At 41.5% G+C, this 71,076-nt stretch overlaps 5 protein-coding genes across 9 annotated transcripts; 3 read left to right on the forward strand and 2 right to left on the reverse strand.

Annotated features, from left to right (window-relative positions):
* Positions 1-410: 410 nt before the first annotated feature.
* On the reverse strand, positions 411-17,136 carry nexmifa (neurite extension and migration factor a). Its single transcript, XM_048230493.1, has 4 exons — positions 16,843-17,136; positions 7,747-7,835; positions 3,009-6,900; positions 411-2,558 (listed from the first exon to the last, which is right to left on the reverse strand). The coding sequence occupies exons 2-4, from the start codon at positions 7,787-7,789 to the stop codon at positions 2,366-2,368; spliced, it is 4,128 nt and encodes a 1,375-aa protein (XP_048086450.1). The 5' UTR covers positions 7,790-7,835; positions 16,843-17,136; the 3' UTR covers positions 411-2,365.
* Positions 17,137-23,080: 5,944 nt separating this feature from the next.
* On the forward strand, positions 23,081-30,700 carry LOC125291177 (protein NipSnap homolog 2-like). The gene is made up of 10 exons (XM_048237782.1): positions 23,081-23,241; positions 24,227-24,366; positions 24,545-24,590; positions 25,016-25,110; positions 25,338-25,408; positions 25,779-25,919; positions 26,453-26,484; positions 27,756-27,850; positions 28,304-28,387; positions 29,179-30,700. Exons 1-10 carry the CDS (start codon positions 23,150-23,152, stop codon positions 29,241-29,243), a joined length of 861 nt encoding a protein of 286 aa, XP_048093739.1. The 5' UTR covers positions 23,081-23,149; the 3' UTR covers positions 29,244-30,700.
* Positions 30,701-35,722: 5,022 nt separating this feature from the next.
* bicdl2l (bicaudal-D-related protein 2-like) lies at positions 35,723-42,682 on the forward strand. Its single transcript, XM_048268681.1, has 7 exons — positions 35,723-35,794; positions 35,865-36,359; positions 37,376-37,492; positions 39,629-39,784; positions 40,368-40,438; positions 41,010-41,130; positions 41,837-42,682. The coding sequence occupies exons 1-7, from the start codon at positions 35,723-35,725 to the stop codon at positions 42,206-42,208; spliced, it is 1,404 nt and encodes a 467-aa protein (XP_048124638.1). The 3' UTR covers positions 42,209-42,682.
* A 26-nt stretch (positions 42,683-42,708) lies between these two features.
* abhd11 (abhydrolase domain containing 11) lies at positions 42,709-50,490 on the reverse strand. Of its 4 annotated transcripts, none has more exons than XR_007192948.1 (7): positions 50,258-50,490; positions 49,544-49,679; positions 48,887-49,060; positions 46,863-47,033; positions 46,237-46,418; positions 44,849-45,044; positions 42,709-43,152 (listed from the first exon to the last, which is right to left on the reverse strand). XR_007192948.1 is itself a non-coding variant. In XM_048237824.1 (6 exons), the coding sequence occupies exons 1-6, from the start codon at positions 50,413-50,415 to the stop codon at positions 44,912-44,914; spliced, it is 954 nt and encodes a 317-aa protein (XP_048093781.1). In that variant the 5' UTR covers positions 50,416-50,490; the 3' UTR covers positions 42,709-44,911. The 4 variants fall into 4 exon arrangements, 2 of the variants coding, with proteins under 2 accessions (XP_048093781.1, XP_048093782.1); XR_007192947.1 differs by having other exon boundaries at positions 42,709-44,705; XM_048237824.1 differs by having other exon boundaries at positions 42,709-45,044.
* Positions 50,491-52,361: 1,871 nt separating this feature from the next.
* Positions 52,362-58,483, forward strand: LOC125290937 (C3a anaphylatoxin chemotactic receptor-like). 2 transcript variants are annotated; one of them, XM_048237390.1, is made up of 4 exons: positions 52,362-52,414; positions 55,491-55,609; positions 56,774-57,317; positions 57,726-58,483. In XM_048237390.1, the coding sequence occupies exons 3-4, from the start codon at positions 56,775-56,777 to the stop codon at positions 58,140-58,142; spliced, it is 960 nt and encodes a 319-aa protein (XP_048093347.1). In that variant the 5' UTR covers positions 52,362-52,414; positions 55,491-55,609; position 56,774; the 3' UTR covers positions 58,143-58,483. The 2 variants fall into 2 exon arrangements, with proteins under 2 accessions (XP_048093347.1, XP_048093346.1); XM_048237389.1 differs by lacking the exon at positions 52,362-52,414 and adding an exon at positions 52,845-53,022.
* The last annotated feature ends 12,593 nt before the right edge of the window (positions 58,484-71,076 follow it).

Consider the following 71,076-nt stretch of genomic DNA (forward strand, 5'->3'; position numbering starts at 1 on the left):
CCCTCAAAGTATTTTGTTAAAAACTACATCTAAGTTTTTCCAATCCTGCAAATACAAATGACAAAATGCGCTAAAGTAATTAAATGCGTATTTTAAATACATATAATTAAAATACTGCCCATGTCTGGCACCACTCATACTAGCTTCACATCACTCAGATAGCTAAAGTAGGCTATAGGATACAATTTTACTGCAATCTCAGCATCGCCACTGCTTAGCAAGTACAGCTAACTTCTATTAAATGTCCATACATATACTCATACATGCACAGATATTCTTTCCATTTAAATCACATAGGTCTAAATTAATGCTGAACAACACCCACATGATGCAATTTCACACAAACACATCCAACGGTAGAACATCAGAATGCAATTATGTGTGTAGAAAGTCTGCTGAAAGACAGGATATCTCTGTAAACAGTGATCAAAAGCTCTTTTTATTGTATATTTATACCATAAACATGATTACAAAACTTATCAAGTTACCAATATTACAGTTTTCACCATACAGGCTTGATCACAAATATGGAAACTTTTGTACCAGTTACAACAAAAAAGTAATACTAGAATAATTTACATGAAAATCTATAAAACAGCAATGAAATCACAAATTGTCAATATTTTTTTCTGACTGTTTCCAACAATATTTTTACACTATAGCACAACACTCTAACAACAAAATTGGTCCAGTTACAAAATTCTCAACAAAGTTTCACAGCTTCAGCTCATAGGTCATATTTCCCCTCGCCTTCATCTCTGTCTTTTTGTAATGCTTTTGGTTTTTGAAACCATAATCTTGGCATTTGATATCCTTTTCACAGCATGAAAAGGCAGGACGCTTAGCCACAGCAAGAGAGACTTCACAGCACTTTCTAAGAAAAATATACACTTAGAAAATATGTTACAAATTGGCACACGGAAAAATATACAAGTCTTTTAATGTCAAGAGTTCATTGAGAATCATTGTGGCAACAACTCAAGACTATGTAGATAAAGCTCCATATTCTTTAACTTGAAACAAAAGGCAAGGAGTCTTTTCTAATCAATGTTTTAAAATTATGGCAGTACATCAAACATAACAGTATATCATACATTCATAATTATGGGCACAATAAGAATTCAGAGTTTTTTTTCACAGAGTTTTTTTCTTTTTCGAATCATATACCATTTTTTAAAATGTTCCAGTTTGTGTCTATGCTACCAGCACCATTCAAAGGCGGTTTGACACTGGCACCTTTTGACGAAGCTCATAGTCGAAGTGAAAAACTGAATTCATACTCTGACACATGGGAGAAAGAAAAATAGTACATTCAAAAATGCAGTTACAGTTAGAAAATTAAGATGTGAACGGAAAACCGAGCCCCACTTGGACCTGCTAGGATAGCAGAAACATGCATCAGAGACCCCAGTAAACAAAGAATATAGAAGAGAAAAAACATATGTGAGTATGCAAGTTATGCCTGAAAAATTGGCACGTAAATCACCCTACATTAAGATTAATGCATCACCAAACATGTGAAAATGCTGTTCTCGCCACAACAGATTCTCCTGCAACAAACCCTGATATGTATACTTGCTCCTAAAAAAAAAGTTTTTATTAAAAAAAAAAAAAAATGAGAGGAATTAGTAATTTTTTTACACCATTCCGCATACTTGGAATTATGACAGCAGTTAGCTTTCCCATCCGGCACTTAACACCTATTCCATTTCAAAACATCACAGTCCTATATATATATGCAATATATCGGTTTCTGGTTCATTTCTTCCTACACAACATATTCATGATAATGTCTCCAATCTATTTATTTTTCCTCATAGGTTGACTGCGGTAGGCTGGTGACGCCATAGAGACAAAAGGTATATCAAAACATGCACCCTTGAACTTCCCCTGCCCAATCAAAACAAACAATCAAATAAACAAACAAAAAACAAAGACCTAAGCAAATGTATGTAGATAAAAAATGTCTGAAGTGAGTTGTTCACTGTTTGGCACAATATTTTAAACAATATTTTCATAGTCAGTAACTGGTAAATAGTGCATACTTTCCTATACAACAACGATAAATCATTCTTTATATAAATAAATAATAAACAAATAAACAAGTTAACACATGCACACATCCATCCATACACACACACACACACACACACACACAAACACAGGACACATTCTCTATGCTAGAACTTGCCAGATCTGCTCATCAAACATCACCAGTGGACCCTGTTAACTGGACTGGGGAAAGAGATACATAATGCCATGTTAAAAAACTGTACAAACACCAGCATCAACAGGCTGATGTAAGTCAACAGACCAGCAAATCTCTTGGAGAGACAGCTTACTCCCTGCAGAAACCCAAACAGGTTTACTGTTGGCACGATAAAGACGGAAATATCTCGTAGTACAGGAAACCTCTCAAGTGTCCCTGACTTTTGAACAACTGAAGGCAACCACTTGCTGATTTGGCAAAGAGATGGGATGTTTTTTTGTTTGTTTGTTTGTTTGTTTTTAAAGCATTGATGTAGATGTCCACTGAAAAAACAGACACACACTGAGAGCTGTAACAGAAAAACAAAACAACGAAAACATTAACCAACACACAAAGATACAGTATACCAAGGCATTTTCTGTTCATATCAACATATTAAAAAAAAATGCAATGAAATCAAAACATATCTTTAAATTAAAATCATGTAATCGAAAGACATAAGCAGTAATGTCCTAAGAAAATGCAGCCATGTGGTGGTTCAGTTCCAGGAAAGGTGAGCAGGAGTCTGTGGCCTTTGTGACAAACGTGTTTGTGTCATGCAGGATAGCCCAGCTTGTCTGTAGGCTAGGTCTGGGATGTGGTAAGGTTGGGTTGTTAGGGTTAGATTAACATCATGCAGATTCCCGTGGGATGCTGGAGTGCTCAAAAAAGGTTCGGAGGGGTAATGTGTACATTAGAGGGGTGGGGGGGAGAGTTGGGGCACGGGGGCATTTAACGGAATCCGGTGACTGAACGTTACCTCTGTTTCTCAAGTGTCGCTGTCAATGCTGAAACTTTAGCATTCCCTTTGCTGAGCGCCAGCTCCTCACGTGAAAACTTGGCGCTGCTCTTGTGGCGGTACATCTTCTTGTGGGCTGGCCGGTGCGGGACGGGGAAGCAGTCCAGACCTAGCGCCGGGAAGAAGTCCGCGGGGATGAGTTTGGGTGGGTTTTTCGCACCGCGCCCCGCCCCTTTCTTCCCGCGCCCCGCCCCGCTGGTGCCACCACCACCACCCCGCTTCTTCCCAGACTCGAACGGCCCTCCCAGAATCCTCAGCGTCTGGCTTTGCAGCGACTGCTCCCCTGGCGGCGGGCATGGCCCCCACAGTGGCTCAACAGACGCCCTCATGAAGCGCTGAACCTCCGCCATACCGGACACAATGTTGGATAGGATGTTGGACGGCTCCTTGAACTCCTGTTGGTCGTCGTCGGACAGACCGCCGCCGGGCCACTCCCCTGCTACGCCTAACATGGCAGCCGAGGGCGAGTCACTGCCACTGTGGGAACCCCCCATTCCTTTGTTGGACTTCCCCTCCAGTATGGCTTTGATCTTCCGCGCGGATTTGGACTCCTGCCTGGGGGACTTGCTCTGCTCGCCTTTGGCAGCTTTGGGGCTTTTCGTCTTTTTGGGTCCCGACTTGGCGCCTTTCCGTTTAAGACCCTTCTTCCCTTTCAAACCGCCTTCCTCATCCTTGCCGAGACTGTTGCTCTCCTCCTCATTTTCCTCGTTGGGACCGAAGGAATGTATCTGGAGCAGGTGGGTGTGCCTCGACCCGTTCACGTCCTCGAGCTCAGACGAGCTCACCACTCCGCAGTCCCAATGCAGCTCGGAGGCTATGGCCTCGGTGGGGAAACCCGCACCTTGCCGGATTAGGTGCGGGGACGGGCTGGGGGTCACGGGTGGGGACATCTCCGACAGGGAGGCGTGGCGGAACTTGTCCGGCGTGAAGTTGGAGATGTCGAGCAGGTCGGTGGACTCTCGCAGCGGCGTCATCTCCTCCAGGCTTTGCTGCAGCACCAGCTGCGGGCTGCAGTGGGACAGGAAGTTGTCGCTCATCTCGCCCTCATCTCCGTCCCCTCCCTCCCCCTCGTGCAGGCTCAGCGAGCTGTAGTTGCTGGACGCCACAGAGAGCGAGCCGAGGGAGTCGAAGCTGACCAGCCGCCCGACACCGCCGCCGTCCCCCTGAGCTCCGTTCGGGCTTAGCCTATACTCCAGGTCCAGAAGCTGCTGCTGCTGCTCGGGTTGCAGCATCTCCTCGCTTGACACAACTCTGCTGTCTCCGACGGATGACGCAGGAAGGTAGCCTACTGCGGTGGCTTTCCCGTCCGGAGTCAGCAAGGCCTGTTTGGGAAAGCCAGAGTGCATCATGGGAGACTGGGCGGGGATGGCGGACGGAAAAGGAAGCTGGTGTGTCTCCCCAGGCTGAGACGGCCATGCTGCAGGATAGCTAGTGTCTGCGTGGTGTGCGCCCTCGCTGGCGTATCCTTGGCCTTGCTGTTTCTCTCCAGGGTAGCTGCCGTGGCCATGGGGGGACTGAGGGAGCTCCGACTCAGACGGGGGCGAGAGAACGCAGCTTTGTGGAGGCTGAAACGGCACCCCGAGAAGGAAGGGCTGGGACTGCTGCTGCTGCTCCTGTGACAACGGAAAATAGGACGTGCAAGCATTGTTTGATGATTCAGATGCCTCCAGCAAGGTCTGAAGGTAGCCTCCGGGGAGAGGGGGCATGTTGGCAGGAGCTGCGCCCCCCGAGGAGTTCAAGGTCAAAGTGCATTTGTCTGGTGCATTACTGCTGGTGCTCACTTTCGTGTCTTGGGGGTTTCTTGTGCTAGACTCATACGCCTGGGCTGGTTCACTCTCTGCGCTCATGCTGGCCTGTGCGTCTGCCAGTTTCTTAGCCCTTAGTCGAGCCTCACTTCTGAACTTCCTCACTCGGATGGGTTTGTTGTCCTTGCCCCTCTCTTCGCTCTCTTGTCTCATCGCCCTTCTTCTGGGTCCCGGACCACCCAGGCAGGCAGACGTAACACTCCCTGACACCCCGTCCTCGCGCACTGACATTTTATCCCTCAACTTCTCCGCTTCAGCTGCGTTCATCTGGGATGACATCACTTCCTGCCTGCTGTCCACGGGCGTTTTTTCCGTGGTGTGAATCCGTTGGATCCTCAGCCGGTTGGCCATCCTGTGTCTGCGTTTCTTTAGACCAGCGCCGGGTGATAGTTTGCAGCCATTGAGGTGCTTGACCTTGTTGCCAAGTGCCAGCTGCTCCTTCTCCGATTGGCTCTGCCAGAAGGCCTTCAGAGGGGCCAGCTTCTCGTACTGGTTAAGGGAGTCTGCGCTCAAGCTAACAGGCGTGGTCGACGCATCCACTCTTCCTAGTTTCACTGTCATGTGCTTGACTCCTTTGAACCGGTTGATAATGATGTACTTGATGATGACCGGCGGGTCTTTCCGGTGAGACTTCCGTCTCTTCTTGGGGCACCAGTCGTCATCCTTTTCCTTCTTCAGCCCGACTTTCGGCTTGGGCTTCTTCTCGGTGCGGCTCTCGGCGTTCCGCTCGCTCTCGATGGAGTCGACGTCGTAGAGGTAGTCCTCGCGGAAGGCCACCTTCCTCTTGGCACGGAGCCGGTAGCTCAGCTGGCTGGACGAGGAGCTGGAGTTCTCCCGCGACAGGTTGCCGTGCTCTCGCTGTGCTAGCCACGTGTCTGGAGACGAGCCTGTGCAGGAGCTGGAGTCGTCGCTGAACTCGGCCGACTCGCCGGGCGAGCTGCTGAAGTCAAACAGTGACTGGCTGGTGGGGCTGATGATGGGGGTCGGCGTGAGGGCGTCAGCTTTGTCTGTATCCCACGATTCTGGCTTCTCAGCAGACGTCTCCCGTCTGGGGCATGCTGGGAAGAAGCCAAGGTGCTGCTGTGCCTCCTGTAAGGCGTCGGCGTCTGCATCACTGCTGCGCTCGTGGACGCTTTCTGAGAAGGACTCGTAGCGGATTTTGAGTGAGCAGACGTCGCCGGCCAGTGCGGTGTCCTCCTCCTGGAACATGTAGTTGTCCACGTCTTCCTCGCAGAAGAGATTGACGGCCAGCTCGCTGCGGGAGCACAAGTCCAGCAACTCCATGCGGCTCTCGCTGATCAGCGACTCCAGGCAGCTCCAGTCCTGCGTCTCCTCCTCCCCTAGGCCCTCGTAGATGCTCTGGGTCGCCTCCACCGCCGTCGGGTCCCCGTCCGACTCGCTCCCCGCCCCCCGCAACGCCCGCTCTGCTGCATCTTCCTCCTCCTCCACGGACGGCACGACCGCTGCTGCCGCGCCATGGGCCGCCGAGTCGCTGAGGAGCTGATCGGACAGGACCTGCTCGTCGGAGTCGGAGCCGAGGCACGGAATGGTTGAGGCTGAACAAGGTTGGAACTCCTGAGGGAGGCCGAGGACGGACTCACAAGATTCAGACTCTGCCGGGCTTTTGGTGTGAGAACTCAAACAGTCACCTCTCCCCTCACTGCTGCCACCGCCACCATCCACACTACCACCTCCACCAGCGCTACCCAACTCCATGGTAGAGAGAGGGGTCTTATCTGCAGAGCTCTGAGCAGGCCAAGGTGCTACTGATGTGGCACAGGAGATGGAGGAGAGGGAAGATAAGGAGGAAGAGGAGGAGGAGAGAGGAGAGAGCAAAGCAAACGAGGAGAGGGAAGAGAGGGAGGAGAGAGAAGCTGGCGGGGCTGCGGTCTCATCTGGGAAGTCTGGCAGGCCTGGGGAGGGGGAGGGAGACAGGACCACCGAGCTGGGGACTTGGGCACGGACTGGGTGAAGCGTCGTCGAGGGCGGGCAAACAGCAGAGGTGCACACTTTCAGATTGTGGAGCTGCTCTGTTGTTGACTCTGGGGCTAAAGATAGAGGGCGAGGTAGGGAGAGAGAGAGAGAAAGAGAAGGAAGGAGGAGAGAAAGAGACAGAAAGCGCAACAATTGAACAAAAACAAGAAAAGACATTCAAAAGGTAAAACTTGTCTGAGACAGAAATTACTCATTTTAGCTAGCTGGTGACTGCAAATTGGTTGTTGACAGCAACAGCAACACAGCCATTACTGCATTTCATTTTGGCAGTAATTTAAGGCTCTAAATACACACTGACAATGATCACTGTCCTGGCAGAGTTTTCATGTCTGCAATAATATTCTCGCCAGAGCTCCCAGAGTCTCATCACTACATCAGCACCTTGAATTCTCCATTTGCTTCCATGTCTGTCTCCAATTTTATTCCTTCTCTTTTACAGTTTACAGACTACTTTCTCTCTGCGTGAGTAACAGCAGGTAGGCTAAGAATTAGTATGTGCCATTCTTTATACTGGATGTGTGCAGATAACTGACTGACTGTCTCGTTTTGCAAGCAGAACTGTTGTTGAGCTGTTATTCAGCAGACACATGCTGTGTTTAATATCTAGATATCAAAGGTAATGTTTCCCTTACAGCACATCATTTTCATGAGAAAAAAAACATCAGGTATAAACATCTTTAAATCAGCTGATAAATAAAAAAAAGGAAACTTTGTAAAGATTGTTCAGTACTTTTACAGCCTTCAATTCATTTTCTACCCACAAGTTGTTTTCACCGCAAGGCAGCCTGTTGCATCTTAAGGTCTATACGTTGAACTACTCACAAGTGTATATGTTGAACTATACACAAGGTCTATATGTTCAACAATGTATGTAATACATATGTACTTAATCAACTTACCTCTTTGTTGAAGGCTGCTCTTGGATTTCTGAAGAAGATCCATTAATCACTGATAGTTTCTATCAGGCATGCTCTGCCTTGTGTCCAACCTAGAGTAACACATTAAAAAGGTATAATGTAAATACACATACAGTATAATATAACACACATCATCAGGTGCAATGCTAGTGACCATATTTTAAACAGTGGGACTTTGTGTTAGATATACTGTGCATATACAACATTCTGGTATAAACATGTGCCACTAAACTGTGAGGAATTGCCAAATGGTAAGCTCCCAAATTGGTAAAACCCACCTTACAGGTCCGAGAAAGCACAAGCTTTAATTGAACCAATTGTCTGATGACAGTGGTATAAATAACCAGCATTCATCTTTCATACACATAGTGTATGCAGTAACCAATAGCCTCTAGGTCAAAATATGAATGTCTCAGAGAAACAGAATAAAATGAAGGCCATATTCATGTCATGCCATGCAGCAGGGAACGCAAAACAGGAGAGGAAATCAGAGCAGATTACTAATGAGAACCCACATGGGAAGTGAACACTTCGGTCAATAATGCATTCCTTCAATAAAACATGGCTTAGAACTTTGTTTATTTTATTAGATCGTTCCATTTTCCTCTCTCTTGAGTCTTAAAGGACCCTCTTATGTCAGACGTTTCATTCAGAGATGGTGTCAAGCACTGTTTTGTCTTTCTGAGTGTTCAGATCTAGTACTGATTAGCCTAAACGTCAACATTTCTGATTCTGTACAAGTGCAAGCCACTGTAAACACAAACAACATTATAAAATATTAGTCCACTGCAGTGAACCTATGCTCAGATTTCTAATACCCCATTTTCTCTACCGTTTTCATCCTTTTGCCCCATTCTGTTCCAGTCTTACATATATTAACTCTTCATTACATCATGCTTTCCTGCTCTCGTCATTCTCTAGTTCTCTTAATAGGGTCCCAAACCTAGCAGTTACTCCAGACCAAATCTGGCCCTTATGCGGGCCATGCTCGTTCTAAATCCGTTACCTCAGTTCTCCTTTTAAACTGAGGCAACATGTCTACGTAAGATAAATGAGACAGAGATTTTGAAAAGAAACAAAGTAAAGTAAACCTTGCGTTCTGAATTCTGCCTACACTTTAATGACAGCGTTCAGGTGAAGAGAAAAAAAAAAAACACTGATGAGTGAGGAGGCACAGCTGTGTGGGAAGCTATAAGAGTACGAATTAAAATATCTATTCTAAATGTCATTACTCCCTGTAAACATGTCAATTACATGTCAAAATGCATGTAGAATTCTGCATGTTACGAACAGGTAAAACTTCTCATAGCTGTGTGCTATTTAAAGGTGAACAGCAACACTGTTAGACAGCATTACTTCTTGGTGTTAAATGTTCAGAGCCAGCAATCATGTGATTACATGTATTGTAGAGTATTGTATAATGTACAGTTTTGAACATATGGCATATTTTGTGTTTATACCCATGTACTGTCTGATGTTTTCCTATTATAGGCTCTTATGTGTTTTATATAGAGGTTACTTGCATGCCACTATAAAAGTATAATAATCTATGACCACGAGCATTATTATTAGTAGCCTCAAAATGAAATCCTATTATCACTTAATACATATTACTGGTTCATACTAGATCAGTCAACTGATGCCACCATTACTTTTACAGGGTTTCCAGGCATGGACCAAGACCCTTGTTTTTTTGTTTTGTTTTTGATTTTTTGCTGTGGGTACACTTACACTTACAACTTCAACCCTAAGCTGTCAGTGCTGCAAGCATTAATGGCAGTAAGCAGATGCATCACTGTTACGCATCAGCTGGGTTAAACAACTCTGATTATGACCTGAAGGCAGTGCACACATTAGCAAGCCTTCCAGTTTCAAAATAGCGCTGTCTAGGTAACCTCATATGCTGTGTCTTATTAGGTTTTATTAGCATGTGATAAACTAAAGATATGTTTTGAAGTGGTTATTCCAGTCTGTATGCCAAGTAGAAATGATAAATGCCTATAACAACAAATGTGAGTGTGTGTAGTCTACTTTATAAAAATCTTTAATTACAAATGTGTTTAACTGACAAGAATCCCACTGAATAGTCTGTGGTCTTGTGTCCTTTGTACAAAATAAGGCTAATGATTTTTTTCAGGCACAAAAGTTGATCTATGCAGTAATGCATAAAATAAGAGAGAACTGAACACTGACTGAATATAATCTATCTTGTTTAAGTCAGACAGCTGTCACAACCGGTCAAAGTGGTTCATCCTTCCCTGTCTTGAGTTGTCTTCCATGTAACTCTGCAACTGTTTACAGAAACGGACACAGTGGGCGACATGTTGCAGACATCCATCATAAATCGTCATCACCCAATCTGCACCCAATCCTGGAAATCTGGAAACAGATCTGGCTCTGCTCTGGCACTGGGTGATGGCTAGATCTGTCCTGAAACAATCTGCTATTCGCAATCTGCTATCTACACAATCTAATGTGCTGTCTGCACTCGCCCCTGCTCTGCACTTGTCCATGATCCCATTTCATGCTGAAAACAGTTCCTGATCGGTCTCTTCATTGTCTTAAATGTGCTGCCTTCTTCTGTTTCACCCCCCCCCCAGCTGAAAAAGGAGTTAAGGCTTTAATGCACACATACAGGCTTCAATGCTCTGCCTCCTCAAAAACTAACAACAGCAACGATATTGATTGGATCAGAGACATTCAAAAATAAGATGCCCCAGTAAGCTTACCAATTTATTTGCTCACAGGCTCTTGTTCATATGTCAGTGTGTGATTAGGATAAGTCAGGGTAAATAGCAATTCTCCTGACTGCTGATTGGGTGAGAGTGGAGTGACTAGTCAGGCGCATCACAGTTTATGCCACCATGCAGATGTCTGGGACTGGGTCAGATGTCTTTTGTCCCCTGGTGTGTACACACACTATGACAGTATACATACTTACTATGATGATGAGAAATAACTATAATATTCAGGATACCTTTTCATAGTTCAGCCATTCAAGCACTCTCTACAATTATACAATTGTGAGAACAGCTCGTACACATGTGCTGCCAACACGTTAACTGACTACTAACATTAATACAACATTACAGTAGATCATTATGGCCAATTTATAGCCCGTAGAAAACTAGTGCTTTTACTTTGGAAATGTGAAGGATTCTTGAACCTATACAGATTCTTAAAAGACTGCAGTAAAGCAAGAAAATGTTCAGAAGAATCAACAAATTTACACATATCCACAATTAAAACAACAATGTGTAGTATTGGTCAGACTACCCAGGAGGCATGCCCAAAATCATACAAACACCATCAACAACACAGAAGGCCCTGATGAAACAACTGCAAGCCTGCTAGCACATGTCTGTTTGCAGTATACTATAGCAGTTGGTAATAGAATAGAATAGAATATGTATTGTCATTGTACAGGATACAATGAAATTGGATGTCATAATGTAAAAGCTTTTGCTCAAATTCTTTTTGGTTCAGCTGCATAATCTGTTATCTTGTCAGGTAGCCTACCTAACTAGTCAGGTGCCTTTGAGATAGTTTGACATTTTGAAGTCTTGACATTTTCATATTTTTCTCCCAAAAACATGTGATCCCAAAGTGCTGCATATTTTATCAATCAGTGCAAACTCAAAGCCACAAATCTAACCTGAGAGCAGTACTGCAGTAGTCCTCAAGACAATTTATAATCTGTTAACTTCTCATTCTGCCTCAAGTCTTCAGTTTAGAGATGATAGCATACACAGCACACACAGCACTAAGACACACATGGCAGGCACCCATAACGCATGCATGAGGCTCTCCAGTGTCAGATGATGAAACTAGAACTGACATGGGATGAACTTCAGGAAGATGAGGAGCATGTGAGCATGGCCCATCTCCTTCAGGCTGAATACATACCATGGGGCCCTTATTTAAAAGCTGGGTAAAAGTATAAAGTCAATCTATGAGCAAAGTTATTGTGCATAAATGTACAGCATCATGTGGCAGACAGCTTTTAGTTGTTTGACTGCTGTTTGTGCTAGGATCTTTCTCATGGTATCAAATTTGCAAATAGATTTTGCATAGGTATTGAGCAATCTTTAGTTAGACTTAAGAATTTGCACTTTGGCCAGCATTTCAATTAGGGCACCTAGGGTGAGACAAGAACCTATACCAAAAGTTATCCTGTGATAATGCACTGGTAAGGGAAGCATTAAGCAGGAGCCGGCTCCTTACTAACCTTAAAAGGTGCAACACATAGTTTGGTTGTCAAATAGAAAGATGCTTCTATTAGTCAGGTAGAACCCCAGGATAGGTGTGACATAAGGTACTAATGCAATTTTTTTGCATAAATTGATAGTTTAGGGGGTGTAGACTCAGTATCTGACGGGTGCCGCTCCGGCACCCTTGAGCATTTTTTTTATGACCACGCCCCCTTTTTTGACCATAAAAAATAACTAGATGCACATTACTGTATAAACCCATCATGTATGGTATCAAATGAAAGCTCTTCTCAAACAGAAATCAATAATGTCAAAAAAACAAGCTAAAAATTATTTCAAGTCCCTCCAGAGAACATAATAACTCTAAAGCCTGGTAAGGTCACACCGCTAAAGGAACAAAGTAGAGCTTTCTCACAGATTCTGAAAGCAACTATATACAGAACATGTTGCCAGGCTGGCCTTGTACACATCACAAACATCAAATGTCTCCAAAAAACATTCATTCAATCAGACATTTCTCCCTCGCTGTCATCAGTATCCTCCACTGAAAGTGTAGCCATCTTCAAATTTTTATTTGCACACTGTTCACCACCTTTGCCATGGCAGTAGGTGGTGCATGGTAGTCCATCTGACTGACAGCAGCAAGAGGCCCTGGAGCATGCTGGCACTGCCTTGCATCCACAAGCAACAAGCTGTAGAACTGTTTTGGGTGCAATGTCAGTGTTACCATGAACAGGCACAGGAGGTGTTTTTTTTGTCAACTGCTCTCCACAGAAAGACTTTTGATGTGTTCCACTGCATATTCTCTTGTTAGAAGAAGACTCTTTATTTTAGGATGGTCTCTTTTCTTGGTGAATAACATTTATCTCAAGTTACTGAGGCTTTCAAAAGTCTTTCCATAGTAGAGGCAAGAAAGGAAATCCATTCCTGCCTTCATGCTCCTCAGCTTCAGTACATCTGTAAAATTCTTCCAATCAAGATTCCTCTTGCGCATCAAATTGATTGCTGAGTTTTTTCCTTTGCCATATGGATATGACACACTGTCACAACCAAACAATACATGAACAGCCAACAAATCATAACATTTGTCTCCTAATTTGTCAGCCATAGCATTAATGTCAATTACTCTGGGCATCCATGGCCTACTGGTTAGGGAATCAGACTTGTGACTGAAGGGTGGCCAGTTCGATCCCCGACTGGTAGGAAAAATGAAGGTAGGGGGAGTGACTTAACAGCGCTCTCCCACATCCATATCCATGGATGAGGTGCCCTTGAGCGCCAGATCAAGGGCTGCCCACTGCTCCGGGTGTGTATGTGTACTCCTAGTATGCTCACTGCTCTAGGGTGTGTGTGTTTGAATGGGTGTTCACTGTTCGTGTGGGTATGTTGTACACTCCCCCAATCCCCCCTTGTACACTACCCCCGAATGGGTAAAATGCACAGCACAAATTCCTTGTATCCGTGTCCCACATTTATTGGATTAGGGTTAAGGTTAGGCCTGAGGCCTGAGGTGTGGGTTAGGGTAAGGGGACATAGGGCTGTGGGAACATAGGCATGCTCCCGTACTGGTATATGTAAGTATACTTTGGTAGCCTTGGCCTACTGGTTAGGGCTTCCGGCTTGAAACCAAAGGGTTGTCAGTTCGATCCCTGACCAGTAGGATGTGGTTGAAGAGCACTGCTCTCTCATGCCCACAACCATGGTTGAAGTGCCCTTGAGCAAGGCACCTGACCCCTCACTGCTCCCCGAGCGCCACTGTAGCAAGTGAACACTAGTTTGTGCTTCACCTCATGTGTGCTCATTGTGTGCTTCACCTCACTGTGTGTTCACTAATTCATGGATGAGATAAATGCAGAGACATTCAATCCACATACAATCCACATTGTATATGCAAGTATACTTGGGCTATAAAACTGATTTACATAAATTATATTTGTTGTTGTAATTCCAAATGATACGTCTCATTCCTTGCTGGAATATATGGAATACTGGAAGAAATAATTTTCTTGATTCTGTCCTCTCCTCCTGTAATCAACTTTGCAGTTTACTCTGTAATTAAGGGGGCAAATTCAAGGACTGTTATAGTTATGTAATGTGCTGATTAACTGGCAAGTACCTCATAACTCAGACTAGTTTGTATCAATCCTGGACTGTGGTGTCTGTTTTTAAAGCATTAAAAAAATATTAGGATGAAAAATATTGTTGTCTTTAATTCTGGGGGGAAATCCAAGGACAGTTATAATTATTGTGCTTACTACCTGGGAAGTACCTCACAACATTGCTGTCTGAAATTTAGCAACTGATTCAAGGGAAATTAAAGCTAAGGTGCTAACTAACCCGCAAGTTGGTGAACTAGGGTACATCAGACTTGCTATAATATTCATATTAAAATGAATTACTATTGAATGATTGTATTCCTGTATGTATTAAGCTACATGGCAGTTCAATAATTTATTTAATTTAATACCAAACATGACACGATTTAGAGGTATAAGCTATTATGCCGCAAAAAGGAACCTAATTTGACCTTAAAGGTCACTTTGCAAAAGGTATTTTGTTCTCTGGAGGGACCTAAACTATTTTTTCTACTTTTTTATGGTCTAAGCTGATTTCTGTATGAAAAGAGCTTTAATTTGATACCATACATGATGGGTTTATTAGTTAATGTCTATTTAGATGATTTTATATGATTAAAAAAGGGGTGTGGCAGCTGATGCCATTTTAAAGAAAATGCTCAAGGGTGCCCGTCAGATTCTGAAAGGACACCCCCTTACCTATCAATTTATGCAAAAAAATTGCATTAGTCCCTTATGTCACACTTAAGCCCAAATTCCACAAAGTTCTACCTGACTATATTCTAGATTCTAATTCTAAGAACAGAGTGAACATCATGTTTCCCAGAGGTCCTACACATTCAGGGTATTTTGATACTCTGCTCAGATTTGTTTTATGCATGCAATTGCGCAGAGCAAGAGAAACATCACAAACTGCACACTTATTCTTACTACTCTTATAATGTTGTTTCTGCACTGCAATGGTACTGTTACCTCACTGCACATAGCTGTACATATCTGTCTATATGGTTCATACTGAATATCCATATTTATTCCGTATTTCTTATAATATATTCTGTTAATACACTGCATATATTATTCTTACTACTCTTATAATGTTATACTGCTATACATTGCACATATCTGTACATGTTGTTCATTGTTCATACTACATAGCCATATTTATTCTGCTCTTATAAGGTTCCTGCTAATACACTTCACATATTTATATTTAAATTATATTACTGTAAACCAACTGTATACTACTGTCTACACTGCACTATATATCTTGTATTGTCTAGGCACCACCTGTCTATACTATACTGTATATCACAATGCACTTTTTTGCACTTCTGGTTAGACGCAAACGGCATTTCATTGACTTTACTTGTAGGCTACTCTGCACAATGATATAATAAAGTTTAATCTAATCACAGACTGCAATAAAAGGCCAAAACGGGCATGTGATTATTGACACATACTGATGTAGTTTTAAGTATTGCATTATTTTTGTGAAAAAACTAAATCATAGACACAAATCTCCTAAAGCTGAACTGGAGGAGCAGTTTTGCTATCACAATCTGTCAAGTGCACCTACTTGTTGGTCACACATACAAAAGCTGATAGCACAGACACACATTGATGTTATACCTGTCCCGTCCAAACACATTTTATATCACAACTATACACAGGCCTTCAAGCATTTTGATTCTGTGACTTTCATGGTCTACTACTTTTGAACACAGATATAGCCTACCACATGGAAGGAAGTTGTGTTCTAGCTCGATAAAAATGCCATTTTTTATCTTTATCAGTCAACGTTATTGGGATACTGAATATAAAATATCTGAGCTTTCCCACTTGAACTTACAACACACGTAGACATGCCGGTCATGCAAATGATCCTTCAGTGCCTGATCGAATGATAAATTAACGTGAAGGTCATCCCCAAGACAGACAAATACAAAACTAACGGCGCAGCTATTATTCATGCATCTGTTTTAGAAGCACATGGGAATCAGGAGAGGCCTGTCATGCCTTTCCCAGTTTTGCTTACTTAAATACTAAATACTCAATAATAATAATAATGCTAATAATAATGATGATAATAAACATTTACAGGGGAAATCTGTATCAGTTCCGTCACTATAGGACAGCCTATAGCAGGCATGTTCCAACCAGCAAGTGCCGCATGTCATGATAACAGACCTGCATATTATAGCCAACATCACTTCTTCAAACTGCCAACATAATAAACCACAAAAACAATATACAGATTACTGCAGCATGCGCAACATCGCACAGGGCTGGTTTGAGGAGCATGTTGAATTCTAACCTTTTATTTTTACGGGAAGGGAATGGTGTATACGTGTGTGTGTGTGTGTGTGTGTGTGTGTGAAAGAGAGAGGACGGGTACTGGGGGGCAGGGCATTATTATTGCCTGCACAGAGCAGAACTAGCCAAAATCGATGGCCGGGCTTTCGTATTTGCATTCATTCAAAGGGCTGTTCAGCAAGTGTAAGGGCTAATGTTATGACATACAATTGACATATAGGCCTACACGGCTTACAAGGTTACGCATTCAACTCTAGCAATCTCACAGGAGTAGTAACACGGATTCGTCTACCCCCTCGCTGTTGCATGCTCACACCGAGCATCTTGGGGTTGATCCGCACCGTAGCCTATCAGTCTAACCACCCTAGACACCAGGGCCGCCGTACCCCCGTCAACATTACCCGCGTTTCATGCGATTAAATAAAAATATTAGTAGGCTATGCGTGTGATTCCCACGCTGCATTTTGCTGCAAGCTCACCTTGTTTTTAACCCACGAGCCAGGACTCTTCTGTAGCAGCAGGTGGACGCGCCTCTCGCGCCGTGGCTTGCCTACCACTCCATTTTTATTTCCCGGTGCTGTTCGGTTCCTAGGAAACAATCAAAGCTCTGCCCTGTCCCGATTGCTTTCTCATCCTTGTGGTTGACATGAGCGCGGTGGCCGCTGTCATACAGTCAACAACTGCGTGGGCTACTCAAGCTGTTTTTTTTCTGTGGATGTTTTTCTCCCCACAGCTACACCCCGTCCCTGGTAACGACGACGCACTCATGCGCTGCTACCCCCCCCCTTTTGAGACCTGCCATAAAGAGCGCGCCCACACATCGCGGGATCGCGCTTAGCGTGCCCGGCTAAACAGGTGCAGCGCTCTCGGGAGTAGCTAGACTGGAGAGAGAGTCTGCTAAGACTACTAAACAATTCTTCCAAACTCATAAACTTTGAAGAAGAATTAGCCTTAGTAGACTCTAACCAGCTACTCGTATAAGCCTGGCGCAAAATAGGCTGGAATGGTTAGCTACATACATTCTCAGTCACAGCGATAGGCCTACATTCTTTTGTACATTTATGTAGGCTACATGGCTCTGTAAAAAGTGAAGTTTAAATTTTTAAAAAAAGAAAGAAAGAAAATACAAACATTAAACTCTCGTATCCCATTGATTCCCCAAGAAGGGTATGGTATAGCCTACTACTGCTATTATTTTAATTATTAATTTCAGTATGTTTTAGACTGTTATTTCATCGTTGTCCTATGCCCATTACCGTGACGGCACGCCCTGGTTTCTGGTACCTCTCTCTTGCTGAAGGCTGATCAGAGAAGTTGTCACTGTTTGACCATGATGTGGATGAGGAAGGCTATAGCCTCTGGCCATCAGTCCCTCCTCTTGCATCTGTCGCTGGGGGGTAAGAGCAGAGGAGTAGAGGTGATGCAGTTTATAGATAAGGGACCAGATAGGATAGGCTACCTCCTTGCTTTTGTCCTGTTGCTGTGTTGGAGCGCTGGGAGAAATTTTGGTCCCAGATAAGAATACTAACCCTCCCCCATACCAATCTTTGCCAATAATCTTATTCTATAAGGGCCCCCTGTCGGTGCAGGGCCCTTTGAGTCATCCTAAAACCAATCCCCCTCCTCGTTGTGTATAGGTAGGCCTATGTGTGCAGTTTCCATGTGATTGCTTGTTAACCAGACTAAGTCATGTGACAAAGCCCTGCAGTGACTACTGATGACTACATCTGACAGTACTCATGTGTAGGCTACTCTGGCCAATGCATGTGCGTATAGTGCACAACTCTAACAACATGATAGATAGATAGATAGATAGATAGATAGATAGATAGATACTTTATTGATCCCTAGGGGAAATACACACACATTCACTAACAGCAGAAAAAGTAATTAAAAGTATATAAAAAAAACACAACTAAGCAATAAGGACTGTAGAAGATAAAGAATATACTAAATATACTAAAATATAAATTATACTAAATAAAATTTAATCTAAATCAATTCTAAAAAAACAGTATCCACATAGTGGGTGATTAATCAATCAGATGCGCTTGCAGGGACTGAGCATGTGGTCCTCTGTGCATAAGGTAAGGTAAGGTGCTATTTGTGATGGTGCAAATGAGTAAGTCAAACAGTGCAACAGTGCAAGAATAAAGTCTATATATCTATGTATAAAGAACTATATTAAGAAAGGTATAAGTGTGGTCACAGTTCGGCTGTGGCATGGAGGGAGGGGTTGTGCATATGTGCTAATAAAGCACGCAAACAGTGAGGCAGAAGACAATGGTAAAGTGGCTAGTGGACAGACAGTTCAAGACATGGAGTGCATCCACTTTCTCTCACTGCTACAGGTTGAATGAGACATCAGCTATTCACAGCATTCAGAAGTCAGACTGGCCTTGGACATAGTCGAGTCATGATGACACATCTGATCAGATAGAGGCTGACGGTCTGATTTGATTTCTGTCATTGCCAGTGTAGTAGCTGTTAACTATAGTTCACTCACAGTTGTGGCCCTGTCCATGTTAAGTTACAATCAGACTTACACTTACATTCCAAGACATTATATTATTCACTCCAGTCATATATCATTATATCAGTTTCATTTTTATTTATAGTTTATTTAGCCATGAAGGTCATAGAGATACAATAATTTCGGCCAGGGAGGCCTTGTCAAGACAGTTTCATGTAATAAAAAAAGGACAGTTTAAAAGGAAAATATACTAAAATACAATAGACACAGAAACATAAAGGCAAAATAAATTACTGGTTTGTTTTATTCAGTAAAATTGTCTGATTTCTGCTTGTTAAGATTTCATCTGTGTCCAAGTTTATGTTCAGCATGAATTTGTTATCCATCCATTAATGATCACTCAAGTAAGAAATTATCACTTCTTCTTTATTTAACAGGTATTTATTAATAGGTTGATAAGTGTGTTACTTGTCTAACTGGGTTGTTTATAATAAATCACGGAGACTATGTCAGGCATGACCATCACTTTATCCAACTGATACTGAACTCCGTATCTCTTGTTATGCAGGTAATATTCCAGGCCCACACTATGGAGGACGCCACCTACAGGTAAGGAGTGTTACACACAATTACCATACATCACAGGTTTTCCATCCCACGGCACTGGGGCAGCATCAGTACCTGAGGCATGATAACGTATAGGCTCCTACAGAAGTTCCTCTTTATTTATTCAAATTAAGAGTCCTTTTGTTATGTCATCTTAGTTCACAACATATGTGTACAATGAACTTCTGCCCATTCAGCATGTATAATTCAAACAAATAAGTATAGTCAGCAAAATAAAATACCAAAAATATGATAGATGAGAAGAACATAACTCAACTACTGTACATGCTGTCTGAGTACATTGAACTGCCTTAGTATGAAATGTGCTACAAATAAAACGGCCTTGCCTTGCCTTGGTATGGAAAATAAAAGGCATGCCATTGTTGACATTGTCAAGATTGTGAAGGCTTTGTGAAGAGAGGGTGCAGATTCCAGTTTATTCCAAGTGCAGCCAGTGATTCTTGAGATTAGGGACAAAACATGTCCTTAATCAGGGCAAGGGTTGCACAACAAGGCATGATTTCATGTTGCCTCATAAATAGTTTTTGTTCTAAATGATATAGAAGTCAGTGCCTGGAAAACCCCATGTCTGGAAGCAGATTTCCTCATTTCAACATACCATAAAAAATATCTAAAAGTATTGCAAAATGCATCATAATGATTATAATTTATATATTGAAGAAAATAATTTAATCAGTATCAAAAGTTAGAAATTGTACTAAATGTTTTAAATGTACTTTTTATAATGAAAAAAATCAGGAATAAATGTGCGCAGCTAAAACACAGAGGACCCCTTTAGCAATTCCTAGTTAGTTCTTCCTCATGTCATGATACCTTTCTAGTTCTGGTAAGTTTTTCATATCATGTATTTAATATCCATCTGTTAACACCTGGCATGTCACAACCATAATGTGTCAACACCAAGGCTAAATTTTAAGAAGATTATGGAAGTCAAAGGCAACAGATATGCTAAAAAACTGATTCTTGTATAAAATACATGTGATATAAGAGGAAAATATAGCATTTTGTCAACTCCGTCAGATGTCAACACCATCACAATTTGTGTCAACACCATCAGTGTTTTGTACATTTGTTTAAATCTGCTTTCACTTTGAAATTAAAGAGGGTTTTTTTGTTGTAAATTATTGTAAAAAGGTAGCCTGGAAATCTAGACCCTGATAATCTAGAAAGATTAAGGGTCTGGCCAAGAACAATGTAATGGCCCAACTCGAGGGGCGGCAACAAGCATGCATTTAAAAATCTCACTACACGCAATTGGATAACACTAGACCATGTTTATTCTGAATGATTTCGGACTTTGACGCAATCGGATAACACTATGACCAATGTGTACTGTCCTCCAACGTTGCAGCGCTGTCTTCCTCAGTTTAGCTTGTTCCCCGGAATGTTGGGGTAAAAGTAACGTGCATCATTGCTCATTGCCAGAGTGTCTCGCAGAGACAATTCCATTTAAATTAAATTGATCAAGATTTTATTTATAAAAGGAGAAAATGGGGAAATATCCAAGGGGGTGAACACTTTTGTATAGGCACTGTATATCTGCCAAGGTAATGGATGGATGGTGAAGAGGAACATGTAAGTCGTCTGTTACCTATTCTTGGTATTTGTGAGGGTTCAATAGTCATTTTGAATGTAAAATGTCCCTCTGTTGATATTGTCAACTCTGTCAGATGGACTTTACATTGTTTTTTTTTTTTAAAAAAGAATAGCTGATCTGTTCCCTCAAGGATATTTGTATTTCCAAAGGTCATGTATAATTTTTATGCTTCTAAATAGCACTGTTCATTATGAAGGTTAAAAACAAAACTTTAAAACCTGTACAACCAAAAATGTGTGCATTGTTAAGAGAATCAAGAGACTGATAAGTCAAACTATTCGTGGGAAGTTATTCAAAAAATAATTTTATAAACATTTCTATGTGTCTGATGGTGTTGACAAAAATCGAGTGTGAGCAGCAAACATGTAATTTATTAAAAAAAATGTACAACTGGAAGGTTGAACCAAAACATGGTTAGATAGCCAAAGCTACATTTAACAAAGATGTGTTAATAGCTTTTGAAAATCTTCAAAATATTCTTTTAGAAAATTTAAACCTGTTTTGTCCCTAATCTCAAGAATCACTTGCAGCTTATTCCAAGCATGTGGTACAGGAAAGCAAACTTCAGCTCTCTTCAAGTGGAATTGCAGTAATTTCGTCCAGCAGAGTCTCTGACGTTGGGTTTTCTTCTTCTTTGTGATCGTACCAATGTCACAGTTCTGTTCATTGTGTACTATGACCTTCATCTTTGACCAGGGGCACTGCTATAAAATGTGGGCTCTATGACAGAAAATAATTGTGGGCCCCCAAATATGTTAGGGGGTCCCGGGGCAATTGATGAATTGAAACTTAAATTACATTCTTTGATTACAGCATATTAAAATACAACACATAAAAACCTACACTGGTATTCAATTTGTTTTTTTCCTAACACAGTTTTAAGCAAGTCTATTGGGAGTTTGACCTCCTCACATAGACAACATCAATAGAGTAGCTCCTGAGCAGCTATATCCTAGCAGCTTAATAATGTAAAGGTGACACCAGTTAAATTTACCTCAGCATGACATTTACTAATGGTAGAAAAAATGAAATACAAAGCTGTGTGTGTGTGTGTGTGTGTGTGTGTGTGTGTAAAAAAGAGACTGTACATCTTGTCACTATTCCTCTAACTCCTCTAACGTACGGCTATGTTACAACATGCAGAGACTATGTGACTGCATGCACAAATTCAAACGAAAGTAGACATAGAACCACAGCCTTCCTATTTGTGTGGAAATAGGTCATTGGAATCTTTCCACACTGTTATATACAGTATATATACAGTATATATAATCCTCACCACATTTACAATTATTCGTTTAGCAGACGCTTTTATTCAAAGCGACTTAAAAGGGCCATTTTCATCAGGGCAACTCAGTACGGTGGAGCAAACGACCTGCAATTCATGACAACACATGCAAATAGACAAAACACTTGCAAATAGACAAAACACGAGCAACTTAAAAAAGCGTCTTCATCAATTCAACAAAGAAAGTACACAAACTACCCAGGGCCATATGAAGGTATCCTCCTGCAGGTAGACAAAACCATTTTGCGCTTTAGCAAGGGGTGAGTGTGACCTTAGACAGTCTTCACTATTTCTTATATACAAAATTCAGTCAGTCAATCAACCAAGTTATTCAGCAAATGCACTTTACAAATTAACTTTACATTTCGTCTTACATTCATTATAGAATTTTATTTAGAAATGAAAATATTCAAGAAAAATCAAATATATTCCAGACTTTTCAAGGGAAATCAGTCCCCCAGTCCGACGTCCCTGCCTTTAACAAACGTGATGACTGAGTACCCATGACAGAGGACTGTTTTGTAGTTAATCAGGATAAGACCCCAAAACATATTCATGGTAGTTTTACATGTGAGAACTGTAACACAGCATACTGCAAAAAGGAACATGAACGATTTTGTCTATGGGGAGGTGCCATAGGGGAGGTGCACAAGCTTGGTTCAAGGTTCAAACTGAGGGTCAATTACAAAGTAACTTCGATACATTGCCCTCTGGCGGCGAGAGGTTAGAAGTTCATATTTTTTCTTGCCTGGGACCGTGTGGCCACAACAACACACAGTCACAGAGCTCATTCAGGGAAAGATGGCGACTCGAGTCCTCCAAAGTGTGGGAAACGGCCTCAACCATGCTAAAAAGAGTGTCAGAGGGAACCAGCAAGTTTCTCTCACGATAAGGTGAAACCTACATTTCAGAGAGATAATTTCAGCAGAAATTGTTAATGCACTTCTGCAAAGTGTTCGAAGTTGTTTGCTAACTTGCACAGCTAGCTACCTGTGATTTAGGTGCAAGTAGTTCGTAGCCTACACAGCAAGGGACTCTTAACATTAGGCTCTTTTGGTAGAACAAGCTAATCGGCTAGCCATTTGATTCACAAGTTATACAAATCTGTAGCGCCGAAAAGCAGGAACTTTTTCTCTCCCCTTTGGTATGTATGTATGTTTCAGCATTTCTTTTGAAGGTCGAAGTAGTAGTTTTCCGAACAAAACAATGGGGACGTCAGAGCTGTTTTGACCCGTACGGCTGGAAAGCTTTGGCAATCTTAGGCTAACGTGATATCGCCACTGAATTGTCGCTCAAGGTCATTAGACATGACATAACATGTGACTACGGAGTTGTTGCATTTGTAGAGTCTATTCTCTTGTTACAGTTACCACTTGGATTGTTAAATGATTTATTTCAAATAAACTCATGTCATCAAACGTAACTCGCACCAGCGGCGTTACAACCTTTGTTAGGACTTTGTTAGCTCGTCCCTGAATGACTTTTCCCAAAAATCTCAGCTATTTTGAGCATGAACTTGTTCCCTTGACCTATTTAAACAAGAATTTCGGTCATTTTAGGAAACGATGGTACATTTTGTATACAAGTGTTTAATTCCACAGCAACATGCTTGCTTACCTTCTAGGTTAAAGAGGAAAATATCACTGTAAGTGCAGCCAAAGTCTTTAAGTAAAACCTGACCTTCAATGCAGTTATCCATTACATGTAAGTGTGATTAATGTATTCATGCAACAGGTGGATCCAAGTTGATGCACTGCATAGAAGCAGTTCTTGAACAACTGTGTTGAGTAGCCTAAATACCTTTGACCTTTTTGGAGTCGGTAAAAATAACTATGGGCATGTTGAGTTAAACACTTTTTTTCTCCTGTCCATCTGCAGGTCTCTCTCTGCATCACCAAGCAAAAACCGCGAGGACAGCTGGTTCAAGTCTCTCTTTGTGCGCAAAGTGGACCCCAGGAAAGACGCACATTCACATCTGCTAGCCAAGAAAGAAGAGCATAACCTCTACAAAATCCAGTGTAGGCCTACAACAGCATTTCACAATTTTATGGTGCTGACAGTGTTAACTAACTGGGATTGGAGTGGCCAAATAACCTGCTTAAATTAAGGGGGGAGGATTTAAGAACTATAAGGCTTACTGCTGGTACAACTGAAATTTGTTCTTGGGATTATTTCAAACAAGTATTTCTTTTGTAGTTCACAATGTCAAACCAGAGTGTCTTGATGCCTACAACAAGCTTTGGTAAGATCCACTGTTACAGTGGTGCATGTTGTCTGCTCATATGGTAAAAGCACTGAAAATGTGGCATGCTTTCGTGCATATTATAATTGATTCTTAAATAGCATTTAAATAGCAAATAGAACATAATAACTTCGATTGAATCATTAAGATGCACCCGAATGTATGTAAATTGTATTTCTGTGGAGATTTTATTAGTATACTGCTAGTGTTTTATTAACGTCTGTCGTTTTTACAGTGTGTTTGAGATGGAAGTTTAGAATTGTTAAATATCTACATAATTGCTCTCTCTCTCCCTCCCTACTTCCCTCCCTCCCTTTCTTTCTTTCAATTACTTTCTTTCTTTCTTACTTTCTCTCTCTCTCTCTCTTGCTCTCACTTTCTTTCTCTCTTTCTTTCTCTTTCTTTCTCTCTCTCTTTGTCCACAGTGAGAAAGTGCTTCCCTCCATCCACACCGATCCTCAGTACACGTGTGAGCTGGTGGGAACCTGGAACACTTGGTATGGGGAGCAAGATCAGGCAGGTAGGAGCTCAGAAGATCAGATCACAGCAATTCATCCAAAGATACAAAAATGGAGTTCATAAACCTACAAAGTCTTCAACTGATTTGACAGCCAGCAATACGCATTTATCAATTGTACTGTAGCATGTCTGTATGTGTATTATTCTATGACGTTGTGTATAAATGTATAATTTAATTAGCCCCCAGTGATACAATGCTTGCTGTTGATGTGTTTCTGCCTTCCCTAGTTCATCTGTGGAGATATCGAGGTGGATATCCAGCCTTGACTGATGTGATGAACAAACTCAAGAAGAGTCCGGTAACTCATTTCAGACGAATTCATTTCATCATGTGCAGTACATATAAGCTGTGCTAACATCACTGCCTGACAATCACTCGGCCCGGGTTCGATTCTCGAATACACTGTTGCAAGGCCGTGTCTCTTTGGATAAAAGCATTTGCTAAATAAATACCAGTCAACTTTGACTTATATAATATGTAAATATGTTTACCTCATAGTCACTGGAAAGCATCATAGAACCACCAGTAAACCTAAAACAAATAAATATTGGGAGTAATTTAACTGTAGTAATAGGGTGACTAGTGTGTACAGTTACCCCATGCACTTATCTTATTATAATTAACAGGACAATTAACTCATTCACTGCTTTTTTAATTATTGTCTTAAGGAATTCTCGGACTTCAGAAAAGAGCGGTCAAAGATGCTTTTGTCCCGTCGGAACCAGCTGCTTTTGGAGTTCAGCTTCTGGAATGAGCCTGTACCCAGAGATGGGCCGAACATATACGAATTGAGATCGTACCAGCTCAGGGTATGTGTGCATTGTTATGTTTTTGCACGTAACTTTGTCAGAGTATATTTTTAGGGGACAAGAGGTTATTGTATCAGTAATCAGGTCCTTCCGTCTGACCTTATTTGTGTTTGTTCATACAGTTTGGTTTTACTTTGGTTCATATTGTGTGCAGTCCCCTGACTGCTCTTGATAGTTTTCAATTTAGGTACTTGGGCATAACAAGGTCAGATAAATATTCTAGTATTTCTGTTGCATTGGTGGTATGTGAAACGAAATATATATTTGGGCTTGTGCATAGAAATACTGTCTAAGTGACCATAGTAGAAAAATAAACTAAAAATAAACAAACTAAAAGTCTATGAATGTGGTCAAACGGCTAAACAGTGACGTTGTTAAAATCAAGACGGTCATCTGCATGTGTAGTGTGAGGAAATGCAGTGGTCTCGTAGTGCCTAAGGAGCTGGCCTAGTATGCAGTGACCAGAAAAGCTGCGGGTTCATTGCAGCGTGAGGAAACTGACCATGTCTCACTTCTGATTTATCTGTTCTCAGCCTGGGACTATGATTGAGTGGGGAAACTACTGGTAAGACTTCTGTTTTTTTCCTGTCAAACAGTAAAGTGTCAACATGTAACCCAATAGGCCTGTATAACCCAATGAATATTCAACCAAATCTTTTTTTTTTATTTTGTACTTAAGTCTAAAATACTGAATTTAAGTACTACCGTACATTTTTTTTTTTTACAAATATGAAGACTTTAATTCTTGGAAACACAATGATATTTTCATATTGTTTATACAGATGTTAAAAAATCTAAATCTATATGATATTGGTGTTTACTAATGCACTTGGTTATGCACTTATTATTGTTGCCTCTACAGATTATAGTAGCTGAATTTTATGAACGGTTTGTTCAAGCTATCTTTTAATATACTAAGACCAAATGAAAAATCTATTCATTTTAAGTAAAGATATCTCTATTGCCTGCCATAATTCAACTTATATATTTTGCCTGCTATGACCAAAATGATGAATGATTTTAAAATCCTTCATTTGAAAATCATGTTGCACAATGAAGTAATGACTGTAGTCAACAGTGATTGAATAAAATATGCTGATTAAATCCAATACTATACAACACCAGGATGATCCTAAGATAAGGCCAAAGCTACCAGGCTTATGCAATCTCCGTAAACATATCTATCTCACTAAGGCTATCATCAGTGATTAGTCTGTCTGCTGGATGACGCAGTGTGGGCAAGCACTTAACTCTAGGCCTCTGAAGAATATCTCTTTGTTTTGTTGGTTAAAATAACAGCAGATTTATGTCAATGCCCAGAGAGAGAATGCCCACTGATCAGTTGCCAGAAAATGTTGCATAGGGGGCATTTAAATGATCTGGTTTACAATGTTTAGAAATGTAATGTGAGGACTATTTTATTTACAAAGAAAGTTGCTCTCATAGATGACCCCTTTAAAGTGATTTATCGGTATATACAGTACATAGACATAAAACTCATAAACAAATGTTCAGAGCTCAGTTTACGATCATTCATGGTGTTGGCCATCAAAGGATAGGCACGCATGGGCTTGTTGGGTCCTCAGTGTTCAAGAGGGCTATAACTATAACTTTCACGGACGCAGAACAATGCATTTTATTACACAATCTAAATATATGTCTGCAAAATCATGGAGGAAATCTGCTGTGATACAAACCAGATAAAGTCGCTAGGTTCTTATGAAGTTGTACAGTTTCCAGCAGTTAAGCAGCTACTAAGGCTAAAACATATTCCAGGTGGTGCGTTAAAGACGTGTTTTGAATAATGATGATTGAGGAAGGAACTGTTTTGTACAGGGCGCGGGCCATTGAGCTCCGCCAGGAGAACCATGAGGCTGTTGGCGGCTTCTTCTCTCAGATTGGGAACCTCTACCTGGTGCATCACCTCTGGGGTGAGTCAACTAAACGCATGACATTGACATACATCCAGTTCTTTCAAGCTGCACTTTTGTGTACTAACAATAATGCATTCTTTTAGGCGTCACAGTCACTATGACAGGTGATGTGTATAGAGAATTTAAGAGATAGATACAAGAGAAAGAAACAAGTTTAGGGGAATATTTCAGGATTAAATGAATAAGTACAAATTAAAAATACAAGTTATAAATGGGCCTGTATCTGTCAGGTAAATAATTAGAGGGAAAAGGCTTTGAGCTTTATGTAAATGCTGTCATGAAAACTGAAACTAAGATTTCAAACAAAACTGATGTATTTTGCATGCTGCCTTTCCCACAGTTAACCCTGTATATGTGTAGATGGAAATTTGAACTTAGACACGTTCAGCGTATAGACCTTTTTTTAAAAGGTAGCTTTGGCCAGCTTTAAATCATTTCATTCTCTTGCAGCTTACAAAGACTTGCAGTCCAGAGAGGAAACTAGAAACGCTGCCTGGAAGCACGAAGGCTGGGATGAGGCGGTCTACTACACAGGTGAGATGGCAAACAGGTAGAGATGAGGCAGTCTACTATACAGAGGTGAGACCTGTAGCAGGTACGGGCAAGGTCACCTTATAGGTGAGGCTTGTAGCAGGTAAGGGTAAGGTCATGTTACAGGTGAGCTCTGTAACCGGTAGAGATGAGGTAATCACACAGGTGAGACTTGACCTGCAGCTGCTAGATACATGGTTGTCGTGCTGGTGAGCTCTCTAACTGCTCCCACACACAGTTGCGTTCCATCAACGCATGCCAGTGGGTTTTCCAGACGGTAGCTATGCATAATTTGCTAAGCGTAATTTGATTGGCTGGTGCCGTCCGTCGATTGGCTTGATTGGCCGGTGCCGTCCGTCGGTGCAGCAAAAGTTAAACTTCTCAACGCGAGCGATGGGAGCAACGCAACGCAACGGACCCACAATTCAGTTCGGCAACGGATGACGTAAGCCCATGTAAAGTGGACGGGATGCGTCTCCAGCACTGCAACGCACACAACTGTGTGGGAGCCGTAACTGCTAAAGAAGTCTGTTAAATGTTGCACTGTTATTTGAAATGCATGAAGTTGATTAAAAAACATGCACAGTAGGAGCTGAAAGTGTATTACAATAAAATCCATTTTGTTTTTATTTAGGATGTAATGTATGTTCTTCAGACTTTTGCACAATATGCATACTGAGTGTGTAATGCTACTAATGAGTTGGACAGTATGATCTTTCAACCGGTTAGTATTTTGCCAAATGAACAACGCCACTGGCAAGAGTTCTGAAAGCATGATTCTGCTCTCTTCTCAGTCCCTCTGATTCAGCACATGGAGTCGAGAATAATGATCCCAACGAAAGCGTCTCCTCTGAAGTAGCCAATCGGAAGCCACCCAGCAGGTGAACATGGAACTCATTTCTAGGGAAGTGAATCACCTGTGACGGATTCCACAGCCTTGGACAGCCATCGGATTTCAAAACGCTAGCACGCTTTCCTTTGTTTAATGTCTCTCTCTTTCTCACTCTTCTCTCTTCACTACGACTGTTCGCCGTTAAAGACAAATCAAAAATGAAAAGAAATCTTATCTCTGTAAATGCTGCCGCATCTGACACCATTCAAATCAAAGAAACGGTTTCCTTTGGAATTTTGACCCATTCCTAGACAGCCATGATGATGGAATTTTGCTGGTTTTAAAATGCATCCATTACCTTTTGTATGTGCAATTAGCAAAAATATTTATTGAAAACAAAACTGAGAATCAGCAAATGGAGATGATCATGAAAATGTCTGGGAAGAGTGATTGTATTTGACACCACAGCAAATTGACCTCAGTAAACATACTAACAACTCGCAGTATATGTTGCCTTGTTGTAGTTGTACCCCTTTGATCAGTTGTCTGTCTATTTTTCTGTGGACCCAAAATACAATTTTTGAGATTGATTATGTTCTTCCACTGCATTTTTGGGCATTCATTGGTTCTGTAAAAAGTCAGTTACTGTCGGGTGTGTGATGGACATGTCGTCACATGACTACTCAAATGTCGTAATTAATGAATAATTCATTAAAAGAAGCTATTCCTGATACCTGACTCAACAGCTCCTAGTATGTAGGGCCTCTATTCATTTGGCAGAGTGTTCTCAGTGTGTCTCCACTGACTGTTTGCAAAAGTTTGACAGCATGCTGTAGCTCAAAGAAGCTGAATTCAATTGGCCCCCATTTAACCAGAGACAACATTTTAGACCCTGAGATCAGATTACTGATTCAGATTGCTGAAACCGTAAAGATAGGCAAGTATGCCACATAACATTCTTATATCATGGCAACCACAATACAATCGCAACACAATTATTGTGTTGCATAAAGTAAAATGAGAACTTCCTGTCGGTTAATGAGTCAGGTACTGCGTCTTCTCCTGTCAAGAGCATTGAAGACAGATTTATCAGGTGTTATCAGGTTCCAGAGTTGCTTGGATTTTTGTTACTTATTACGCGTTGGCAGTGTTGACTACAGAGGCACTGTTACAAATCCAGCCTTGGATGCCTAAAACAGGTTAGCTGCTTGATCTGTGAAGGAAGTGCATGGGCCTTTTAATAGTGTAGGTCCAATCTTGTAATGGTTAGGATTTGGATTTGTGAGATGATTAATGCCTTGCAAGACGACTAGCAAATAATTGTATTTTCTTTGTGGGGTATGAAATGTTTGATGTGCTGTGATTTTATCAACATAGAATACATGAATATGAATTGTAATATTTTTCTACAGTGATGATGCTTTTGTTTCCATTTAAGGAAAGCTTGTCACTGAAAGTAAGCCATTAAATCCATTATGTTTACAGTCTGTGTTTTACCTGTTGTTCACTGTGTGTGTGAGAGTGTGTTTCTGTAGGGTCTTAGCTGCTTAGAATTAAGTTTTAAATGAACTCTCAGGTGTGGCAGGATTGTTATGTATATTGTGACACTTGCAAGAAAGTGTCTTTTTTTATATATATATAATTTTCTTTGAGCTTTTAAAAATATTGGAAAAAAAAAAATATATATATACTGTATATGGGTCATTCTATAATTCGGGGTACATTTCAATTGTAGAGATAAACCAAAAAAAATGTAATGAGTTTTTAATCATTGAACTTTTTTATAGTCATAGAACACACTTCAAAGTTAACATGATGGTATTTGCTGAGCTTAAACCTGTAGGACTTCAAGTATTTATTTGAAAAAAATATGTCATGACAGAAAAATCTGTCAACTCTGTTAGAGACAAACTCTGTAAATTACATTATATATACTTAGCAAATATCATACATTTTAATATGCCTTCCCTAAGAGAACTTTTGTCTCTACAGTCACTGTAGCAACTTTGAATTTGATAAGATTGCTACTTTTTGAAATGAAAAAAAAAAAAACACATTCCACTGGCAAGTTTCCAAGAGGTGCATATTTAAGGGTAGCTTTTACATATATCATTTGAAAAAAATCGTGGTAAAAATTAGTTGTACCACATCGTCTGACTAATCGTCTGACTAAAAAACATTTAGTCATCATTTTAAGAGCAAAAGCTTAAATTAACAGAGTTGACACTCATTAAATGCTATTGAAAACAGAGTTGACAGCACATCATTGTCAACTCTGTTACCATTAATCTATGCAGAATTAACAGAGTTGACATTTCCCATCATTTTGTGGCTTAGCTCCACATCCTAACCTCAAACTAGTTACTGCATGATATGTATAAACCCAGAATTTTAATGACTTTTAATCATATGATTGTTTTTAAAAAATTGAGCGAGACTTTCACTCCAATAACGCAATAACAGAGTTGACAAATAATTAATCTACTGTTGGTGTATCCTCAACATTTTGTTCAAATTAATGAGAGAAGAAGCTTACCATCTCACTGCCTTTCAGAAGTTTCCTGTCAGAGGAATTGACATCTCTCTGTGTAGGTGTCATGCTTCATATTCAAAGTCTGTCTGGATTTTAAGCAGTTTTATAACAAAGTTGACAGGAACTTTGAGACGGACCAAAATGATATTTTTTTTAAACTTAAATCTTGCATAATATAGAAAATAGACATATAACTGATGTTATGACGGTTAGTAAATTAATCTCCAAAAAATAGATCGTTAGACTTGATAACATCATGTTTAGTCAAGTTGAAAGCATGACTCTAGTCGGAGACAGGCAATGATATGTTGTGTAGAATTAATTTAGTAAATATTTTGTGGATAAATTGGGTCTAAAATAAATATAAAACATTGTTATTGGTGAAAGGGTGTTTTATTAGCATAATTGTTGAAATTTGATTCCATAAAGATTTTTTGATAATAACTAAATCTTTACAGGAAATGTACCCCGAATTATAGAATGACCCATATAACATAAAGGGGTGTTGGTGGGATCACAGCGGGCTCCAGTGCTTCAAAACAAACCAGTAACCCTTTGACAAACAACAGGACACATACAGTACATGTAAAACAGAGATGCAAGTAGTTTGGTGTCGTAGGCTACAGTATCAGCCGTTCCTAAAAACGTCTGTGAGAAGTAAGGCTTGGGAAGATAGGTCTATGTGTTCTTCAGACCTCTTCTTATGCAGTGAGTCTCCTTATTCTGCATATCTTCAGTCGGTGTTGGTTTCATACTTACCTAATTGAGTTCAGGGAAATAAGATTGACTAAATCTCATATGTTGAGCTAATCAGAAGCGGCACTGACTGATGGGGTAGTCAGTGAGCTGAGAAGAGTGGAGAAGCCAAAGCAGGTTTGGACCTGCTCATAATAATGCCCCGGCATCTTCGCTATCTGCTATGTTTATGGTATTTACCAATGCGACTTAACACGTATCTGATAGCACTACATATTTGTGTACATGTTTATGGTATTTAGCAAAGGCGTTTGCCACCTAGCACTTATCTGATAACACTGAGTGCTATCTACGCACATATTAAACAGTAGCACTTTTGGGAAACGGGTATAGACCCTTTCAACAAGGTAAACAAAAACAATGATTGAAAGTTCTATTTGTGCCCCAATCTACTTCCTCTGCATTAAGATAACATATGGAATGTTAAAACGGAAGTCTTGTGGGGCCAACTATGATGCTGATAATGGAACTCTCTTGAAAGGGTCCATAAAACTGAACTATATAGATCTCATTATGATCTCACCCCATGAAGAAGATGTGTGTGTTGAACAACCCACCCTTGGGTGGCCTCATTAGGCCAAACAACCCTCCACCACTGTCGTAAATAATCTACAGAAAACACATTTGAATCAACCCAGTCCATGTGATATATTACCGTAAGGACATAAAAACCAACTCCAGTCTCCACACTTAGCAGTCTCTCCTCTGCAACAGGAACAGGAGTAAAGAAAGTTTCAGGACTGCTAAAAGACACCTACTCCTGAGCAGAAACCTGAGTCCAGATGAACCTGTTAGCCCAATTGAATTTGGGTGGTTGACGTTTTAGGCCGAAAAAAAGTTTTTGAAAAAAAAATTCAGATATTAGGCATGGAAATCACTTAGTCCTGTTGTACTGACCCTTGCATTCCCAAAAATATGTATGGTCTTTTAGATTTTGTGTTGAAATTCATATTTATTCACTAATTAGTTGTGGTAGTGACTAAAATTGTCATATGGTGTGACATGAAAGTTATTGTTTGTAAAATTATAATGGGGTATTTTGTTTTTAATGTGAGCAATGTATTATAATCTTCTATCATTACTTCATCAAGATCTAGCATTTCCTTGTGCAAATTTATTACATTTTACAGTATATTACTTCATCAATACACAGAGTAAGGCATATGTCCTCAATCTTTCAAAAAACGTCATATTCATTTTGACATACCTTGATATAAAAGAAAGAAAATGCTTGTGACTTTTGCTGACCGTATTTTCCGTCTGTTCCATTGAGATTTGTATGATTTAGACCCCAAAAGCCTTTTTATTTTCATAATTTCTTGATGTCACACCAAATGATATGGTGTCACGCCATATGATAAATAACACCACAAAACAATCTGTTAATACAAAAATGTGTATTATATGTATTTCACAAGCAACAAAAGACAGTTTAAGACAGGTATTTTCATGTAAAGGTTCACTTTCAGAAATCACAACTATGCAAAACAGAATGCCACCAAATATTGTATAGCTCTTGGGTTCCCTTAGTTTTTCTCTTCTCAATGGTGGGCTTCAATCTGAATGTTTGTAGTTCCCCTTTGAGTTTATTCTCTTTATATCTGTTAAAAGACAGATTCAACAATTTATTCAGATAATTTAAAAAGTGTTCCTGCATTATAATCAGATTACATTGTTGCAATTACTTATAGTGCTAAAGACAACATTAATATTACTGTTTTCTTTAACACCAGAATTTATTTTCTCAGACTACTATTGATATTTAGAATGTCAAATATGTATCTTTTGTATCCAAGGCTGTAGAGTGAGTGAGTGAGTGTGTGTGGGGGTGATTTCTGTGTTTTATGTGTGTGTGATTCGCAATACATGCAATAGTTGCACATCTTAAATAATAAATGTTAAATCATGTTAAATATGTCAAAATATATGTATTACACTTAATTATGAGTTAAACATATGTATGAAAAAACATTATTTATGCAGGAAAATGCTGTTTCTATCATACAGTGTGACAAATAAATCATATGGTGTGACGAGAAAACCCGGTCACACTATATGATATGGGGTCACACCATATGAGGTTTCATGTACTTAGCATGACATTAAGCAATGTGCTTTTATGCTAACATCCTAAAAACATGCTAACTGCAATATGACAATATAGTTTTAAAGGTAATATTGACTGAAAAGTAATTTTATTTGGCCATTTTTGCGTAAAATGCGTCACACCAAAAGACAATGCAAAAAGGGAACTGAAGCAGGAGTGCCGGATATACTTGATTTTTTTGAAAACATGAAGAGAGAAAACTCACCTTGTAACTTTCAGTGTCCTTCTGAGGTGTTGTTCTTCCTCCTGAATAAAGGAGGACCCCTACTCCCCAAAGGTCTCCAAACAATTGCCTGTTTAAAAAAAGTAATGTGGCGTCACACCATATGATATCCATTTCTGGGACAAAGTGTTTTAGTTAAGGGTGGCTTCACAATATTATGCCTGAACTTTTAGTCAAGCAGACTCACAAGTAGGCATCTGGGTTATCAATATATGATTGAATAAACAGAAAATGAATTCATTTTTTTGTTTTTATTCAAAATCAAAATTTGTGAAATGTGACTGGTCACGCCTTATGAGCTTTTTCTGGTTTGGCTGAAAATTGTGAAAAAATGGAAGATTAATCCCATGAATGCTCTGTATGTTCATATAAAACAGCATTTTCTGAACAATATCACCATAGTTTTTGATATATTTTTTTATAATTTACCTATCTTTGACACATTGGACCAAAAAAAAGCCATGTCATGTCAACCACCCATTTGCTCTGCAGGTCAGTCTGGAATGGAGTCTACTGACGTTTGTAACAGGTTCGTCTTGAGTTCACCCAGGCTACAGAAACCTATTTCATCCTAGTGAAAGTGATCATACAGTGGAAGTTCCTGCAGTGGTGACACACTAGAGAGGCGTGAAGCCCCTGAAACCTCACTCCCAGGTTCCTGCAGTGAAAAGGGCCCTATTAACTGCTGCTTCATCACCTTTCCAGGTGCACTTTATCAGGCAATTAGGTGTAGCACAGCCTGTCCAGGGTGGAGTTGCATTTGTGGCCGTAACATTTCGAAAGTCTTATTTTTAGACAGTATTAGTTCCATGGTCCTATTTTTAGACAGTATTAGGGTATGTTCTATTCTTAAGTGTCTGTTTAGTAGTCTCAAGAATGCTGACGTCATGAATGATACGCCCTCGCTGACGTCACACTCACTCCATGATGACAAACACTCATCCCATTTCCACAGACAGGTAAAACAGGTTTGTTGGCATTTCACATGTCTGTGTCTCACACGTACCTGTGAAATCTCCACTGTGGTAGCTGACTGTTGTTGTTGAAGAGCCTGTGATGGATTCGGTGGCTCACCCTGAGAGAGAGAGAGAGGCCAAGCCATTGCCGGCGTTCTTTGATGAGCGTAACGCCTGCACACCCTTGAGCATACTGGAGGGGCTGATGACACCCAGGAGCTTTGAACAGCCGGACCCGGAGGACGTCCCGGGAGACGGAGTGGAGATCTTTGTCTCGGACGCTGATGACTCGAGCTCAGTGAAGTCCACACAGGATCAGGAGGAACAGAAGATTATGTCCGAGTCGACAGAAAAGTACACAAGGCATGTCCTGCGGGAGAGCAGTGGTTGCTCAGAGAGTAGTGTCCGGGTTGTTCTGTCGGAGAGTGAGGAGCCTGCGCTGCAGTCCGTGACAGAGGAGGGCCCTGGGCCTGCCCCACAGAGACACTATGTGGACGGGACACTGCCGGACCTGCTTAGGAGTGGGAGCCCGTTGAGGAGGAGGGTGTCCAGCCCAGTGTCCAACACGGTGAGTGGGGAAGGAGGGTGTCCAGCCTAGTGTGTAACACGGTGAGTCGGGAAGAAACACTCAACAGCAGCTGATCACACTAAGAACTAGGAAGAGAGGTTGTCTGCTTGAACTATGTACAACACATAGAAAAGAAGTGTGTGTGTGTGTGTGTGTGTGGGGGGTTGTTTGATTTAAGGGCATGGGAGAAAGTAGATAAAGTCTTCAAATAGTTGTGGGCCCACTGGACTTTTCATTCACTGTGGAGAGTTTTAAACAAGTGAAAAGGGGGAAAAAACAAAGAAGTGTCTGTGTTCACTGACCTCGCATAATTCAGTCTAGTTTATCCAGAAAGTCAACATTCCTTGCTGTCGGCAGTTTTAAATGGCAATGAGATGGCAACAGCTAGGCTATGTGGATTCATGATAAGGAACATTTCTGAAAGTCCTTAACTGGACCATGGCCATATGGAGGCCTTACTTACAGCTTTGTTATACATTCACACTGTTTTCCCACACCCCTCACTCTTTTACATGTGTCCTACACATACAATCTCTCTCTCTCTCGCTCTCTCTCTCTCTCACAGACACACATACAGACACATATACACACACTCAGCATTAAGGGTACTGTCAGTTTGTGTTTGTTTGTGCTTATGTTTGTGCTTGTGTTTAGGGTTTTGTTTGCGTTTGTGCTTATTTTTGTGTTTGTGCTTGTGTTTGTTTGTGCTTATGTTTGTGCTTATGTTTTTGTTTGTGTTTGTGCTTGTGCTTGTGTTTGTGCTTATGTTTGTGCTTGTGTTTAGGGTTTTGTTTGCGTTTGTGCTTATTTTTGTGTTTGTGCTTGTGTTTGTTTGTGCTTATGTTTGTGCTTATGTTTTTGTTTGTGTTTGTGCTTGTGCTTGTGTTTGCGTTTGTTCTTGTGTTTGTGCATGTGCTTGTGTTTGTGCTTGTGCTTGTGTTTGCGTTTGTTCTTGTGTTTGTGCATGTGCTTGTGTTGTCTAACACCTCTCGTCTCGTGTGCTGGCCCCTCTGCAGCTGAAGGAAGTGCGGCGTGAGGTGGAGCTGTCTCGCCGTCGGAGTCTCAAGCTCAAGGCCCAGGTGGACAAGCTCCAGAACCAGAATGACCCAAACTGGACTCAGCAGAAACAACAGGTACTGTAGGATGGGCCTTGCACTGGCTTTCACTTAAAGCAATATTACTACTAATCCTCATCATGCCTAAAGGCACATAAGGCATCAGCAATTTGCCTCTATCTGGTTCTGTCTTGGGCTACGTGTTGGGCTTCACCCCATGTTAGGTCCATTCCTTTTAGCTTATTCATCACTGTTAAACACCAGGTTGTTTTAGTGGTTTGATCGACTCATTCCAATAGTCATTAGGACAGGCTGTATTGTGTGCTGTCAGTGGAAACACTGAATTAAATTCTAAACAAATTTTTAAAAAACATTAAGGGTGACAACAAAGGGGTCATGGCCAGGCATAAATATATGACAAGTTGGAAATGAGACTGTAAAACTTCATAATGCACCTTTTAAAATTCAAAGCTTGTATGAAACCCTAGAGTTGATTTGATTTGATGTGAAATGTCTCACAATAACATGCTCTCAGTGGAGTGAAACTCCCACATGAATGTGCCCGCATATGAGCAGAATCTGTGGGTCAGCTGTTTGACTTCTCTCAGGCACATTTTTGTTTTGGTGAAATTAAGTTTGTGACTATAAGTCTGTGAGTTTTGTGAAAAGTTGTTGATAATTGAACTCAAGAGCCAATCATACTGTTGGTTTTGTAGTGGTTAAGTAGCTGGGCTAGCATGCAGTAGTGTAGTGTTTAAGGAGATGGGCTAGCATGCACTAGCCTGAAAAGTTGCAGTTGCAGCTGAAGTTGCAGGTTCAATACTGAGTTTCCACTGTTATGCCCTTGATCAAGGCACTTAACTCCGAGTTGCTCATGGGACAATGACCCTTGCAATATAACGGACATAAAGTCGCTTTGGATAAAAGTCTCCGCTAAATGAATAGGAAATTCACCTTCCCCTCTGTGCATCACCTGAGTGTATGGAATGGCTGGAAACATTAACAATGCCCACACACACACATACACTCACACACACACACAGAGCCGAACAGTAACGGAGTACATTTACTTGAGTACAATACTTGAGTACAATTCTGAGGGATCTGTACTTTTTTGGGGAGTACTCATGACTTTACTCAAGTACATTTGAGAGGCAAATATTGTACTCTTTACTCCACTACATTTCTATCCATAACTGTGAGTACCCGCTACTTCTAAAAAAAAAGGAAAAATACAAAATCTCGGAAACCCTCAATTTGTTGTTTCCCTCTCAAACGTGATTGGATTGTGCAGGCGCCACTGATTGGGACAGCCTATCAGCAATCACCTCCAGCTTTCCGCCAAAGTCAACTCCATGGTCAGATTTAGACAAGAGACGAAACCATGGATGAAACAATGGATGAAGAATGTGCCAACCTGTGGCCCCACCTCACCAGACTAAATTTTCTGAACAAGTTAATGATAGTTTTGGCTTCAAGTGTTTCAATTACAAAATAGTATTTTGTATTTGAAATACTGTACGTATTTTAAATACATGTATTAGAAATACTGCCCATCCCTGGCAACATGGTACGATGAAAATGACTTGATTTTACTTTCAATTCCTTTTACATTCTCCAAGGTATTAACATTACAATTTTTCATAACTCCATGTAGGATGATTCTGTACATAAATGTAAGCACTGTAGCTGTAGTAATGCAATATTTAGAAAATGTAGGCTACTCTTGTACTCTTGATACTCAAGTACTTTTAAAAACAAGGACTTCAGTACTTTTACTTAAGTAGACATCTGACTGTTGTACTTTTACTTGTACTTGAGTAAAATTTAGCAAAGGGTATCTGTACTTTTACTCAAGTAATGAAGCTGTGTACTCTGTCCGCCTCTGCACACACACAGAGACCACTGCACATTTTTCAGATGTCATTCTACGGTTGCTAAGTGACATTCGAATGAGTTGACGGTCATATTTAAATTTGCAGTGGTCTCTTAATTTTGAATATGTCATTCACTCATTGAAATGTCACTCAGCAACCGTAGGATGACATCTGAAAAATGTGCAGTGGTCTCTGTGTGTGTGTGTGTGTGTGTGTGTGTAGTGTATGTGTGTGTGTGTGTGTGTGTGTGGGGGGTGCTTTCAAACACTCCAAATACTTTCAAAGGATTGCAATGATTTTGCTCACTTTCTCTCTTACTCGCTTTCTCTCTCTTTAGGTGACTGAAGAGGTTGAGTCCATTCTGAACCTTTTGCGGCCTCTAACAGACGTGACTCCAGCCGTTTCGGACTGCTTTGGGTCTGAGGGTCCTCTAGGCGTGGCTCTGAGCCAGCTTCAGCAAGTGGCACGCTCACTGGCCATGAACAACAACAAGGTGAGTGTGTGTGGGCGGGGGTTGTGTGTGTGTGTGTGGGGTGGGGTGATTTCAGGTGGTGGGTGGGAATCAAAAACCTCCAGAGGTGTAAAAAGTCCGGCTTCAGAAAGTAAAAGTCCTGCCATGTATTGGCTGATCTACCTGGCTTAAGACAAAGATTGTATATGGCGGTGCAAGATAGTTTGTCGTAGTTCATGTCTGAGTGCAAAATGGGGATCGAGTCCTGTCTGCATAAAGAGGTGTGTCATGTATTGATGAGCGTACATAGCAACCGGTCAACAGCAGCAGAATAAATAACAGGATAAGGTCGATTTTCTACAGACTGCAATGCTCAAAAATGTACCTGAAATGGTCAGAAGGATTTGGGGATCATGAAAACGTGCCCAAAATTCACATTCCTAACTCTATAGAACCAAGACCTAAGCATATGTGGTGAAATTCTGAGCTATGGCCATAGACTTCAATGGAACAGTCGCTGAAGAACAGCCTTATCTTGTTGCAGCCCTGATTTTAATAATACAGTTACTCCTGAGACATAGTGATTGATTCCTCATTTAAAGACTCCATTTCCCATGATCCACAGGGAAGGACTGAAGATGGGGACAATGCTGTCCTACAACAGGCCTTACGAGACAGAGACGAAGCTGTTGCCAAGTGAGTTCCACACCGCAGAAGGGCATTTCTCTCTGACAGGAAAACCACCCTTCCAACAGCAAGGAATTGAACAATTTAACCCTTTTTTAACTTCATATGTGTCTTCAAGTGTTTTCCTCAAACACGTTAGATTTCATTTTGTAAACAAAATGAAACCACACTGTCCTCTGCAAGAGGGACACATCTCCAACAACACCAAATAAGGCTGATGTGTGGCCGAAGACATGAACGCAGCAGACCGATCAACAGTTTCAGTAGGGAGAGATGACTAGAGATCAGGTCACAGAAAGCCCGTTTCAGGACTAATATTGAATTTCTGAATTGAATTGTGCTGTGCTGAATTCGCCTTATTCACACAGCAGCCTATACTATGGGAGTAGGGAGTAGGAGGGGTACACAAACCAGAGTAGGCTACCCTATTGTTGTGTTCTATGCATTCGCCTGTAGGTGGCGAGAACACATAGGATATAGTCAGTGTACCCCTTAACACTGGTTTACAGTAGCCGATGTGTGAATAACACAAATTGTGTTGTGTTGTCTTGTGTAATTGTGTTGTGTTATATGTCTGCAGGAAGAAAGCAATGGAGATGGAACTGCTTAACAGTAAGACAGAGATGATGACCCTGAACAACCAGCTGCTGGAGGCTGTTCAACACCGGCTGGAGCTCTCTCTGGAGCTGGAGGCCTGGAAGGTGCGCTCAGAGAGCAGCTGATTTGAAATCAGACATACTGTAGTAGTAGATGTAGTTTACTTAAAGGAACACGCCAACTTTTTGGGGGAAATGAGAGGAGCTGCAGGCAAACTGGTGTAAAAGGGAGCTATAGGCTAACTGGTCTAATTTATTTCCAGTTAATTATGCTAAGCTAGGCTAACAATGTCAGACTAGGTTATTGCAAGCACAAAGAGAAGGGTATGTATATCCTCTTATCAAACTCTGGGGTACTGGCAAATAAGCTAATTTCTGAAAAATATGGAATGTTTTTGTAAAAACACACACGAATTGGGATAAATGCAGAGACCAAATTTCCCTCACGGGATCAAGAGTATACATACTTATACTATAGTATACATACAAGGCAAGGCTTTTTTATTTCTTTAGTGTATTTCATACACAGGGCAGCTCAGTGTGCTTTACAGTGTACACACACACAATACAGGTGTGCATCTGTATGAGATAATGGTATGATATGACCTTACAGGCTGGAAAGAAAATTATGTCAGATCAGCACTGGTACACAGTTCAGCTTCAACTCAGCAGGGGGCTGGGAGTCTAAAAATATTTTGGTGAAAACAAATGCCTTTTCAGATGGTCTTAAACATGGTCCTATTCCTAGAGAGTGAATGCTTTGAGATTTGAGCTGTGAAATGAAATGTCTCTCTGTCTCTCTCTGCATCAGGAGGACTTCCAGCTGCTCCTTCAACAGAATGTGATGAGTCAGCAGAAGCAGGCCGAACAGTCCCAGAAGAAGGGCCTTCTGGCGTCTTTTGGGAGAAAGGCCGGCAAGACCTTTCGCAATCCCTCCCCGTCCCCCTCTCGCCAGTCAGCTCCCGCGACCCCTAACACGAGCACGCCAATAGAACCTGCGAGCACGCCCAAAGAGCCTGAGAAGAGAGAAGCCCCGTACCGCTGGAAAATCATCAGAAGAGGTCGCACCACCAAAGGGTCCAACAACACCGAAATGCCAGAGGGAAGCACTCAAAGCCCATACACCTCACCCCCACTAAGGGGCAGGAGAGATGGGCAATTTCAAACCATCTCCCTTGAATGAGTAAAAAAAACTAGGATATGATTGAAGAGCTTTATCTGTGCCCAGCATGTACACATTGACTGTGGGCTTAAAAGCTTTGCACTATTATGTTGAGGTGATAACTCCGCAAATACAGGTCCTGTGTTGTCAAACTACAATTGGAAAATCAGTGGGACCAAACTTACTTTATTCTTGGTTGAGAATGCAGTTCTATGTGCATTTTCTTGTCCAGTTAATGCTAATGTGTTTGATGTAATGATGTATAAATATATAAATTCCTGTTGCACTCTATTTTTTTTATGTGAACAGATGCTAAGCATTGTTCTTCTGATGCTGTTCTTTCTACAAGAATTAGTAAAAAAAAAAAAAAAAAAGTCTGATTTGTACTGCCAATTGTCTTCCTCTGTCCAGAGCCTACGGTAAAGTTTACCAGCGTTGGATGTCCGTGCTTTTTTGTTGATTTTATCACAACAATTTACAATACTTTAACATGATGAAAGAATCAGACATTGACAATGGAAGACATTTCTATTTTTTTTTGTATATAATAAATAACTACAACATCGCAATACAAATGGACATCACTTGTCAGTCTCAACATACACACACACACACACACACACAAATATAAGCTTTTTTCCAACAAATATAGGTTACTTTGTCTTCTGTCAAAAAATATTGATAGAGAAAATCACTAAGTTCAATAAAATCTGCAAAATTAAAAACCTCATTCAGACACTGACAATCTTGATGGTTAAACAACAATTCATTCATGACAGTTACACACTGAAAACCACCACTTTTACATTCTGATCGAACTGCATCATCCTACTCCTCTTAGCTGCTACCCAAAGCCAGAAAGAAAAAATATGAAAATGGATCAAAGAATCATGTAACTACCCACAATGCAGTTCACTCTAATATGAGACTTGGCCCGGTCTGGTGCACAGTTATGCCACAGTCAACTGGAAATAGATAAAACAGAATACAAACTCATGCTGTTAATGACTATTAACATTTAGCTACGAATGTTATGATTAACATCTGCGATACTGGAAGAGTTATGTCTGTCACCAGTAATTCTGACAATGATCAAGTATTACCTAAGAACAAACAAAACAAGAAATGTCCAGCACAATAATATTACACCATTTACTATACCTGACTTGGACAAATATTACATCAACAGTAGAATATTCACTTATTTATAAATGACATAAGAGCTGTTGAGGTTAGCAGTGCATATTGTGTCCCTTTATTCATTACGTAGTGTAAATATTATATTTACGCATATATAATCCTTACATGTTAACAAAGAACACAAATTAGAATAAAAGACAAGAGCTTTCTATGTACAAACTGTACACTAAAAGGTGGCAATTCAAGTATTAGGGCACAGGTAATATATGTATGTATACGTATGTAATATGTATACGTGCCCCCTGAGAAAGCCAACGGCACTGTAAATGGCACTCCTGTGTTAGAATACTGTCTTATAACCTGCCATATTGGTCACATTGGGATGGTCATAATAAACTGTACAGCCAAATATTGATAACGTTTTTCTATAAACTGGAACCTGAATAGTGCTAACATATTCAAGTATTGTTGAGATCTGTGAATGTATGCATATCAATTTATATTTATCTTAAATAATTAACCTTTAATGTATGCTATTTATTTATCATCTATTAATGTGGCTTTCATTTCTCAATTTTGTGAAGGCACAATCGCAATATTTGTGTGAACTATGCTGATGTTGCATGCATCTTATTTAGTGACCAGTATCCAATGTAGCAGGTTGTCAACAGTTGTGTGAAGCCTTCACACTGGAGTCAAAGCCAACTGCCTTATCAATGGCAGATTCTTTTAGATGACCCTAACTCTCTCACCTGGTTAAATTATATATTCTCATCTAATTAACTACCAGTATATTTAATACTGTTCCCTTACATGTAGTAAAAAAAAAAAAAAAATGAAAAAAACACAACTTGCGGATTTTCACCATACTGTCCGCATATTAACAAATATATCTTAAAATGAAAGAAGAGATGTGTTAAAGCTTTTAGTGATCTGTACTGTCTGTAAGACTAAAAAAAACCCTGGCTGACCTTCTCTAGGCCCCACTAAAGTCCATTACTCTGTTATTACATTATTCAAACCTTGTGCTTTTCACTCCAAACTATAGGTGGATTTACATGGACAGTTTTTTTTTTTTGTCATTCCAATTAAACTATTCCGAATGAAAAATTAGAATCGGATCGGCAGTTTTATTCCCATCAAGGTATTTATGTGTCTCATTTTTATTCTGAATGAGTCATTGTTCCGATTATAATCTGATTAGAAGTGCCCATGGAAACCCACCTTATACCTTTATACTACAATCCAGCAATTAATCATAGTAATGATCATAATATGTCCTTTGGGTAAGTTAATAATTGCCTATGTAAGAATTCTATAGTATTCAACTCTGCGGAACCATAGGCATCTGCATACACTGCTATTACTTGATGATGACCTAAAAACAACAACAAAAAGAAATGGCCATAAACAACATAGCCTAATATAAACAAACACTCCAAAAAAAAAAAGAAAGGCAAAATCAAATGAGACTAAAAAAGAAAGACACAAAAACTAAATAAAAAAGATGCTTGTTCATACATTTCTCCTTGCTGACAACTGTAAGGTCCTGTCCTCTGTTCCCTGCGTCTGGCTTGGCCGGGGCTACTGGAGGAAGGATATGACTGTGCTGATGAAGTCCAGTGGCTTGTCTGCGTGGATCCAGTGGCTGGCGTCTGGGATGTACTGAATATCTGCACACGGGAAAAGACGCTGGATCTCTGGGTAGTCTTCAGAGCTGGGGTGGCAGATACACACGTGGGTTAGGTTGACACCTCACCAATGTAAACATGAAAGTTTTTCAATAACGTACATAATTATAATTAGGTTTATGGTATGTAGCAGACAAAGCTACTTACAATGAAATCAATAAACACTACATGAACATTAAAATGAACAGTTTATAGTAAAAATTAAATAGCCTAAAGAGTACCAATATTATAATTCGACTACATAGAATTTAACAGAATAATGACAATAACTATAAACATTTACAACCCGCCACAATAACTATAAACATACAAACCTCAACAAAGCTGACAGCGTCCAATTACAAGCCGAGTAATGAGTCATTTATAACCAGCAGAAGTGGAGATTGTAGTGATGGAGAAACTTATTACAATCGATTTTGAGCACAATGAGCTATATGACGTGAGATTTAAACTGTATCACCATATTCATTTATGGAGTTAAACTGGACGTGTCCCAAATTTTCTGGTCAGTTCTGTGTCTTTAAGAAAAAAGACTGATGGCGAACATTCTCGTATGAATCTAGCACTGCTGCTCAGATTGGAACATACAAAACAGCAGCGATGACACTAATGAGAACAGACAGGTTTTAAAACTAATATCATCACAGGACAGTACAAAAGCCAGATATGACTAATTATCCTGGTGTAATGTGTTACAATGTCATTTACTGTAGTGCCGGAGTCAATAGGTAAGTTTAGCTCTGCCATTGCATTGTGAACAGGACTGTGCAAAAGTGGATTCGGCTGCCTGCCAGTTCTGTGATGTGCTTTGTGTTGTGCAGTGTTCCCCATTGTATTTGCTCACTGCGCAGTTTTCAACCGAAGGGGCCGAACCCCTACTTTCCCCATCGCATTATACACCAAGGATTATAACAGGAGTAAAATCATACTTATTATAGTGCAATGCACTATATTTTGAATGGAAATATTGTTTGCTTGTGCATAACTTCCTAATGAAAACAGTATAGTATAAACTAATTCTTTGTTTTCTATTTTGGGGCTTGTTGCCTTTAATTGTGATTGGACAGTAGAAATGCACAGGAAGTGAGTGGGAGATATGGGAGTAGGATCAGGAAGTGACCACGGGTTGGAATCGAATCCAAGCCCCTGTGGCCACTTAGAGCTGAATGTGGTATGACTGCTGCCAATCATGCCTCCCACGTCCCGCTTTCTTTTCACCTGATATAGGCAGAGTTGGTCCCACCAAGGAAGAGGGTTGGTCCCTCATAGCTGGTGTTGAATTCTGGGAAATTCATGATGTCATCCAGGTGATTGGAGATGGCCTCCAAGTTGATCCTCCAAGAATACTGACCATCCTCCTCAACCAGGTTTGTCAGGAGGAACTGCCGCAGTGAGCGCTCCTATGAAAATCAGCATGGGAAAGAGCATGAAAATCAGTGGGTGTTAAGAGCACAGTACATTTTACAACATTTTTGTCCAAAACTAGTGAGCTAACTAGCCAAAACCAGAGGACTGGCCTTGCAAACTCCAAATGTATCACGAGTGTCAGTGATGAAAGCTAGCCTAGCCATAACCTTTTAATTTAAGCGGGAAGTTCGACCCACATAATGATAGGCTGAGGCAGGTAGCGATAATGGCAGATGTGGTTATCAGTCCTTCACTATGCTCATATACCATTAAAAAGGAATTTGAATATGGCACAAAAACTTCATTATCTTCAAAATCAAAAACACCTTAAAAAATGGTGAAAATACTGAACGCTGTAGCCTCCTTAAACTGAATGTATGGCGCCACACAACAAATTATATAATACTGGACAACTGCCTTTTGCTTGATGGACTCACTTTGACATGCTTGCGGAGCTGGTCCTCCGCCAGCCTGCGTGCCGTGGAGCGGGGCACATCTCTGGGCACGCTCACGTCCTTCATCGCCTGGATGTAGATGGGGAAATTTGTGACTGACCCAGACTGGGCGGGGCTTATGTCCACCACCACCAGGCGCTCCACTAGAGTCGGCTAGAAGGAAAACACAAGGAAGGAAGGAGAGAGGGAAGGATGGAGAGAGGGAAGGAAGGAGAGAGGGAAGGATGGAGAGAGGAAAGGAAGAAAGGAGAGAGGAAAGGAAGGAAGGAGAGAGGGAAGAAAGGGAGGAAGAGAAAGGAGGGAATGAGAAAGGAAAGAGGAAGGGAGGAAGGAAGGAGGAAAGGAAGGAGAGGGAAGGAAGGAGAGAGGGAAGAAGGGAGGAAGAGAAAGGAGGAAATGAGAAAGGAAAGAGGAAGGGAGGAAGGAAGGAGGGAGGAAAGGAAGGAGAGAGGGAAGAAGGGAGGAAGAGAAAGGAGGAAATGAGAAAGGAAAGAGGAAGGAAGGAGGGAGAAAGGGAGGAAGGAAGGAGGTAGAAAGGGAAAGGAGGGAAGGAGGGAGAAAGGGAAAGGAGGGAAGGAGGGAGAAAGAGGGAGGGGAAGGGGGAATGAAGGAGGAAGAGGACGGAGGGAAAGGCAAATATCAAAGTACAGGACGGGGAGAATGGAGGAGGAGAAAGGAGGAGAAGAAAGGAGGAATGGAGGAAGGAGGGAAGACAGGAGGGAGGAAAGGAGGATGAGGGAGGAGGGAAAGGGGGAAAGGGGGAAAGGCAAATATCAAAGTAGAGGTTAAAGTAGATCATCGCAAGGATTTTGCCAACACAGCATTCATACATCTCAGCTGTTATATATTATAGAGGACACCAAGATTATGGCTGTATATTGACAAGAATCTGGCGATACAATATGCATCATGATATAGGGGTTACGATTTAATACATATATATGATCTATTACTGTAAGCAAGGCAATAAGTTGTGATTTTTTTTTATTTAATTTTAGGAAACGGTCATGATGGTGAGCCCCTTTGCTACTTCCTGTCTCAGTATATGTTGTTACGTTGGAGAGGTACACGGACAAAAACATTGCCAAAAATGGGTCACAACAATCTAGCGGTCGGGTTTTACACTAAATAAAAACACTACCACGTTAAAAATACCCATTTTGACAAGACACAGTATCGTAAAAGATAGCAACAAGATATGAAATGTGTATTAATGTTTTCTTATATCCTTAACTAATACTAGGGTTGGGCGGTGTCCCCTTAATTGGATGAATGCACAATATACAAGCCTTACAGTGAAAGACGGAGGTCTTCTGATCTTATAACTATAACGGAATAAACGGTGGAGAAGAGCACATTTGGTGCTTCAGTGCTGTAGCCTTGGAAAAATATTAGAGCTATATATGACAATTAGCAAGAATGTCCTTGTCGTAACAATGATAATAGTTCATTAAGACTATTTTCAATGTAGGCTATAGTGCGAGACATTTATAAAAAAAGACAATAACACATTCACATGTCACAATCAGGGATAGACAAATAGGTCTTTTATTTTTGCACTCTTTGGCTGACAGCCTTTAAAATGGCCTGAATATGCATCAGTTCTAGGCTCAATTTAATCTCCAGGGAAAGGTGTTGTATGTTTTAGCCGATGTTACAGCAGGAATTGGTGCCTGGCATGTGGGGGGGTTGCTACCCATCATGATGTATGTAACCATCACCCCAACCCTAAACAAGACCATTCTTTTGGTACTCACAGAGTACACATACTAATGAAAATGTCTTCCTGTATTACTTGCAGTTACTTTAAACTAAAGTCAACAAAATTAAATGAACACTGCTCCCATGAAGTCGACATTCACTAGAGGTTGTTTTGTTGTTTAAGATGCTCTCCTATTAGGCTATATCTTCCACATTATATTTATCTGACGTAGCTACTCAAATGGACAGTGTATATTCCCAAACAGATATGTTATTCCAGAAAACAAAATTCCTGTGTCCATTACCTGCGTGAGTGCCGTTGTCATGGCCACCTTGCCTCCCATGCTGTGGCCAATCAGAATGCACTTCCCGATTCGCAGCTGAGAGAGTAGTTGCGTGAGGTCATTGGTCATTGCCTCGTAGGTGATTATGGGGCTGTGTGTGCTTGTGCCATGGTTACGTGCATCTACTGTCACCACCTGACTGGACAAAGGACAGTTAAGACACTAACTAGGACACAAGTTTAAATTTCAGTAAAAAAATATCAGGCAACATCAGTTTGTCTAAATAAGTCACTCATAATAAAATTTAAAAAAAGTCACACCAGGAGCTTATATATTTTCCTTCCATAATTTATGACTACACTATCTGAGATACACTACACTATATGAGAATGATCATACTATAAGAATGACAACATGAAAACAATAAGATAAAGCACTCGTGTGTCTACATGGCTTCAAAGGATTAACAACGACAGTCAAAACATTTAGGCAAGAATGGTTTACAGGCCTAAATAAGATTTGAATTCCCAAAGCAGAATGACACTGGAGAGCGCTAGAGTTTTGTTGGGGCAATGATACAATATTAATAAGTAACAACTAAATTAAGATGTTCCATCTTTAATCACTCAGGGTGATTTGTGGATCTAGCACTACACCACATAGCATGTTGTGCAATACCTTTCTGCCGGTCCGCTGAACTAAAGACCTCGCTATGGAGTGGAAGTTGGATTTACTGCCGAAAAGACCATGGAGAAAAACCAGCGGCGTACTGTCCCCTTTTCCGTCGAAGACATCATATGTTAAAGTCACGGGTCTAATCAGGGATAGAAGACTGAGCATTAGTCGCTTATGAGAATATTAAACATCAATCACATTACAAACGATGAAAGTGGTCACGTTAACTACGGTTACCATAACTTGCTAGCTAGATGGGACAGCACCGGACAGCACCCATGGAAAGGACTTGCTTTTGCCACCTTGAATGACTTTCTGCAGGGCTGCCGGAGTGGTCTTGGAAGAGGTTTATTCGAAAGACAGTTTGCCAACATATCCGCAAAATCGAATATCAATTCAACCAATATACATTACTACCAAAGGAGTAATGTTAACATTAATCCCCAGTCATATTGCGTTTATTGTGGCTCTTGTGACATATTTACCGCTAGCTGGCTAACACTAGCTGCATTAATAGCTAGTCAGCCATTCAAATCACGACAGGGTATACTTCATTTCAGAAGGACAAATACAGCGTCAATTGTCATTTTAGTTTTTTTTTTGCCCATCATAGTCATGTTTGGGATGATGTTAGATGCATATACAAACAGACTGACATTTGTTTAACTAATATGAGTCATTTAATTCGCTAACTAGCTAGCAAGCAAGCAAATGTACCTTGCAGAATCAGCAGTAGAGTTGGCTTTAGTTCCGATTTGACGAATCCAGTGCATCCGTGCATTATTAAAGCAGGAATTACGACATCCAGTAATAGAAATATGTGATGTTGCTTTATGCAAGAGACCACTTGAAAGAAAGCGACAAGCGACACTCATGATAACATAGAATATTTCTACAAGAGGGCCAAACAGCACAACACCTGGCACACTCTCGACAATGCTAACTCATGGAGCTAGTGACTAGTCGAGGAAAAAGGGGGCGGCGATGTTCGTCTGACTAGTCTGCTCTCTACCAATCAAGAAGTCCAGTGCTTTGACGTGTTCACAGATAAGCAATAAGCGTTTCGTGCTTCATCTTTACAGAGCTCAGTAGATAGTAAATTATGGAGAAGACTGTCTTTAAAATCACCTAATTGATTATCCTGGCTTACTAGTGTAACAGGGTGATACATGAAGGGCCAAGGGGCCAATCACAGTAGCCAGACTACGCCACCCTGAGGCCTAATGCACCAGGGAATCTTGAGATTGTACCTCTAAACTGAGACAGCGCTCACAGGTTCGAAAATTACACGGTGGAGACATGAATTCCAGCAAAGATTTATTAAGACACAAAGGTTGGGAAGTGGAGATCTGAGGGTGGCAACTATGGAAGTTCACACTGATACCATGCATGTGTAGCAGGTAGACCTTCTCTGCCTGCTATTTCCAATAGCACCTGCCAGTGCTAATGAAGGGGGCGGGGCATGGGCTTAGGCAATTAATCAATCTGGCACCAGTGGAGTGCTACTTAAGAGCGGCAGCAGCCAGTAACAATGTAGACTGAAATGCCTCTGGGGGTGAGGAGAAGACAGTTGCAGGCCAACTATTGGGTGAATCTGATGGGTCAGAGACTTGATCATCCTGTGAGAAATGTTATTGAGCCAAGCTGGGAGAGTGTGGTGGCAGATTTGCCGAGTTTTAGGTGGCCTGGAGAATCTGTGGCGCGAGAAATGAATGTTCTACATTGTTCCTTTTGCTCAACAGTAATATGGCCTGTGATTCCTGTGTGGCAGCTACATGTTCCAGAAATTGACCTGACACTACTTGAAATTAAGGAAAAAGATCCTGAAGTGGAGTTGGTGTATAGTTTTCACTGTCATATAGAAGAAAGATACCATGACTTTTAATATTCACTGATGGGTCGAAGGATCAGGAGTCAGGGGTTACTGGAGCAGCCTTTTTTGTTCCGAAAATGAAGGTTCATGGCTCAAAGAGAACGTCTGATTCATTACATGTGTTCACAGTTTAGCTATATGCCATCTTGATGGCTGTGCAGTGGGCGGATCAACTACGAGATAGGAAGGTGTTAATATGCAATGACTCTGTGTCTGCAGTCAAAAGCCTTGGGAAGGGAATGTCAAAGGGGCGGCAGGATATTGTTTATGAGATACTATTGGCACTCAATAATGTAGGCAAAAAGGAAGTGAAGGTGTCATTTTTATGGGTACCTGCACATGTGGGAATCAGATGGAATGAGAAGGTGGATGCGTTGGCCAAGGAGGCGACTCAAAAAGAAGCCATAGATGTTCCTCTGACACTCGTCTGAAGGAAAGAGTATTGTGTGGCAGAATTCTCTTATTAAATGGCAACAGCTTTGGGATCAAGACACAAAGGGCAGACATCTCTATTCCATTACTGGTAGTGTTTCTGACTCAGTTACGGCCTGCACTAGTGGTAAGCGTAAGGAGGATATCATTGCAAGACTGAGAATAGGCCATACATGTCTGAATAGCACACTGTGTATTTTAGGAACGCATCAGGACAGACTGTTCTTGCCAGCAGAGGGAGACTGTTGAACACGTATTGTTATTTTGCAGGAAGTATGAATCACATAGGCAAGACTTGTTCAGATGCCTAAAGCGGTGTGGGCTGAAGGAAGTGTCCCTAAAAAGTGTGCTTGATGTGGGCACAAGTGTAAAAGGAAAGCGCCACTTTAAGTTTTTATCTGATACTGGGCTGTATGGGAGAATTTAATTTTGTAGAGCATTAGTCCAGCAGGAGGCAGCAATGCAACATTGTGGATGCCAGCTGCTGTAAAGCCTAATAGAAGAAGAAGAAGAAGAAGAAGAAGCAATGTAGACTCCACTGGTATGGCCCCTGTCTGTGCTACCGTCAGGTATGCTGTCTCCCTGTAGACATTTGTGTTTTTTTGTTTTGTTATGTATATTGTGGTGTTTTCATTGTTTAATCTTCTGTGTTCTGTTCTTTTAGGCAGCACAGTCATGCTGGTGGGGTAACATGGGTCGTGCTGCTGTCTTGTCTTTGGTTATTTTATGTTTGTTTTGTTCTGTTGCCTGTCTTGTCCTTTTGTTTGTGTAACTTATGTTTATTTAGTAGGGAGGTGGCTCTGAGGGGGGCTAGTCTAAGCATACGTGTGGTGTGGTTTTGTGTATTGCAGCAGCACAACCCATGATACCCCACCATCATGACTGTGCTGCCTAAAAGAACAGAACACAGAAGATTAAACAATGAAAACCCCACAATATACATAACAGAAAACCACAAATGTCTATGGGGAGACGGCATACCTGACGGTAGCACAGACAGGGGCTACACCAGTAGAGCCTACATTGCTACTGCCTGCTGCCCCTCTTAAGTAGCATTCCACTGGTGCCAGATTGATTAAATGCCTATGCCCCGCCCCCTTCATTAGCACTGGCAGGTGCTATTGGAAATAGCAGGCAGAGGTCTCCCTGCTACAATTGCATATCTAAGAAATACTAGGTGAAATAGATGCTTTCAGACTTCGATGTCCTCTGTGAAGCCAGTCTGAAAGCTACCCAGAGAGTTAGGAGAGAAAAGACATTTCTCTGCTGTGGTTGCAGGCATAAATAGCATGTCTTTCTCATTAACAAGTTACCAGATGTCAGTTGCCTCTGGATTTACAGGTCACACATTCTCTCACTGACTGATGTTTAGGTGTTTGCAATTTGACAGCTTTAATATCTGTAACGGCCTATACATATTGTGACAAAAGTAGGCTGGCTCTGGATTTAATGACATGTTAAGTTAAGTTATAGGTCTACTGTATAGTCCTGTAGAAAATTTGTTCTCTGCATTTTACCCATCCAGGGGTAGTGTAGGCCTACATACACATTCACACACACTCAGAGCAGTGAGCTCACTAGGAGCACACCCACACTAGGAGCACACACAAACACACCCAGACCCTGTGCTCTGGGGTACACTATGAAGGACGTTAGACATATCTAGGCTATGTAGACATATCGAGGCTTCACAAAGCCTTGACTCAGGGGTATACGTTAAGTGATACTACGATTGCAGTTATGTGATATATTTGTCAAACTAGGCTTTCAGCTCCGATCTGTGCGTGTTCTCGGTGTTGGGATGACTTTGGCCAATCGTGTAACATGGAGACGCACAAGACCGCCTCTATTTAAAAACAATTACTTCCGCATTCATGAGCGATAGCTTAATCTACACTGCGGTCATTTTTTGTGTCTAACCTATAACATCAAATAAATCAATTGTCATCAGTTGTTGTATGGTATGCACGTCCATAGTTGGATATTTGCATGCACAGCACTATTAAAGCGCATTCGAGACCCAAAATGTTAGTAGAGGCGGAGCTCCACCTGTAAGATATATGACAAAATCCTACACGTGTGAGAACTTAGTTTTTAAGACAATTGATTGGTCAGTGTGCGGTAGATTACACGATTTGAGCTATAACTTGGCACATAACCTCCTCCCGACCAGGTTTGGTTGACAGATACCATGGTGATATAGCGACACTAAAACAGATCCACTTTCGCGTCACAGCATAGCATGGCTTTGCGCGCAATATACCTCGCTAACCCACTAATCGAGATTCGTATTACACCCCGCAGGTCTTTTCTCCAGGGCTTGCCTTAGAGCCTCCTGGCATTCATCATGATCAGCAGTTGTATAAAGTGCTTCAACGTCCATCATGACCAGATGTAGGGATGTAACGATTACTGGTAAAATGGTAAACCGCGATAAAAATGTTGACGATAACAACATAATTATCACGGTTGATTACCATGGTGTGGAAACCGTGTGTTTAATCCTTCCCAGTTTCCAGAATAAAGGAATCACATCTACTCAGTAACATTTTTCTCCCCTTCCCTCAGTACCCCCTCGATCTATGAGCACCACGTAAAAATGAGTTGCATCGTCCCTGGTTAAATGTTGCACTTTTGATAAGGTTTTGTCTATATTTTTGTAAACACTGTCACACTTTCTTGAAACCATTTCAGCTTGTGTAGGCCTATCAGTGCCTTCTGAACGTATTGAACACACTTATACCGCGATAATACCGAAAACCGTGATCATTTTGGGCACTGTAACCTTGAGGTTAAATTTTCATACCGTTACATCCCTAACCAGATGTATTCTCAATTCTACAAATTTCATCCAATAGGCCAATGCAAAGTTGAGTGTGTCATGGATATAAACAGTTTATAGGCCCATTTTGATGAGCACCCTGTAGTTTTATTAAAAATGTTGACCCTGGGAAGTGTTCCCCTTTCTTTTTCTACCATCAGGATCATTATCAAAGCAGCTGAAATTAAATGTGACGCGCTGTAACCTAATGTAGCATCACTACATCTGGTATACTCAGCTTCTCACCTCAGTCTCATTTTCACACAGAAAATGCCAACCATGTGATATAGCCGAAGCATCAAACCACCCAACCGAGATGTTTAACCACAGTAACTATTCTCATGTCGAGATAAGCCATATCGAGCATGAAGGCTTGTACTTGCCACTATGGTCAAATTGAGGAAACTCCAGGTCTATTTTGTGAGACTATATTTGCATTATTTTGCAGACCATTCATGGAAGAAAAGTATTCGGTATTGATGTGATCTCTATCATGCAGTTGTTGGGGATGTTGTCTAGGCCTATGTGAAAGACAGAAAAAGGACAAGTTAAAAGGTCATAGGAACATGAATTCATATGTTAGCCTACATTCTCACTCACAGTTTTCAACTTACAGGGTAGTTTGATTTTCATGAACGCAATCTGATCTGATCTTGTGTCTCATTATTGCCTGTTCACATATTAAACAATAGGCTGAAAATATAAATGTCTTTTAAAGGGTTTTTTCACACTCTTGTGTGTGTTTTTTTTTTGTGTGAGAGTGTACACTGTAAGTTGTCTTCTAGCCCTCTCCTCACTACCTCTTCTTTATGTATGCAACACAGAGAGAGAGAGAGGGAGGGGGCACCCCTGTGCTGTTGTCAGTTAAACACCACAAATGAACATACTGAGAAAAAATTGAATCAGCAGCACACAGGAGTAGCCTACAGCAGATAACAAGCAGGTAAGCATCATTTTACATAACATACACAACAATGAGCGATTGCAACCTCAGAGTGTCTCTTGCAACATGACGTGTTGGAGAGAACCGCTGAAATAATTCATGTATCACAAATGTTTTAGTCATATATTGTACCACTATTTCATTTACTAGGTAAACCCTCATTATCATCATTGTATTCTGAGTGTGAAAGTGTGCAGTCTACTTTAGTAAAGGATTGCCTTTGAAAATGCAATTGAGGAAGCTTTTTGAAAGTAAGAAAGTAAAGGTATAAAAGCAGGGGAAATGAGGTTGGCTAGAATATACAAGATCGGTGAAGATGGATGTTAAGCATGCGTGTCACTAGACCCCTTTTACCACTATTGAACTGCTGTGCCCCAGGCAATTATTTAAGGTTTTTAACTAGCTGATGTTTAGATACATTGGCCAGTGCATTGTTCAGACACTGAGACATGCATGTGAAATCTTTTCAACGTGTATGTCTAGAGAATGCATCGGATTAGCGTTTTTTTTTGCTCCCCAACGAATGTTCGAACTCATTATCATGCTAAGCATATCCAAAATCCATTTTACACCGGATTTCCCCTTTAAAGTGCATTGGGTCCATCATCAAAACACAACAAGGAGAACAGTAGAAGCAAATTCCCCAGTCCAGGCATGAACAGAGAAAAAAATGCATGTCAAACACCCAAAAAACATGTACAATGAAGGCACACCATGAAACACATAGCTTTACCAAAGTTCTTTAAAGTAAAAAAGCGTTAACTTTAAAAGCGTCAACTCAATTCTACTATAAAAATCATAGATTTGATAATGAGACGGGGAAGAGGTGAAAGCCTGAGAAGAGTAGCATTTGGCGTGAGATCTGTATCAACAGCACAGGCATGTCCTGCTCAGTGTGTTTGGCAGATCTGCTGGAGCTACAGGAAATGAGACCACTCTATTTTAGAGCCTTATCTCAACGCATCTGGCCATAGCTTGCATAAACTAAGACGGAGATGAGTCGGGTAAAGAAATTTGCTTTTCACTAGAAAGGGGAAATTTACATGCACACACAAACCACTGAAGTCTAATCTAGCACTCACGACCTTGAAAGCAAAACAAGACTCAAGAAAATAATTGTATTACTATTATTATTACCATTAATAATATTATTTATCCCTGCAGAATGGCCCCCAACATTTCACTCCTACAGCCTCAGATCAATTCCTCCTTTGAAAATGATCAGACAACAGTGGATATCTATGACTTTATAGTTAACATCGAAATCCTGTTCTGCTTCATCACTGTCATCCTGGGAACCGTTGGCAACGCCCTGGTCATTTGGGTGGCTGGCATCAGCCTACGGGCCAAAGTCACTTATGTCTGGCTAGTGAATCTGGCCACTGCCGACCTCATCTTCTGCCTGACCCGCGCCTTCTCACTGGCCCAGAAGTACCAAGGCAAATGGTCATTCGGCGTCTTCCTCTGCAAGTTCAACGGCTTCTTCAAGTACGCCAACATGTTCTGCAGCGTCTTCCTGCTGGCGGTCATTAGTTTGGACCGGGCGCTGTGCGTGTTGCAACCCGTCTTCATTAAACAGCACCGTACCGTCTGTGCTGCGCGGCTGGTCAGTGTTGTGGTGTGGGTAGTGGCGTCGGTCATGAGCGCACCGTACTTCATCCATTGGCAGGTCTACCCTGACAAAAAAAATCACAGGTGTGGCTTGAAGGTCTGTAGCTTTATCTTTCCTTCTTCTCAGATTGTATAGCTTTACTTGCGTAGCACCCTAAACTGATAAACCAAAACCAATCATATTATGAAATGAAAATGTATTCTGGTCTATTTCTTCAGTTTATCTTTAAAGGCTCTTCAGTTTATCTTTAAAGGCACTTCAGCTAACATGCTTTCAAGAGAGGACTCCGGTGTCTAACACATGTTCTAAGCTTTCAAGGGTTCTAATAGAGGATTTAGGTGTCTAACACAAATTTGCAGACCTGTGTGTGTGTTGTGACCTGTGTGTAAAAACCTTTATGGTGCATAAATACTCCACTAATCAATAACCTCAAAATCTCTTACAATATTGCATGGTCATTGATGCTTTTCATAGCCTGTTCTTTTTCATCATCCACTCTTTTAGGAAGACAATGGGAATGCCGCCAAGATGGCTCTCATCGTCATCCGCCTCTTGTGCGGTTTCTTCCTCCCGTTCGTAGTCATCCTGTTGTGTTCCGTGCTAGCAGGCGTAGGAATCCGGCGTACACAGCTGAGGGGAAAGTCCCGTCCCTTGCGGATGCTCGTCACCCTGGTCGCTGCCTTCTTCCTGTGCTGGGCACCCTACCACTGCTTCCGGCTGGCCAAGGTGATCGACAGTAAGAACCGCCCCATCAAAGTGGGTCTGGCACTGACCAAGAGCCTGGCCTACTTCAACAGCTGTGTCAACCCTGTGCTGTACTTCTGCATGGGTATTAAACAAGGCTGGCTGCGGCGGATCAGAAATGCTGCTTACCACCCTGCTGTCTGTGGTAACACCACAACAAACTCTACCTGTCTGTAGTTGATTCAGTAATTTGATGCTTGTGTCTGTCTTCTATTAATTATACCATCATGTGCAGTCTTCAATGCAATCACAGCCAGAGATGTAAAAGTCCAGCTTCAGGAAGTAATTAGTCCTGCCATGTATTGGTTCTATTGTTTTTTAAAATCTGTGTGTAAGCCACACTTGTTAAACTTAGCTAGTCTGCGACCAGCTAAACGGTGAATTAGAAATGATCAGCATAATCATATGATGGGTGTTTATCTCTTGACAGGTGCAGGTGATACTCAACTGTCCACTTAAAATAAATGAATAAATAAATAAATTACGAAGGCTAATTATTCAAGAGGAGACTTACAATGAAAACAATCCTGGGAGTGTCTAATGTAGCTGTCTGGGCAGTTTATGCAAGTCAGCCCAAGAGGAAATACATGAAGATAGTCGGGAATAATCTATATGCCAATAGGAACATTTCTCTTGAAGAATTCAATGACAAATTTTAAAACCTGATATACAATTTATAGTTGTAGAATTTTCATATTTTCATATTAATATGGTCATTCACATTGATCATATTCCTTTGCATTCCAATGAATAATTTTGCTGTCTTTTAAAACGTACAAATAAAATGAGTATTCTAAATGAGTATTCGTTCAATGAGTTCATAATCAGTGAAATTCTACAATTTCTAACATGTTTTTTAACTACATGTTGGCCACATCTCAACAGTATTCTAAATGTCATGCCTGCTACAACTCCCATAGGCACTTAATTTCCCTGCTTCACCGGAGTGTTGAAGATAAGTAAGGCATAATGTGTAGAACACCGGTCATTATTGGGAAAATAAGTCCCGACATGGACCCCGACGCACAGCGCACAGGTAATTTCCTAATAATGGCCGGCGTTCTATACATTATCCCGCTTATTACACGGCTACTTGCCAAAACAAAACAATAAACTCCCACGATATGACTATTTAGCCTACATAGCCTTGGCTATAGCATATTTGTTACCGTTCATCGTGGCTTTTGCTGAGAAACAAATAGTTTGCAACAACACACGCTGAACTTGAATCAAACATTCTTTAGAACACAGCTGATCAACCGTCTGCTTTCACGTTTGAAGGAAGTTCCAATCCTTGCGTAGTGATAGGCTATGAAAGACGTGAATAAGAAGCACAAAACCCATTTTCCTTGACAGTATTATGAAGAGCCGTGTAATAAACACACATAAGCATTTGTTCCCAATTCAAGGGCACACACCCACCTTCGGGAGGCTAAATGGACTTACACTTGAGCCAAAGTGCTTTTAGGCAAGTTCCCCCACTCAGCAGCCATCTCGGTAACGCACTTTGAGCAGTTACCGGGCAGCTATTTTCCTATTTAACTGAATGGGGAACATAGGTAAGAGTTACTTGTGGAACTGCCTTACTGGCCTTCAGAACCGCACTTCATGGGCACACTCAGTCAGTCACTACAGCCACTTTGGAAGAAATATGCACTGACACCCACTGAACAGCTGCAGTTGTTGGACTTGTGCTAGACCCCAGACCAGGGGTCGGCAACCCGCGGCTCCCGCTGTGAGAAAAATATAAAGACAAACCTGCGCTCACGTTTGGGGGCCATTCCGCACAAGGCTGTCACATCCATAACGCCAACACAATGCCATGGTAGGCTATTTAGTTGGCGTTATGGATGTGACAGTTTTGCGTGGAGTTGCCCTTAAATGGTGACAGCCTCAATTCTTGCATGACACTTCACCTCACTGAATATGAGCCAGCCAGACTCCAAGGCCATCACCAAATCTAATCTCTGGTAGGCCTAATGTTCAATTTCGCCAATGACATGTCAACAAAAATTGAGTGTTGTGTTGTTAACTATGATGTTACTTTACATACCAAAGGACACTGGAAAAATAGGGGGTGGTGTTTAGCCTACATGGAAAGCCTAAGGCCTATACTTGTGTCATTCCACTTTACATTTCAAGTTGCATACACATTAAAACTAGTAGAGAATGTAGGTTATTTAAAAATCCTCTGTTGAATGAAAGTAACTGTACGTTAAATATCCAAACTTTTTCTTGTAACCGTCTTTATGTGGCTTTTCTGAGATTAAAAAAATAATAAATTTGGTAAAAGTGGCTCTCCAGGCAAAAAAGGTTGCCGACCCCTGCCCCAGACGAATGTTGGTCAAGCTCTCGACCGAGAGACAGGTCCCTTTGTCACAGAGGATGTACAGTTAATGTACGCAGATGCCTGAGACTGCGGGGTCCTGTCACCGCAGCATCGGTAGTGGTGCCGTTTGGCCTGCATCCCATGCAAGAGTTTTCAAGCTTGGTGGAGCTATGTGTTCCCCAAACTCATTATGCACATGTGTGCCCATGGGAAGGCCAAGCTGACGCATCTTGTCCACAGATGTCTCTCTCTATGGCTGGGAAGCCGTGTACAAGATGGCAGATAGCCTGTGGTGTGTGGATGACCACACAGAAATGCCTTCACATCAGGGTGCTGGAACTACACACTTGGGGCATATTGGCAAGCATTTGACCAGTTGTTATGTTCTAGACAAGACCGACTGCCATGGTGGCCTTAGCACACAGCAGCTGGGCCACCTACTGTATGTGAGGGACATTACGTTGTGGTCACACTAACAGGTACGGTCACGACATTTGTCTGATGTTCATGTAGTGGGTAGGGTGGTTGAGACAGGAAGCGCAGCTTGAAGGCCGCCCCACTGATGCTGATTATTTGGATCAGGTGGCACCAGTAGCGCTTCCTTTTAAATGTGGAGTGAGATGCGGACAGGAGAACAATAGTGCGGTGTGCGTTGAAGAGTGAGCTTTGTGGAATAAGCTGTGCAAACAGGAGAACGTGAGTCTTTTCAGAAGGTTACGTCTATTGGTCTCTAACACTAAACTTGTTTCCATCGAGTAGCACTTAACACGGTTCATTGTTTGTTTGTAGCTCGGCCTGGTGTCTGTGCGTATGGTGACCAGTAAATGGTACACGCAGTTTCAAGTCTACTTTGCTCGCGCATAATAGCCGGTAGTGAATCCACACTGGTTTGCAGCAACGTAAGTTTACTTGCTCCCCTTTTCCTTCAGACGTAACACGTAGTATTTATAGCTCTGACCGTTTCCTGTCTTGATATTGTCTATGGCAGTGTTTCCCAACCTGGGGGGCGCGACCCCCTTGGGGGGGCGCTAGAGAGTCCGGGGGGTGCGCGATGCTTTATCGTGAAACAGGTGCATTGTAAGATGCAAAACTTTACAACAGTAATAACACAGTAATACACCTTAGCAAAGCTCCAATCAGACTTCCATCTGCCATCTGTTCGTATGACAGTCTGAACTACCTTTGATGGACTAAACGAGGGGAAGCAGTGCACTTAATCAATTTGCAAACATATCTCAGTTATGGTGTTCATTACTATGAGCCATCACCCACCCATTTAACATAATTTAACAATAATTACATTTATTAAATAAAGGCACACAAAATAAAAACGTATGATTTGGGGGCGGGCACAAATTCCACCAGAAGTGAATTAGGGGGGCCATGGAGAAAAAAGGTTGGGAACCACTGGTCTATGGCAGTGGTTCCCAACATTTTTTGTCTTGTGTACCCCCTGAGCCTTTTTGTCATACCATGAGTACCCCCTCACTCATACGTGCTAATGATTATTCAAAAGTATAACATAATTGATTATTGAATGAAAATAACTTTATTTCATCTTCTTTTAATTCTCAGGCATTTTCTTTAATTTTAACTCAAATTAAGCATAAAAATGAATAATATGTTGCCTTGAAAATAAATAAGTAATATTAACAAATAAATAAATATGAAATCAAAATAATCAACTTGTCTTTGCTATATATATATATATATATATATATCTTGTAACATTTAGGCCTACCACAAAAAAACCTGGAGCCCCTTTGAATAAGTCCCCTTTAAACAGGCATTTAAACTTTAAACCAGGAACAAAACACTTACCAAAATAATATTCAGACTCACTAATAGGCCTAGCAGTTTCTTTTCATCAGTCATGTGAGCTTTAATGAGACACTTGAGCTTGCTTGTCTTTCATAAGCTTTGATAGTTCTGGGGGCAGTGTGGAAACAGCTGTTACCAGGCTGGTCTCCACATCCAGTCTGTTCCTCTTGGTTTTGATGTGTGTCAAAGCTGAGAAGGTCACCTCACGCATATAAGTAGAACCAAAAGGCAAAAGTTCAATCAGTGCATGTTTTCCCAGTTCAGGATATTCCTTCTCCACATCACACCAAAACTCAGTCAATGTCTTCTCAGCATATGCCATCTTCAGCCCACGGTCAGATGATAATTCCATCAGAGGCTCCTGCAGCCTTGCAGGAAGGCTGTTGCTGCTCTCACTCACAATGAATGGGTTCCTCACCCAATCCAGTCTTTCTGACTTTTTATCAATGTCCTGGAAATAATGACTGAAATCAGTGCAGAGTTTGGACAGATGTGCTTGCACCAGTTTGACCACTGGACCCCTGGCAACATCAGTGGTGGCAAGATGGGCATTGAGTAGTGGGAAACAGCTCACATCTCCCCCATCACATTTCCTCTCCCATAGTTTGAGCTTTTTTGTGAATCCTTGAACTTTGTCATACAATTTCAGGATATGTGACTCCTTCCCCTGAAGTGATAGGTTGAGCTCGTTAAGTTTGGTAAACACATCAGCAAGATATGCCAGGCCACCCACTTGGCATCCTCAAACTCCACAGCAAGAGGATGCAGATGCTCCGTCAAGAACACAAAAACTTAATTGCGAAGTTCATAAAGTCTCAGTAGCGTTTTCCCACGAGACAGCCAGCGGACGTCTGTGTGAAGCAATAGTTGATCGTGCTCTGTGCCGTTCTCATGACAAAGAGTTTCAAACAGTCTGTGATTCAATGGCCGAGATTGGATGAAATTTATTATCTTCACAGCATCATCCATAACAGCACTTAAATCAGGGCTCATTCTCTTGCTAGCCAGTGTTTCACGGTGAATAATACAATGCATCCATTTAATGTCGGGATTTACCTTTTTTACGTGTCCAAACAGTCCCTTTACGCGCCCCGTCATCACAGCTGCTACATCTGTACAGATGTGGCTGCAGGTTTTCCACTGCAGATCATGTTCTTTGAAGAAGCTGTCTATAACTTGGAACAATTCTTCCCCAGTTGTCTTTCCTGGCAGCGTTTTGCAAAATAAAATGTGCTCGTTTATGTCCGACACATCTTTGTAACGCACGAAGGACAGGAGCTGCGCTTCTCCACTCACATCGGTCATTTCATCCAGCTGCAAAGCGAACTGACCGGCTAGTTTGATTTTGTTCACCACTTGTCCAATAACCCCTTACACCATTAACATGTTGGATTCAACAAACAGGATATTAAAGAATTTAAATGCAAAGTTACATTATGATGTTTGCATACCGTATGTATGTAACAAAGGTATAGCAATTTATTGCACATGGCTGTTGACTGACTTAATATAAACAGGCAACAGTGGAAGGGGTTAAACTTTTTGCCATTATGCCTTAGCTTCCTAAAATAACCTTCAAATAATGGGGCTGTTCTCGCTTCTTCATCGACCTGTAACACCTAGACCTGACAGCCACCTCCCTGTCAATGATGTTGGACACTGGTGGACAAAACTATAATTAATGCATACTGTGATTCAACATTACATAGATAAAGACAAAAAAACATCTCTCATGGTACCATCATGATTTTTAACTTGTACTGTGTTTGTTGATGTACCAATGATTCTAGCAAGAGACACTTGTATGCTGACGTTAGCTAGCTGACACTGACAGAGGCTAAAGTTCTTCCTATCAGAATATAAATGAAATGGGTGCATTGACTCAGCCTCATTTAAAGCTGAATAATCTTACTTTAGTTGGGTTTAACGTATGTTAAACACCTTATAACCATACAAACATCTGAGCTGGCCGCCGAACTGGCGTTAGCATAAGCTAACCTACCTAGCTAATGTAATGTTATGTTAGCTAGTAGCCACTCACCTTCATAGTCGTAGATGAAGTTCTCGAAAAGAAACTGAATCCCTTGTCCACTTTGGGCGGGCTGTGATGGAGTGTTGTTCAGTTAGCCGATGTACGTCAGAAAAAGTTATTTTAGGTAAATTTACCAGGGATGCAGTATAAGTAAACTTGCGCTCATCCATCATGGATACGCCAGAGTGATGAATAATTCACCGGAAGTGGCAGTGCACAAAAATCATGAATGCGGAAGTACGTCGTATCAGCGTGATAATGGCTTATTAACAGATATGTCATTGATCCGACGGGATACAGTGTTATTCGACAGGGGAACTTTCTTGAGTGCGTCGGCTGCTTTCTTGTCTATCATAATTTCAGCCAAAGCAGTCGCTGCAGAGAGAACGAGTTCTTCAACAATTGAGTGAGGCTTTTTTGATTTAGCCACAAGCAGGGACACTGCGTAAGATGCCTCGAGTGCTTTGACTGACACACTGCGGGCTTTCATCATTACAGTCTGACCCGACTTAAATTCTGACAGCTTTCGTCGGTAAAATTCTTCACTTTTATCGACACTTCCCGAGTGTTTGGTGCTCTGGTGTCGCTGTAAATGGGCTGGCTTCATCGCACTATTAGCCAGGACTTCACCGTAAAAGAAGCACTGAGGCTGCGGTGGGTCCGCAGAAGTAGAAATGAATCCATATAATATATATTTTTCACTGTACTGCCGGTTTCAGTTTGGCCTCTTTCTTGCGTTTCTCGGTGGGCTCCTCTGAACTCTGACCTGAATCAAGAATAAGCGGACGTTTCAGCCATTTATCCATAGCTTACCAGTATTTTTCTGGCTGCAGGTAAGCAGCTGTTTTGATTGTGAGATTTTGGCGCGGTTGTGCCACAGACTATTGTCTCCCTGGGGAAACTGATGCACTATCATTTTTGACGGGATTATTAGGCCTACTTATCACCTTAGAATTTCCACGTACCCCCTGCAGTGTGCTCGCGTAGCACTAGGGGTACGCGTACCCCCGGTTGGGAATCACTGGTCTATGGGCAGAAGCAACGCTGATGCTGGCGAGAGTGTGCACAGCTATTAGTCATTCACACTGGTATAACTTCATTGGTTCGTCTAATTCATCTTGGCTGGTCTTAAAAACGTAAGTTCATTCAACTCCTTTTACGTAGCTAGTCTTTCAATCGGAGATTTAGTCCTGATTTAATTGCTACTACATTTAGTAATAGGAAGTAGTGCCGCAGCCATTTGAGTAAGATATTGGCCTTCGTACAATTGACTTTGGCGTTTATGCTACGATGCTACCAAACGTAGCATTACAAACCATTTATGCTTTTTATTACAGGAGGATTGCCTTCGTCTGTCCAACAAGCCACTGTTCTTCCTGGATTTAACTATTTCGTTTTATTTCAATTCATGTATGTATGTGCCTCGGAAATCTACCACATCTGTTGAATGTTTACTGGGAACTTAGGTGGGCCTAGGGGGAAGCCTGCTGGTGGTAACCTGTTAGTTTTGTTTGTTTGTCTGCCAGTCATTGTAATACGTGTTCGGCCTGGGAATTGTGCAATATTGCAGTGCTCACTAGTGTGAAGTGTGAAACGCGTATCTGTGTGTACGGCCCATTTGGTGTGAAGTGCCTCTTGCAGATTGGAGTGTTTTAGATTGTGTATGTGAAAAGTATTTATTAATGTATTTGACTTTATACACTGTAACTCATCTGGAAGACCTATTCATTCGTTGTAATTTATTGTAGAATTTCATCCACTGTTGCCTATGTGGAACATTTGCTTGTCCTGATTGCCGATCAGTGTATTTATGGTGTCTGTCTAGTGTCTAATAAATGTATATTTTTTGATTACATCAGTTCCATTCCTCTTCCTTCATTGGACATAACCTGCCTAGATAGTTTGAGGGAGAGCTCTGTTTGGTGGCCTAGCTTAGCTATACAAATTGTGAGCTTGAGCACCCCCTGGGGGTCACATTCAGAACAGCTCTGTTCTTCGTAAGCTGTTTGCTGCCGTCGTAGTAGCACCTACACTCCACAGTCGTGGCAGGCATATAGAAAACACTTAGGGCCAGATGTACGTACATTTGCGAATGTAGCGTTATCAGCGTCATAGACAAACCGCAAATTGCGAACGCTGTCAGACCCAAGTTTCCGTCGTATTTATCAGTCGTTCAATCCTTAGTGTAAACTGCGCTTTTATCTGCCTTTCTCCGCCCATAAACGCAATTTACGAACGTCCACAACTGAATGGCAGCTAGCGCCTACAAGCGCAGTAGAAGGAAGTTAACTGATGACCACATTAAAAGAATCAAACGTTTAGCGATCATGAAATAATACCATACATGATAAGATGTCAACAAGCAAGGAGATAATGAAGATCAGTAGTTCTACTCAAAATGCTTGTGCACGTAGGCTATGGAAGATTGGTCAAATCTAGCAAGTAGGAAAGTTTAAGTGAATGACGTGAAAGTAAGACATTCAAAGGCCAACGAAAAGTTAATGTTGCTTTTTGATAGTACAAAGACTTACAAAACTGGTGCTCTAAATAGCGATTCTGTTGTCTTTGAAAGGTTCTCTTATTAACGCATTGAACTGCAATTTGGATTAACACCTGCTTTTACAAGGCGGAAGTATTTAGGCGCAGAATAGACGTGCGCTTTCAGGAGCAGTCTGTACATACCACGTAATACATAATTAGGCGCTCTTTACTCTTCCCCTCCCATCTTTTTACGCTAAACTCCCACTTTCCCATGGATCCTCCCATGAATGCATATGCATGACATTAAAAACGCAATCTGCCACTTTCAGCTCCCGCGACAGGCAGTTTGCGCTTTTACATCATTGCGGCCTGTTTGTACCTCGCAATGATTTTACACGCACGTTGCGAAACAAATACGCCTGAAGTGGGCGCAAAAACGTTAGTACATCTGGCCCTCAGTGTTGCCGAGGTTGGCCTGTTTGCATCTCAAGACAGCCCACTGCTAGCTGTGGTTCTCGATTCATGACAACAACCCACCGCTGGGAATAGATGTGTCAGTATGCATATCTGTATACATTACTCCCGCCAGTGCTCATCTCAGATTTCCTGTGAGGAGCGCGAACGGGCAAGCACTCGATCATTCTGGTAAGCCCCCCTGAGCAAACCAGACCTCAGATTGATTGTGCATGTGCAACTGGTGCAGCAACCTGCTGTCTCAAGCGCAGGGCAATATGGTGCCCGAACCTAGAGAGTTCGCGACTGACCATCTGGCTCAATTTCAATTCCACTTACTTGTAAGGTGTGGTTTGCAATTCAAACATAAATGTAACCATTTGATGCTAACCATATTGAGTTAGCCTTAGGCTAATATACATCTGCAGTCCCAATTTACATCTGGAGTTCCATCTGCAGCCCCTGAGTGGACAAGACCCCTGAGTATGGGACTGCCCCCTAAAATCATACAAAGTGCTAGAGCATCGGCGACACGAGCACTCTACACACTTAAGCGGAGGTGTTGCAGAATGGTGTGCTGGTAATGTAACCCACTGTTGTGGCCCATTGACTCAGTGCTTGAGTTCCTACAGTACTTATTGGAACTGGGTTGCGTTGCATTTACACTTGTCTACCAAGTCTACCAAGCTTGCCTGCCACTTAGGTTGGAGTGGCATGGCGTCAGAATCTCTTCCCCTAGCGTCTCTAAGTGGTGCTTGCTGCCTATGGCCTCTAAGCACCACAACAGTATTTCCGTGGGACCTCTCGGTAGTGCTGAAGGCTCTCTCCAGTATGCTCTTCGAGCCTCTGGGAGTAGGGTGACTACCCGTCCCGCGTCCCGCGTAGCGCGTACGCGCACAGCGTTTGAAGCCCAATTCATGCGTCCCGCAAATTGAGACTGTCACGCATAATCAATGCTTGCTCAAAAAAAAATTGGTCGCTCTATATCCTGCAGCCGGTTGCACCAGTTGAACGTAAGTTCCATCTTAGCTTAGTTCTAACGTAAACTACGTTGACGTTTACAAGCTACTAAAATGTACCGGGTTGCACCAAACTGAATAGTTTCAATGTAACACCAGAGATCGGTAGACAGGCTCTGGTAACACAAGAAGTTATGACTTAAAGGAGAAAGTGTGATATTGACCTAAAGTGTATTGAAACATGATACCGAGTGTGAACGTATGTCTCATAGCCCATCTCGGCTTGTCCCCTGCACTCCAAAATCTGGCGCTAGTTAGCCGATGCTACCAACAGCTTTTTCAATAGTGGTGCTTCGGCATCGGGCTAGCCATGCAAATAAATCACTGTTTTACACCCATTTACGAGGCTCAATGTATCTCCACACTTCATTGGTAGACTTCCGAGGGCCCTGACATTTAAAACGAGACATTGAGAACTTTGAAAAAGCACTGGTAGTTTCCTTACAAGACGATTTATACAGACAGTATCTTCACGAAGTTTAGCGTTTGCAGCCATCTTGAATTTAGTCACGATAAGTCGAGCGACGAGTAAGAATGAACAGGTATGATAAGGGATCAGATTCCAAAAATAATTCAGTGGAAATGCATGGATTCCAGTTGCTGCTACTGGAAGAAACTGGAATCCATGCATTTCCACTGAATTATTTTTGGAATCTGATCCCTTATCTACCGCAGTAGATAACCTTCCTTCAACGTTAACGTTATCCACTGCGGTAGCCTACGTTAGGCCAAGTGGAAATATTCCCAAAGCACATATACAATAAAATAAAGTCTGTTGTTTACAATAGATAATACAGTGTTATTTTATTCCATACAACAAAGTAATTGCGGAGGAAGTCAAACCTAGATGTGGCTTTAACATACAACATTAGTGAACATTAGGCTACCCAGAACACTGAACAGTTTTTTTCCCCCTGCGCCTGCCTTTACTAACATGCAAGTCCACCATCCTTTCTCCCCCTTCTCGTTCCGTGAACCTCTGGCGTTGTGAGTTAAGCATTTCCTGTTAATCCTACAAATTTACATTATAATCTATTTAAAGTGAATAAATAATGAAAAAAAATCAAATGAAATAGCTAAAGTAAATCGTAAGTGGAAGTGGAAGTGCATCTGTCAATTCATTGAATGTTCAAAGTATTATGAATCTTTATTTAGAAAAAAAAAATACACATTGGTTGGCCTATTCATGATACATCAGCAATTACACATGTTTAGGGGAAGGGCATTATTAATATACCATGTAAGGTGGTATGTGCTAGAAATGGGTAAACCACTATCAGTGAGTCTGCCCGTGAGGTGGGGGCACCGCCGCGCCAGGCAGTGTCCCACATTGTCCCTCAGAAACATACCCCTTGTCCCCCCTTGGGCTTATTAGCAGGTGGTCACCCTATCTGGGAGATATTGAGCTGAAATTGCTGTCGCTGCGGTCAAGCAGGTGAGGGATTTAATATAGCTCTCTCAGTGAACTTCAGACTTCAAATCAGGTGTTACCTGGCTGTGAATCCATTTTGCCAGCCTAAGGCACTGACCTCGGCACTCAGGAGCAGGGCAATTTAACTACCCCAACATTCAACAGAAAGAGTAATGGCTACTTGATCGCTTCCCAATGAGAGCGCTTCGACATACACCGATCTTCTACAGAACTGACCGACTGTCTATCTGCTACAGGGCTCAAGCAATTGGCTGGACATTATCAAAGCAAAGGCTTCCCCACTGGTCAAGCCCATCACTCTGGCATAGAAAGCTTTGGGTGTAGCCCCTCCTGAACGATCGAGAGCCCGCACCACTGAGTGTGGCTTCCTCTGGGGTAATATGGGAAGGAGTTCAATGGCACAGACCTTTTTGCCTGCTTTTACAATCTGGCCGTCAACAGTTCTTCCATTGCCTGCTCTGCACCTCAGCTTCGCGGCATGTGAGAATTGTCCTGAGCCAGCAATCTGCTGCTCTTCACTGAGGTTACAGTCGGCCGATGGGTGTTGTCTAGCCAACGTTGTTGTTAGCTATACACATTGAAGGAAACCCTGCATTGTGCTGAAGGTGTGTGCTCATCAGTGTGCTTTTGCAACTGTCAGACATATGCCAAACCAGCCAGTCGCTGTAGAACACCCAGTGGTTTCTCTTGTCACTACACACTCACCAGAGCTTGTGTAGTACTGTACATTTTGCCTTCTTCACTGCTGAAGTGAGCAGCTGCTGAACCCACTATCGGCTCTAGTGTCATGCAGATGTGGGAGCCTTATCCTGTTGATGGTGTCACTGTGTAACCATCAAACTCATCTTGTGCTGTACTGTTGACTCCCTGCTTAAGCAGTGGTCATTGGAACCCCACCATTTGGCAGTGTAAAAGGTGGATGTGAAGACTCACTGATAATTCTTTTTGTGTCACAATGCGTGCATGCACCAGCTCTGTTTGGGCTGCATTGGTGAACTCTTACCTGCCAATGCGAAAATGTACGAAAACACTGCCATTGCTGGTAATGTCAGAATGTATATGTACTCCGCTGATGACTTATTATACTGGAGGCGAAGGTCTATGCTACGCTTCATTATCAGTTCCTGGTGAACTATTTTGCCACAGCTGCGATGAGGGCTATGGGATACTGTACGTGTCCCATTGGTTGACGTTGAGTAAGCTTGGCTGAAAGAGGACGTATGGTTATGTAATCTCGGTTCTCCGATTCTGTGGGGAACACAGAGGCTGAACCTGTCAGGGTTGTGTACATTTAACAAGAGATATAGCACTGTGGTGGGGCACATCCTTACAGGATATCAGTGCAGCAGCCACATGGTCAACCCTGTTGACTTTGTGGAATACTACTCCCTGAACATGACTGCTGGTCCGTCCTGCATGTGGCTGGTGCTATGTGCAACTACTGTAGGCTGGGATTCCATGCCCTTTGTTGCTGTCCCTTCCTCCTCGAGGCCTGATGTGCTCTCGACCAGGAAGATCTGAAGAGTTCAGATGCAAAACCCTCT

This window comes from Alosa alosa, chromosome 2 (genome assembly GCF_017589495.1).
Source record: "Alosa alosa isolate M-15738 ecotype Scorff River chromosome 2, AALO_Geno_1.1, whole genome shotgun sequence".
NCBI lineage: Eukaryota > Metazoa > Chordata > Actinopteri > Clupeiformes > Clupeidae > Alosa > Alosa alosa.

Excerpts from the sequence above, each read along its gene's own strand:
- bicdl2l (XM_048268681.1), top strand. The coding sequence starts at position 35,723 with ATGAATGATACGCCCTCGCTGACGTCACACTCACTCCATGATGACAAA. Across the intron at positions 40,439-41,009 it reads AGAGACGAAGCTGTTGCCAA|GAAGAAAGCAATGGAGATGG; the intron begins GTGAGTTCCACA and ends ATATGTCTGCAG. Across the intron at positions 41,131-41,836 it reads TGGAGCTGGAGGCCTGGAAG|GAGGACTTCCAGCTGCTCCT; the intron begins GTGCGCTCAGAG and ends TCTCTGCATCAG.
- abhd11 (XM_048237824.1), bottom strand. The coding sequence starts at position 50,415 with ATGAGTGTCGCTTGTCGCTTTCTTTCAAGTGGTCTCTTGCATAAAGCA. Across the intron at positions 49,680-50,257 it reads TCTACTGCTGATTCTGCAAG|ACCCGTGACTTTAACATATG; the intron begins GTACATTTGCTT and ends ATCCCTGATTAG. Across the intron at positions 46,419-46,862 it reads AGCTCCGCAAGCATGTCAAA|GAGCGCTCACTGCGGCAGTT; the intron begins GTGAGTCCATCA and ends TGATTTTCATAG.
- LOC125290937 (XM_048237390.1), top strand. The coding sequence starts at position 56,775 with ATGGCCCCCAACATTTCACTCCTACAGCCTCAGATCAATTCCTCCTTT. Across the intron at positions 57,318-57,725 it reads ATCACAGGTGTGGCTTGAAG|GAAGACAATGGGAATGCCGC; the intron begins GTCTGTAGCTTT and ends CCACTCTTTTAG.
- nexmifa (XM_048230493.1), bottom strand. The coding sequence starts at position 7,789 with ATGGATCTTCTTCAGAAATCCAAGAGCAGCCTTCAACAAAGAG. Across the intron at positions 6,901-7,746 it reads GAGCAGCCTTCAACAAAGAG|CCCCAGAGTCAACAACAGAG; the intron begins GTAAGTTGATTA and ends CTCTATCTTTAG. Across the intron at positions 2,559-3,008 it reads GCGACACTTGAGAAACAGAG|CTCTCAGTGTGTGTCTGTTT; the intron begins GTAACGTTCAGT and ends TTTCTGTTACAG.
- LOC125291177 (XM_048237782.1), top strand. The coding sequence starts at position 23,150 with ATGGCGACTCGAGTCCTCCAAAGTGTGGGAAACGGCCTCAACCATGCT. Across the intron at positions 23,242-24,226 it reads CAAGTTTCTCTCACGATAAG|GTCTCTCTCTGCATCACCAA; the intron begins GTGAAACCTACA and ends GTCCATCTGCAG. Across the intron at positions 25,409-25,778 it reads ACAAACTCAAGAAGAGTCCG|GAATTCTCGGACTTCAGAAA; the intron begins GTAACTCATTTC and ends TATTGTCTTAAG.